Raw genomic sequence first — 72,089 nt, forward strand, 5'->3', positions numbered from 1 at the left:
GCTCGGCCAATAGACTCCCATCATCATATAAACTGAGTCGAGCGAACATCGCTCTCAAGTCGGTCATAGCCCTACGGCTTAACGCATCAGCCACCACATTGGCCTTACCAGGATGATACTCGATACAGCAGCCATAATCCTTAAGCAGTTCAACCCATCAATGCTGTCTAAGGTTTAACTCCTTCTGAGTGAGGAGATACTTGAGGCTCTTATGGTCCGTGTAGATGGTACACTTCTCACCGTACAGATAGTGCCTCCAGATCTTAAGGGTAAAGACTACTGCCGCCAACTCCAAATCATGCATCAGATAATTAACCTCGTGAGTCTTGAGCTACCGAGATGCATAAGCAACAACTTTACCGTCTTGCATCAGAACACAACCCAAACCCACATGTGACGCATCACTGAAAACCATGAAATCCTTACCAAATTCAGGTTGAATCAGAACAGGAGTCTGAGTTAACACTGTCTTGAGCTTATCAATGCTCTCCTGCTGTGCATCAGTCCAAATGAAAGGAACTCCCTTACGCAAAAGCTTAGTCAATGGAGCTGCGATCAAAGAGAACCCCTCTACGAACCGTCTATAATATACTGCCAGCCCCAGAAAACTGCGAACCTTAGACACATTCTTTGACTGTTTCCAATCCAACACAACCTCAACCTTACGAGGGTCCACTCTAATCCCCTCTGCAGAAACTACATGTCCCAGAAATGTCACTTTTCGAAGCCAGAATTCATACTTACTGAACTTCACATACAGCTGCTTCTCACGAAGAATCTATAGTACCACTCGCAGATGCATATCATGCTCATCCTCGATCTTAGAATATATCAAGATGTCGTCGATGAACACTACCACAAACTGATCTAAGTAGGGCTGGAACACTCGATTCATCAAGTCCATGAATGTCGCTGGTGCATTAGTCAACCCAAAGGGTATAACTAGGAACTCGTAATGTCCATACCGAGTCCTAAATGCTGTCTTAAGCACATCGGCTTCCTTTACCCTCACATGATGGTAACCTGACCGCAGATCAATCTTAGAGAACATTGAAGCCCCTCTGAACTGATCGAATAATTCGTCTATCCTCAAAAGTGGATACTTATTCTTGATCGTTACTTTATTCAATTGGCGGTAATTTATACACATCCTCATTGTACCGTCTTTTTTCTTTACGAACAGAACAGGTGCTCCCCACGGAGATACACTGGGTCGAATAAATCCACGATCCAACAACTCCTATATTTGAGCCTTTGATACGTGATATTCGCAACAGGTTTTAGAAATTTATAATTAATCATTCTTGAAACTAACTATTATTACGATGAAGGCAAGTGTACCTATCAAGCAGTAATATAGCTTTAGCAAGACCGGATTGTCGAACCCAAAGGAACCAAGAGTACTAGTAATTGCTTTCTTTTTATTATCTAGCCTAAAAATTAAAGGATTTGTTTATCTAAACTAATTAACTAAACTAAGGGTGCACAGAGAGAAAATTGGGGAAAAGCTTTTGGGAAAACTCGATTGATTAAGAAAATACCCAAGGAAAAATCCACCTAAACTTCACTTGTTATTTGACTCTGAATCAGACGATTTATTCATTTGACTTGATCCGTAGAAATCCCTAAGTTATATTATTATCTCTCTCGAGACTAATAATGTCTAACCTTAGGTTGATTAATTGAAATCTCTTTCTAATTAACACCCTAGTGTTGTATTAACTCGATCTATGGATCCCTTATTAGGTTTCACCCTAATCCGGTAAAATCTTGTCACCTTATCTCTAGGCGTGCAATCAACTCCGCTTAATTATGACAAATTTACTCTTAGACAGGGACTTTTGCTCCTCTGAATAAGCACATTAACTTGAATCAATATCCTAGAATATTAAAACAAGAATTAAAAACACATAATTAAGAACAAGTCAAATATTTATCATACAATTCAGATAATATTAACAAGATTCGTCTTAAGTTTCATTCCCCTTAGGTATTTAGGGGTTTTAGTTCATAATTATGAAAGAAAACATCTCAAAAGAATAATGATAACAAAACCTAAAGAAAACCCAAAACTCTTGAAGGAAATTGAAGGGAGATCTTCAGTCTTGACGATGAATCCGGTTTCTGAGATGGATCAATAGGCTTTCTTTGAGTAATTCCTTGCCTCCTACTCCGTGTGTCTCCTCCTAAGTGCCTCCTCAGGTGTTTTGTGACAGCCCTAATTTGACCCCAGTTGGAAAGTGGTTTCGAGACCACAAAACCGAGTCATAAAAATAATTAGATGTTATATTCGATGCTTATTATATGTGAAAGTTTATGTATGAAAATTTCATGCTTTGATCTTGTCAATTATATGTGAAACTATTAAATAGGACTTATGTGAAAATTTTTGAAAATGCTATAGGCTAATATGTAGTGGCCAAATAACTTATAGTATGAAATAAGTGGATTTGCATGTCAAATATCCCACTTTAGTTATAGTGGCCGGCCATGATAATAATGGTAAGTAAAATATGTGTTGTTTAATAATATTATATGGTAATGGTTTAATTTATGAAATAAAAAAAATTAAGTAAAATAAGAAAGGATAATAGAAAAACAAAAGAAAAACAAAATGTTGGTTTCATCTTCTTCCTTAGTACCCGAACTTTAAAGAAGAAAAGGGGATATAGCATTCGGCCATCTTAAGCTTAAAACAAGGTTAGTTATTCATGTTAGATTTTGAAATTTTAGCTTATTTTAAGTTAGTTACTAAGTTCCTTACTTAGCCCATGTTAAAATTTTGGATTTGGGTGGTGAATGGAACATTCGGCCGTGGTTGTTAATGAAGAGATTTGATTATTTTCTTTATGTTTTGATGAATAAATGTTGATGAGAGAAGTTTGATCTAGTTAAAAATTTAATTTGATAGTATTTATATGTGTAATAGCCGAACTTGGACTTGCTTAGTTACTTGAATAAGTGTTTTGTATTTAAATGCTAGAATGTGAGTATTGCCGTTTAGATGATTTGAAAAGAATAGGGTAGATGTTTGAATGTCTAAAGGTTCAGTATTGTAGATGAATTCTAATGGTATGATTTTGTAAATGCCGAATGAGCTATAGGAGGTGTGGATGACTTTTATGCATGTGAGTGTGTGTATGCCATTTAGTTGGTGACATTCGGCATTTCTTAATTAACATTAGAGATGAGTGCATGAAATCGACATTTGTATTTGTGAAAATGCCGAATGCAAACTTGGATAATATTGAGTAATGTATGTGCTTTAAAATGATGGAATGGAGTGGATGCTTTAAATGTGTTATGAACAATTATAAGTTAAATTAAGGTTTGCTAAATTACCATTGTTATTGCCGAATATGTGCTTAATTAAAGAAGAATTTGTTGTTGAATATTTTAAATGATTTAGATAGTTATAAATTAAGTTGAAGCTTGGTAAAATTGAATAATTGTGGCTTAATTGTTTAATGGCAATTGGCTATTGTGGTGAAATGCAATGTTAATATTTAGTTGCTAGTGTTTATATGTGTGTTAGCCGAATTTGAACTTGAATAATGATTTGAGCATGATGTGTTGTATTGAGATTATGCTTAAGTGAAATTATAGATATATGTGATGAAATTGATTGGTGATATACATGTTTAAATAATATGAATGCAAAGAGTTGTGAAAGAGTAAATTGTAGTAAATCTGCTTGGGACAGCAGCTGTAATGTGAATTTGGAAAAATCACCATAAATTGTGGGAGTGGAGTTAGAAGCTGAATAAATTATGAAATTAAAGCTTAATGAGTCTAGTTTCAAATGAAATCAACAAGAACGTATTTTGACTTCTGTACAATTAGAAATTTGATTCGTAGTAAAGGGTGGTCAGATTAGTCAAACAGTAAAACAGGGGAAAACTTTAAGAAAAATCTGGTATTGTTTGGCCAAACTAAAAATTCTGAAAATTTTATGGATAAAATATATATGAGTCTATTTTCAGGGAAATTTTACGACAATTGATTTGGAGTTTCGTAGCTCCAATTATAAATAATGTAGTGACTGTTGCTCAGGAAGACAGCTTATTGTGAATTTGTGATTATATGATAAACATTGATAAAAAATTGTTAATGAGTTATTTAATGTTTTCTTATAAACTTACTATGATCTATATGTGTGAAAGTCGAGTATATATATATTATATTTTTAAAGTAATTCTTGAATAGTCGAATAATGACTAGTTTAAAATTGTTGAATTTAAGCTCAAGAGCAAAGATGGTCGAAGTTGGATAGGGGAAAGGAGAAAGTAATTGAGTAGTCTTTCCGCAACTGTTCAAGTATATCCGAGGTAAGTTTTGAATAGTCACATTTAGTATGTAATTGATAATGTCTTGATATGTGAATGATAACTGTACTACAATCTATTGATTCTACTTGAATATAGTTGAGTGACAAATAATTTATATTTAAGGCTTAAAGCCGAATAGACATTAGAAGTTAAGCTTGGAAAGTAAAATGGACATATATTCTTATGTATGTTATTGAGCCAAAAGTTATATGAATGGTGCCCATGTTATGCTATTATTCGAATGAAATAAATGAACTATGATTGTGAGATGTTATGTGGATTGAATTTTCTTGCGAATAAGTATGCATGACATTCAGTGATGTATATCCGGACTTAAGGTCCGCAGGCTATGTGCTAGAATTATATCCGGACTTAAGGTCCACAGGCTATGTGCTGGAATTATAACCGGACTTAAGGTCAGCAGGCCACGTGCTGGAAATATGTCCGGGCTAAAGTCCCACAGGCTTCGAGCTGGTATTATACCGAGTTTAAATTCCTGCAGGCTTGTGCTAGTAATCGGTTTAAAGTTCTAAGACCTGACAGGCTTAATGCCAGTAAATTAAGTAAGATTACGATATTGAATGTTCGCAGTAAACCATTGTTGAGTAAGTACTATACATTTAAGATGTTCAGGTACGTATTACTTACACATCGGTATTTCGAAGTGAATCATTAGCATCAAAGAAGAATATATATATAAATGTGATTGATGGTTATATTTGCGAATATGAGAATGATTTAATCAGTCATGGTATATTTGTATATGAATTATATGTTAAAATTACTTTATGTACTCATGTACATTCAGTCAATGATTTTGGGAATTATTAGTATTAAAGAATGATACTTAAATGTGAATGATTGTTATATCTACGAGTAAAACAATGACCTATTCGGTCAAATGTTGTTACTATATGAGATTATTTGATTTAAATGCATCGTATGAACTTTAAGTAAAAGAAAAATATGTGCTGAGAATCTATGTTTATGTTTATGTGTATTTGGCCATGAAGCAATTTGAATTGAGAATAAGTCTGTTTAAATGAATGTTTCAATTTTCGATAAGTCTTAATTTTTTGTGATGCTTCAAACTTACTAAGCTTTGAAAGGTTACTCTATTCTTTATTTCTCTGTTTTATAGATTGTTGATTTTGGCCACCGACTCGGGGATCGTCAGCAGTTCATCACACTATCGATCTTTTTGGTACAGTTATATTTTGGACTCGATATGGCATGTATAGGTTAGGCTGATGATAACGATGTTTGGAAATTGTAAATATTTTAGCCATATGAAAATGGCGTATAACTTAAATATCAGTATGTATTTCAGCTCGATCTCTGTTTATGTTTATTGACAATGTGAATGAGATAATTAAATGTTTAGTTTGGTAATACCTGTTAGCCTTAATCCGGCGATCAGATTCGGGTTAGGTGTGTTACATGTTTAAATAGGCTTTAGAATGCCTAAGAGCCCTCAAAAGTGGCCTTTTCCAAAAAGGACTATACTTGGGCTCGACAGGGACACGCCCGTGTGCTATTGCTTCAGACCGTGGTCAAGGCTACTAAATAGGCACGGGCGTGTAGTCTACCCGTGTAAGTCATGCTTCGATCCTGCCAAATTGACACGGCCGTGTGGCTTACCTGTGTGAGGAAGTCTAGGCCGTGTTGATTTCCCATGTGGGTCCATTTTCTCCGTTTTCGACCCGTTTTTCGCTCTTTTTACTCTCCTATGCTCGCCTAAGTATAAAACATGAAATTAAAGGATTAGGAGCATTGAATTCACCAAATCTAAGGAGAAATCATCCATAAATGTGCTAAGCATGGGATAAAAATATGTATAGATTATGGTTTATCAAATACCCCCACACTTAAGCATTTGCTTGTCCTCAAGCAAAATCCTCAACTCACAATCAAAATAAATTCTTCTCAATCTATAATCTCTATCAATAATATCTCAAAATAAATCATAAGTAATCATACATTGATAATTCAACTAGAAGAACATCAAAGTTTCAAACATTCCAAGTTGAGCATTTTATCACGAAAACATAGGTGTTTCCTCTCATCTAAATGATTACCTTTGATTCAAAATAAAACAAAGTTTTATCATCCTCACTAAAGATTCACTCAAATCACTCGAGGTGTTTAAGGACAATAAATGAAGCACTCATTAGTCAATATGAAAAGTTATTACCATAGGCTTGCATGAAAATCAAATCTCCACCACTATAAATTGAGATGATACATCAATCAAAAGGTCTTTAGAAGGTTGTAATGTGGCTTTGGTTAGGGGTTGTAGTCACAAGCTGGAAGAAAAGGTTAGAATTGAGATTGAATTGAAAAATTACCTAAATAGAAAAATAACTAGTCATTACTTGAATACATGTGAACTTCTCCTTAAAATATAGAATTGAACACTTACGCTTGAAAACAATGAATTACTACTAAAATATGTATGTATTGTAATTTATTATTATTATTTTTAAGAACAAGTCAAATAATATAGGCTATCTATAAAAAAAACATAGCTAAGCAATTTATTCAAATCAAATCTCGACAAAAATAGGGATCAAATTAATTAAGGGGATTTCAACAATAATGGATTAAAGGTTAATGTTGAGGGTAAATCAATAAATGGGTTATTGGGCTCAATAGGGTTCACTAAGGGTTAATTGTGAAGGTAGACTTTTATGGAGTGAGTGGGTTAAACCTAAGTGCCTTTATCATCTTGACATATCAACTCAAGGGTGTGGTCTTGACATGCATAATCAAGCAAGCTCTAGAATAACAAATCAATATTGACACACTCATTATCAATAATAACAGTGAGCATGAAAGAAACAATAGATGCTCTAAAGGCTCAAGATCTCACAAAATTTATGGCTTTTTTATGTTAACCATGTGAATTTTAACTCGAGATAATACCTAAACTTGAGGAAACAACCTAAAAATTTTTAATTCTCAAAAATCAACTTATCCTGCTTGATTCTCTAATTCCTTAAAGTTTAAACAATCAATGCATGAATGCCTATATTTTAATTCAAGACATATCAATAACAATCATAAATTAATCAAAATTCATTCTAATAATGATATGAGAAGATTATTTGAGAACAAGAAAAAATTTAGGGATTTTTTTGATAATGATATAAAAGACTCCCACATATTTAAGATGTACATTGCCTTCAATGTACAAAGATAGATATACTAAAAAATATAGATATATAATCATAAGATAGGGAGAGAAGTGAAACTTCCTGAATGATGAATGAACTCCTTGAATTGGAGTTATGGAGAATAATCGATCAAGGCAATGATGAGAGTGGAGGAGGATACTCCGGTGGTGGTAGAGGTTCATTAGTCCATAAGTCTTGCGCCAAAAGAATATTATATTTGGTAGTAGCTATGGTCATGGTCGAGCAGGACATGGCAGTCGTAGAGAACCTTTTTCAGTGGAGTTTTTAGTTCCTAAGTGATGATGAGCTTTGGAGCTCTTTATGACTGTGATAAAATCAATAACTCTTTAGGAAATATAAGGAAGTATAATAACTCGTAATGAAATAGCGGAAACTATAAATTATTCAATAAATTTATAAAACCTAAAATTGAAATAATATTAAAGGAAAATAAAATTAAAAGTACTTAAAGAAGATAAATAAAGATAAAAGTGGAAATAAAAATAAAAAATAAAAAGTCTTTAAACATCGTCATCAACGGATGATTCGTGAGGTGGTCGACAAATTTGATAAAGAGTAGCATCAATGTGATCAAAGCGCTGAAAACACTGCTGCTCAAATCGATTAAGGCACTCAGAGATGTCAGAGTATGAAGCCGTCGCATGAACTAGACGATGGATGGGTGGTGACTGAGACGGTGGGTCCTCATGACGTGGAAGGACATCATTAGTAATGTCCTCTGGGTCCTCCTCCTCAGTGGACTGGACGAGGCGGTACTGAGGAGGGTAGGTTCCACGTTGTTTCTCGATCATCCTCATATGTAGCATGCTCGAGATGCCTTATGGGGACATTTGACCAATGAGAGTGAGGGAGGATGATTGTGCTGTTGTGTGGAGGAGCCCGAAGTGCCGTGCCAGTCGAGTCACATAGGGGCCAATGGAGATGACTCCTCTCCTATGCTGCTTCGTCTGATGGCGGATGGCAAGGGCAATGAAATAAGCAAGGTCGAAGACGTGCCCGTTTGCCATGCTCCATAAAAAGTAGGCGTCATGAGTGTTGATGACGCATGTAGGTATCGCAGGGATGGGGCGAGCACTGATGCCTTAGAGTGGCTAGGATCATAGGTGGCTGAGGTAGGGACGAGGTCCTTCCAGCATTTGGATGGTGAATAGTAGATGTGACGATGAAGGGTGTCGAGTTCATTGTTGTCCACGAACTCTTCCGTATATAGCCGTAGTGCAATCCCAAACTCAAGTACGCTTTGCTGGCAAGCGAAACCACCGAGACAGAACTGAACCGTTCTGGGATCATCGAACTCTACCATAACAACTTGGAGGTGAAAGGTCTAACAGAGTTTGAGTGTGAGCTCGAGGTATGTCAGCTCGACTATCTTGAAAAAGAGCCTCCATGGATCAGTTGACCAAAGGGCTCTGACCGCGTCATCCAGATGGATTTGTTCAAGTGTGGCCTAGTCAATGCAGTGGCCCGTACCTAGTGGTCGGGCCTGAAATATCTGAAAGAGTTCTTCCTCGGGTCCTAAGGGAAACTGAATAAAAAGGTGTCTAATCTCCGCAGTAGGACCCGAAGATGACGTTGCTCCTTTCCTCTTCTTCGAAGCGGGGATGACCGTCTTTTTGCCACGTGAGGTTGACATGGTATACGCAAGAGGGAAGAGCTTGGGTCATCGAGGGTGGTGCTGTGGTCGACGTAGGGGCATGGAAGGGAGGGTGTGTGTTAAAGTTGCAGCGGCTAGGGTTAGGGATTTTGGGGAAGGGGATGATGAATAGTGAGGGGTTTATATAGATTTTGGGGCACATGGCCGTGGGGCAGGCCCGTGTACCCTTATTTTAGCCGTGTTTATCGTGATTTTCAAATTTAGGCGTGTCTGAAATTCATCCCACGCCTGTGTCCTTTGGGCGTGTTGGTACACACGGCTGTGTCGCATGGTCGTGTCCTACTTCGTTCGCTTCTCCCACGCCCGTGTGTATAGTTGCACGCCCGTGTTGTTTTATCAATCTTGAGCATGGTTTATAGGCACGGGCATGTCGTATCTGGTGCTAAATTCTCAGTTTCAACCACGATTTCTAGACACGGGTGTGTCGTACACCCGTGTTGTTTTGACAGGCTCGACCACAGCCACGTCGCATGGCCGTGGCAACTTATCGCATCCTATGTTGGAGAAAAATTTTGCCTTGTTTACACATGGCCGTATCGCACAGCCATGTCTCTGCCCTTGGTGTGAGAATGGCTTAAGGCACGCCCGTGTGCCTGGCCGTGTGGATTAGAACACCTGTGTTTCAACGACTCATTCAGTGATTAGATGTTAAACTAAAATTTTAAAGAAATCAATACTGTTAGTGCTCGGGTTGCCTCCCGAGAAGCGCTTATTTAGAGTCTAAGCAATCAACTCTGTTTAATTATGAATAATTTACTCTTAGACAAGGACTTTTTCTCCTCTGAATAAGCGCATTAACTTGAATCAATATCCTAGAATATTAAAACAATAATTAAGAACACAAAATTAAGAACAAGCCAAATATTTATCATACAATTCAGATAATAATAACAAGATCTGTCTTAGGTTTCATTCCCCTTAGGTATTTAGGGGTTTTAGTTCGTAATTATGAAAAGAGAACATCTAAAAAGAATAACGATAACAAAACATAAAGAAAACCTAAAACTCCTGAAGGAAATTGAAGGGAGATCTTCAGTCTTGACGATGAATCTAGTTTCTGAGATGGATCAATCGACTTTCTTTGAGTAATTCCTTGCCTCTTACTCCGTGTGTCTCCTCCTAAGTGCCTCCTCAGGTGTTTAAATAGGATTTAGACTGCCTAAGAGCCCTCAAAAGTGGCCTTTTCCGAATAGGACTATACTTGGGCTCGACAGGGACACGCCCGTGTGTGATTGCTTCAAACCGTGGCCAAGGCTGCTAAATAGGTACAAGCGTGTAGTCTACCCGTGTAAGTCGTGCTTCGATCCTGCCAAATGGACACGGTCATGTGGCTTACCTGTGTAAGGAAGTTCAGGCCGTGTTGATTTCCCATGTGGGTCCATTTTCTTCGTTTTCGGCCCGTTTCTAGCTCTTTTTACTCTCCTATGCTCACCTAAGTATAAAACATGAAATTAAAGGATTAAGAGCATCGAATTCAGCAAATATAAGGAGAAATCATCCTTAAATGTGCTAAGCATAAGATAAATGTATGTATAAATTACGATTTATCAGCCTTAAGTTCAGTCAGCTTTTTCGGTGCCATACCATAAGGGGCAATAGACACTGGAGCTGTACCAGGAATCAACTCGATACCAAATTCTACCTCCCGGCTCGGAGGCAATCCCAGTAGTTCCTCTGGAAATACATTTGGAAAGTCTCTTATAGTTCTGATATCCTTAACTGAAGAGTCTACAAAATCAGAAACACTGATGTAGGCCAAATATGCCTTACATCCTTTCCTCACTAACTTTTCTGCTGCCAACGTAGAAATCGCATTAGTTAGATAATCTCATCATTCTCCAATTACAACTACTTCATTATCCTCCTCGATCCTCAGAACCACCTTTTTTGTCGCACAGTCTAGACTCACTCGGTGTTTAACTAACCAGTCCATTCCCAGAATTATGTCAAACTCTCCTAACAGAAGCTCTATCAGATCAACCAGAAATACCGTCCCTTGGACTCCCAATAGAACATCCTTAAACAATTTACTAACTCCAATAGACTGCCCCAACGGACTCACCACAGTTTATCTCATTTGAAGTGCTCTCAGACGGTAACCCTAAGGTCTCAAACACGGTACTAGCTACATAAGAGTGTGTAGAACCTATGTCTATCAATGCAAAGTAAGGTACATTAAAAATAAAAAATGTACCCGTGATGATGTTCGGAGCATCTCCATCCTCAAGACGATGAGTAGGATAAACCAAAGTAGGCTGTCTTGCCTCAGTCGACCCAGCACCTCTGCCCGATGCTTTTGCTCTTGGCCCATGCCATTACCACCCCTGGCCAGTCCTTGGCCCATAGGTGGCTGCTGAACCACTCTCGGTAGGTGTGTAGTCTTATTAACCGTAGCTTGCATCTCATTAGCTCTCAACGGACAGTCCTTAACTCGATGCTCAATAGACCCACATCTAAGACAAGCCCCAGTAGTCCTCCAACACTCACTCAGATGGCGCCTATTACAGAGCTGGCAGATCTCTACCCTCATCGGTGTAACAGTAGGCCCAACTCTTACAGGCCCATCAGACCTGACCTTTTTCCTAGGCCTCATCCTAGTATTCGAAGGCTCAGCATCTCTATTAGCCTTACCTCTATCTCAGTTTTGGTGCTCAGCGCGCTTAACCTCCTTAGTAATCTTAGTTTTCTCCACCAGTACAGAGAAATCCCGCTCCCTCTGAGGAGCTATCAGAACCTGAATACTGTATCGAAGACCATTCTCAAACCGGACACAACGCTCATACTCAGATGCCACCATGCCTCGTGCATAGCAGCTCAACCTCAGAAAATCAGCCTCATACTCAGCCACTGAACGATCTCCCTGAGTGAGATTCAGGAACTCACGTCGTCTCGCATTAGTATAACTGGTTCCCACATACTTACTCTGGAAAGCCGTCTTAAACAGATCCCATGTTAGTCTATCAAGCTGAGTGCCGTCCTTAATTGTCAACCACCACTGATACGCTTCATCGTGAAGCAGAGATACAGCCCCCTTAAGATTTTGCTCGGCAGTGAAATCCAAATCATCCATAATAAGTTTCGTGGCCTCCATCCAGTACTCGGCCACGTTAAGAGAAACTCCAGCGTTGCCCCTAAATACCTCAGCCCCATTGAATCAAAATCATTCTGTAACCGACCTACGACCCCAGAACTAGTGTTGGGCCCAGCGACCCTCTCCAAAATTTGTAACATGGCTTGGGACAGTGCGTCGTCCCCAGCCGCATGATCATGAGACCCAGTCCCAGACCTGGTCTTAGTAACAAGAGATACCGATGTCACGCTAGTATCCAGATTCAGAATCATATCAGATGCAAAAGACTCAACTTGAGCCCCTCTACGGCCCCTACCACGACCTCTAGTACCCCGTCCACGAGTACCACGTGTGCTCATCATATTTTCAAATTAATCTATATTAACAATTTTATGCAAATCAATTTATAGTTTTGATAATTATTAACAAATTTTTTATGTAGTAAAGTTATCAGAGTATTAATGGTTTGTTGTCGCAAACTCGCGGTTTGCTGCAGTTTTCAGTTTACACTACTTAGAGTGCTTCAATAAGGTTTACTACATATAGTAGTTTCATAGCATGTTAATAGTAATTTTAGACAGATCCAAACAAAATTTCAGTATATTCTAAGCATGCTTTCATATAATTCTAAATAGAGTTTCAAAAACTTACAGGATCGGCGCTGGAGACTCAATGTACCACTTATTTATCAAAAACATTTCAAAACAGTTTACAAATCATTTTTTTCAAACATCATTCTTTCTACCGCCCAAATCCATAGCCGAGTTTCTGCAAACCTGGCTCTGATATCATTAAATGTAACACCCCAAACCCGGCCTAGACGTTATGGCCAAATCTGGCGATGTCATATAAGAGTGTTTTTGGAAAACCCTTTTCGCTACGTGAAAACCTTTCCAGTTATTATCTTTAATTTAGTCTAGAGTCATATTTCAACTCGTGGAAGCTTTCAAAACCAATTTAATTTACAAAAAAACCTTAGTTATTTCAAGAAACCATTCTCTAATGTTGCAGTTCTAAAATCTGAATTAACAGTTCAAATCCCAAATCAAAACCGAAAGTCCAAGTCAAAGACTGCATCCAAAATTCCCAAAATAATTAAGAATGAATGAAATAAAATGTTTAAACTATAAAACCCATAAGTGGGAAGCTGGGGTCATCATCGAGTCCTTCGCTGCACCAATCCAACTATTGTTAGGGATTACCTGGACAAATAAAATAGAAAAGGGTGAGTTTCACAACTCAGTGTGTACATCCCCACAGTTCAACATGTATACAGACAGATATCATAAAATAATCATACTTCGGGCCTGAGCCTTTTACAGAATCGGTGTGAGCTTTAGCCCACTCAAAAACAGAATCAGATGCATATATAAAGTTGGGCCTTAGCCTACGAAGTTAGATATAGCATGTAACAAATTAGATATACAGAAAAATACGCCCATCAACATTGCACACCAACTCCATCCAACCCAACACGACATGTGGGGATAAAATCGACCCACCCATTCATGCACACCAAATATGGGGATAATATCAACCCATCCAACCCTACACACCATAAGGTATCACAATGCAGCACACGTCATAAATATGCAGCTTAGCTGCCAAACAACAGGCTTATGAAGCCTTTTAGATAATTCTTTCACTTCATCAAACCCACCCCAGTGCAATGCAGCATACAAACATGGATTGCTAATAAACAGATTAACAGACATATACCCATATATAGAACAAAACAGATATACATGCTAACTAGCACATGCATTAATCATACATCACATAATCAGATCAAATCTATAGACATTAGAGGTCTAAGTAATGCTTATTGACCCTATAACCGGTCACAGTCAACTTGGGAAACCCGTGTAACCTTACAGAACATTTCAGAAAAATGGGCTCACACGCCCATGTGACATGCCCCTGTGGGCCCACACGGCAATGTGGCCCACACGGCCCAATTCAGCCTTGTCCGAGTGGATCACACGACCTGGCACAAATTTTTACACGCCTGTGTGGTTCACCCGTATGGGCCCACACACCCGTGTGGCCCACATGACCCAATTACCACACGCCTGTGTCTCACACACGGCCTCGCCGGTCATCACACGGTCGTGTCGTGCGCCCGTGTCACATGCATATGGCTGATTTGTCAACCACACGGCTGTGTATCGCCACACGGCCTACCACACGGGCAGTCCACACGCCCATGTGGCGTCGACAGTTTGCTTTTCAGCTTTCACTAAATCTCATTTTCTGTGTAATCGGAGTACACACCTGGTATCGATTCGAAGCTAACGAAACCACTAACACTCCAAAGCCTAATATCAACAAGACGTCCCTTAATTAGTCATTTAAACAAAGTTTCTAAGAACTGGCAAATCCCGAAAGTTAACGATGTCCATACCTCTAACGATAAATGGTAGTTCCTTGCTGTCTAAAGTGCCATTTTAGCAATCTGATCATGTTGTGAATCGTGATAAGTTTTATAATTTATGAATGTCCATTCTTGGAAACTAACTATTATCACGACGAAGGCAAGCGCACCTTATTGAACAGTAGTATAGCTTATGGCAAGATTGGGATGTCGAACCTAAAGGAACTAAAAGTACTAGTATGAACTTTTTTATTATTATCTAGCCTAAAAATAAAGGGGTTTGTTTTATCTGAACTAATTACTAAACTAAGAATGCACAAAAAGTAAATTGGGGAAATAAATTTTGGAAAAACTGAATGATTTGGACAATACCTAAGGGAAAATTCTACTTAGACTTTACTTGTTATTGACTCTGAACCAGACGATTTATTCTCTTGACTTGATCCGTAGAAATCCCTAAGTTATATTATTATCTCTCTCAAGACTAACAACATCTAACCCTAGGTTGATTAGTTGAAATCTCTTTCTAATTAACTCCCTAGTGTTCCATTAACTCGATCTATAGATTCCCTTATTAGGTTCACCCTAATCCGATAAAATCTTGTCACCCTATCTCTAAGCGTGCAATCAACTCCGCTCAAGTATGCTAGATCTACTCTTAGAAAGGGACTTTTGCTCCTCTGAATAAGCACATCAATACTTGAATCAATATCCAGGAATATTAAAGCAAGAATTAAGAACTCATAATTAAGGACAAGTCAAATATTTATCATATAATTCAGATAATAATAACAAGATCCGTCTTAGGTTTCATTCCCCTTAGGTAATTAGGGGGTTTAGTTCATATTTATGAAAGAAAACATCTCAAAAGAATAATGATAACAAAACATAAAGAAAACCCAAGAACTTTTGAAGGGAATTGAAGGGAGATCTTCAGTCTTGAAGGTGAATTTTGCTTCTGAGATGGATCAATCGCCTTTCCTCGAGTAATTCCTTGCCTCCTACTCCGTGTGTCTCTTTTTTAGTACCTCTTGGGGTGTTTATAGAGGCTTTAGAATGCTTCTAAACCTTCAAAAGTGGCCTTTTTCGAATAGGACTAGTCTTGGGCTCGACAGGGACATGACCGTGTGTGATTGCTTAAAACCATCTTCGAGTCTGTTGAATGGACACGGGCGTGTGAACTACCCATGCGAGGAAGTTCAGGCTTTGTTGATTTCCCATGTTGACCCATTTTCTCTATTTTTGGCCCGTTTCTCGCTCTTTTTACTCTCCTATGCTCTCCTAAGTATAAAACATGAAATTAAAGGATTAGGAGGATCGAATTCACCAAATCTAAAGATAATTCATCCAAAAATATGCTAAGCATGGGATAAAAATATGTATAAATTACGATTTATCAAATAACCCCACACTTAAACGTTTGCTTGTCCTCAAGCAAAATCCTCAACTCACAATCAAAATAAATTCTTCTCAATTTATAATTCTCATCAATAGTATCTCAAAATAATCTATAAGTACTCATACATTGAAAGTTCAACTCGAAGAACATCTAAGTTTCAAACATTCCAAGTTGAGCATTTTATCACGAAAACATAGGTGTCTCCCCTTATCTAAGTAATCACTTTTGATTCAGAACATCACAGAGTTTCACATCTTCACTAAAGATTCACTCAAATCACTCGAGGTGTTTAAGGACAGGAAATTCAGCACTCAACAGTCAATATGAAAAGTTATTACCATAGGCTTGCGTGAAAATCAAATCTCCACCACTATATATTGAGATGATACATCAATCAAAAGGTCTTTAGAGGGTTGTAACGTGGCTTTGGTTAGGGGGTGCAGTTACAAGCTGAAAAATAAGGTTAGAATCGAGATTGAACTGAAAAATTACCTAACTAGAAAAATACTACAACTTAATAAATTACATTTCTAAATAGAAAATCCTGGAGTTGAACTTTTCTTTATGGGATAAGGAATTTAAATACTTAAGATCAAAAACAAAGAATTACTACTAATATGTATGTATGTATTTTTTTTCAAGAACAAGTCAAATAACATAGAACTTTGCTAATTATTACAACGAAAAATAAAACAAAGCTAAGCAATTAATTTAAATCAAATCTCAACAAAAATAGGGATCAAATTAGGGGATTTCAACAATAATGGGTTATGGGTTAATATTGAGGGTAAACCAATGAATGGCTTGTTAGGCTCAAAGAGGTTCACTAAGGGTTAATTATGAGGGTAGGCTTTTATGGAGTAAGTGGGTTAAACCTAAGTGCCTTTATTATCTCGACATATCAAATCAATGGTGTGGTCTTGACATGCATAATCAAGCAAGTTCTAGAATAACAAATCAATATTGACACACTTATTATCAATAATAACAGTGAGCATGAAAGAAACAATAGATGCTCTAAAGGCTCAAGATCTCACAAAAATTACGGCTTTTTGATGTTAACCCTGTGAATCTTAACTCGAGATAATACCTAAACTTGGGGAAACAACCTAAAATTTTTTAATTCTCAAAAATCAACTTATCCTGCTTGATTCTCTAATTCCTTAAAGTTTAAACAATCAATGCATGAATGCCTATGTTTTAATTCAAGATATATCAATAACAATCATAAATTAATCAAGATTCATTCTAATAGTGATATGAGTGATTCACGTGAGAATAAGACAAAATTCAGGGATTTTTCTGATAATGATATAAATAACCCCCCACACTTAAGATGTACATTGTCCTCAATGTACAAAGATAGTATTACTGAACAATATAAATATAAAAGAGGGAGAGAAGTGAAACTTCCTGAATTTGTGGATGAATTCCTTGAATTGGAGTTATTGAGAATAATCGGCCAAATCAATGATAAGAGTGGAGGAGGATACTCCGATGGTGGTAGAGGTTCATTAGTCCATAAGTCCTGTGCCAAAAGAATATTATATCTGGTAGTAACTATGGTCGTGGTCGAGCAGGACATGGCAGTTGTGGAGAACTTTTTCCAGTGGAGTTGCAATTTCCTAAGTAATAGTGAGCTTTGGAGCTTTTTATAACTGTGATAAAATCACTAACTCTTTAGGAAATATAAAGAAGCATAATAACTCGTAAAGAAATAGTTGAAAACATAAATTATCTAATATTAATTTAGGACCTAAAAATGGAATAGTATTAGATGGAAGTAAAATAAAAAAGTACTTTAAGAAGATAAATAAAGATAAAAGTGAAAATAAAAATAATAAATAAAAAGTCTTTAAACATCGTCATCGCCGGATGGTTCGCGAAGTGGTGATGGCAATGAGATGTGAAGGTGCTGAAAAATCTGATGTAGAGTAGCATTAATTTGATCAAAGCGTTGAAAACACTACTGCTCAAATCGAGTAAGGTGCTTAGAGATGTCAAAGTGTAAAGCCGCCACATGAATTGGACGATGGATGGGTAGTGGCTGAGGTGGTGGGTCCTCATGACTTGGAGGGACATCATTTGTAATGTCCTCTGGGTCCTCCTTCTCAATGGACTGGACCAGGTGGTACTAGGGAGGGTCAACTCCACATCGACGCTCGATCATCCTCGTATGTATCATACTCGAAATGCTCTGTGGGGACATCTGACCAATGAGGGTGAAGGAAGATGCTTGCGCCACCGTGTTGAGGAGGCCAAAATACCGTTCCAGGCAATTCACATAAGGGCCGATGGATATGACTCCCTTCCTATGCCGTTCTGTCTGATGGCGAATGGTGAGGGCAATGAAATAGGCAAGGTTGAAGACGTGCCCGTTCACCATACTCTATAAAAAGTAGGCGTCATGAGTGTTGACGAAGCCGGTGCTCTCTCACCGCCTTGTCAGAGTGTCGGTTAAGATGACGTGTACGTACCTCAGGGATAGGGCGAGGGCTGATGCCTTAGAGCGGCTGGGGTCATAGGTGGCTGAAGCAGGAACGAGGGCCCTCCAGCAGTTGGAGAGAGACAAGTGGATGTTGCGATGAAGGGTGTCAAAATCATCGTCGTCCATGAACTCTTCCGTATAGAGCCCCAAAGCGACACAGAACTCAGGTACACTCAACTGGCGAACTAAACCATCGAGACGGAACTAGACCATTCTAGGATCATCAAACTCTATCTTAACTACTTGAAGATGGAAGGTCGAGCAGAGTTCAAGTGTGAGATCGAGGTACGTCGGCCCGATGATCTCAAAAACAAGCCCCCATGGGTCAGTTATCAAAAAGGCTCAGACCGCATCAGCCGGTTGGATTTGTTCAAATGCGGCCCAGTCCATGCAGCGGCCCATACCTTGGGGTCGAGCCCGTAGTATTTGAAATAGTTCCTCCTGTAGTCCCTGTGGGAATTGGAGGAACGAGTGTCTGATATCGGCAGTGGGACCCGAGGATGACGTCGTTCCTTTCCTCTTCTTCGAGGCGGGGATGGCGGTTTTCTTGCCACGTCGATTTGACATGGTATCTGTAATGGCAAGACAAAGTTATAGGAGTACCCCCCAGGAATAGTGTAGAAAGGTATGCAGGTATGTTAAAATTAAAGACGAATACTTCATGAGCATCATAGGCAAAAGGAAAGATGTACCAAAAAGTAACTAAATCCTAATGGAAAGATATATCAAGTCATTATTAACAATATGAACATGAGAATAGTGCTAAATGGAGTACCTAGTGAATGAATGCTGGAATATGGACTATGGTATGAAATCTATGGAAACACAAGAAAGAATGAATGTATCACAATGCATTGACTAAAGTGGCAAAGAATAACAAGCATAAGCATGACTATAGTGAGAACTATGAATATTAATAAAAAATCAGCCAAATAAATAAAGAAATAGCATAAAATTAGTGAAAGAAATGAAGGTAATAGGGAGGAAAGTGTAACACCCTTAACCACGTCCCGTACCGGAACAGGATTACAGAATATTACCAGTCATTACAATACATTTGCACAAAAACAAGTATAAATGCAATATATCCATCTAAATATAATTTTAATGGGTCCACAGTACTTTACAAGTGTCATTAAAACAAACCGAGATTCGATCCTAAAGCTTAGTAAATTTTTCATGAAATTTTAAATTTTCTTCTTTTGAACAGTACCACACGCCCGTGTGGCTAATTTAACATGCCCGTGCGGCATGGGACACGCCTGTGTCCTCAACCCGTGTGCAACACTGACTTTTAAACACGATCATGACACACATCCGTGTGGCCTGCCCATGTACTAAACTGACTTTAAGACACAGTCGTGGCAACCAAGGCACACGCCCGTGTGACAAACTATGTGAACTCAAAATGAACCTTGTATTTTCCCGATTTAAGCCCAAATCTTGATTTCCTTTATCTATAATATCACATTTAGCCTACTAATTAGTCACACTATTCATATGGGTCTAAAAATCATATTTTTACAAATTTTCATTTTAACCCTAAGTTTTTGCATATTTGCACTTTTGCCCCAAGGTTCAAAAATTAAAATTCTTCCTATTTTCTTATGTGTTATGACATGCTGATCATTTTTCCCTTCTATGGAAACATCAAATTCTCACTTTAACATATACTTATGAACATTAGGTATTTTTATCGGTTATGTTGTTTTACTCGTTTTCACGTAAAATCGCTTACCAAAAGTTGTTTAACACAATTTCAAGCTTCATATTCTACCATTAAACATCAAAATACATGCAAATCATTCATGGTTAGATTTTTAAACATAAATCCTAGCTCAAAATAATGGTAGAAATGAGCATATCATGTTACCGGGATTTCATAAATACATAGAACATTAAAACCGGAGCTCGAAATCACTTACTATTAAGTTTGGGAGCTTGGCCAAACCCTAACCATGGCTACTCTTGGTACATTCTGCTGTAGCAAGAAGAAAGGGACACATTTGGGTTTAAAATTTGTCTTTTAATTCATTTTACCCCTAAATGACCAAAATGCCCTTTTTACTATTCTTTCAAATTTTACCCAACCAAGGCCATTTTTGTCCAACAAGTTATACAATGGTTTAATTATCATTTAAGGACCTCCCATTTAAAATTTCATGACAATTAGACACCTCTAACATGTAAAACTCAACTTTTGCACTTTTTACAATTTAGTCATTTTTACTAAATTGAGTGCCCAAACGTCCAAATTTACGAACGAAATTTTCACGAAATCATTCCATGAAATCGTAAACCATAAAAATATTATAAAAATGAAATTTTCCTCATCGTATTTGTGGTCTCGAAACCACTGTTTCGACTAAGCCCAAAATCAGGATGTTACAAGAAGAATAGACAAACGCAATAGTTCTTGGTGGAGGGAGGATTTACTCATCCGAGGAGAACTGTCGGTTGGCCACGAGCGTGGGAGTGAGGGTGTGTGAAGAGGTTGTGGCAGCTAGGGTAGGGTTTTTGGGGAAAGGGATGATGAATAGTGAGGGGTTTATAACACGGCCGTGTGCCCTAATTTTAGCCCGTGTGTATTGTGATTTTCAAATTTGGGTACGTCTGAAATTTAGCCCACGCCCATGTTCTTTGGGCTGTTGATGCACATGGCCATGTCGCACGGTCGTGTTCTGCTTCTTCCGCTTCTCCCAAGCCCGTGTATGTATGTCCATGCCCGTGTTGTTTTGTCAGTCTTGACCACGAGTAGCGAGCACAGGCGTGTCACACGCCCGTGTTGTTTTCTCAGTTTCAACCATGGCCTTTAAAAATGGGCGTGTCGTACACCCGTGTTATTTTGACAGATTTACCTGCAACCATGTCGCACGGCCGTGGCAACTTATCGACTCCCATTTTGGGGAAATATTTTTCCCTATTTTTACACTATCGTATCGCACGGCCGTGTTACCTTCCGTGGTATGGGCATGGCCTAAGGCACGCCCGTGTGCCTGGCCATGTGGTTCTGGAAAGCCTGTGTTCAGTGTCTTAGTTAGTGAATTAAATGTTAAAAACTAAAATTTAAAGAAGTTAACACCGTTAGTGCTTGAGTTGCCTCCCAAGAAGCGCTTATTTATAGTTTAAGCTCAACTTACCTCTCAGTTGCATGGTCATGGTGGTGCAAGGAGTTTACACTCCTCATCCTTCCTATCAATTTTATTAAAATAAGGTTTTAGACGAGTACTATTTACCTTGAACATATCTAATTTGGGATGAATTATCTCGACTGTGCTGTATGGGGAAATGCTAAGTACTGTAAGAGGGATTTCTTGATTAGGTTCAGAGGTTGCAATCCGAGGGTCTGCTGCATCTAATAGTACTTTGTCTCCAACCTTAAGTTGATTTGGTGAAATATTGAGCTCGTCATGGCGTGGTTTTGGTCTATCGTGTGCTCTCGATTTTTTTGTGTTCGCCATTCATCTAGTTCCTCGACCTATAGCCTTCGTTCTTCATAGATGGGTCCTTTTTTGTTACTCGAACATGGCTCAGGTGTGCTCTTTGAACGTGTTTCCTGCAAAGAAGATTTCACCACGTGATCAGTATTAGTAGTACGATTTATACAATCACCCTCGATATTTGATGTGTTACTTGAATTACAAGCTTGAAAAGTGATTGTTTCCTCACCCACACGAAGTGTGAGTTCACCTGTACCAACATCAATTATAGTTCTAGCAGTTGCTAAAAAGGGCCTTCCTAAAATTAAAGGCATGTCACTATCCTTTTCTATGTCTAGAACAACAAAATCAACTGGGAATATGAATTTGTCAATTTTAACGAGTACATCTTCAATAATACCCCTAGGAAATCTGATTACTTTGTCTGCTAATTGAATGCTCATCCTAGTTTGTTTGGGTTTCCCAAGACCTAGTTGTTTAAACATTTTATAAGGCATGACATTGATAATAGCCTCTAAATCAACCAAAGCATTATTAAAATTTAAGCTACCAATTAAACAAGGAATCGTAAAACTCCCTGGATCTTTTAATTTGTTGGCCAGCTTATTCTGTAGTATGGCTGAGCAAACTGCATTTAACTCCACATGCGACGCCTCATCCAACTTTTGCTTATTTGTTAAAAGCTCTTTTAAGAATTTGGCTACGTTTGGCATCTGCGAAAGAGCTTCAATAAACGGTAAGTTAATATGTAATTTTTTTAATAATTTAAGGAATTTACCAAATTGTTCGTCTGTGCGTCTTTCCTTGTCACATTGGGGTATGGCACATGAGGTTTGTACTCTTTAATTACCGGTGTTTGTTCACTGTGGGCTACCTCACTTTTGCTTTTACTTGCCACAATTCCTTACCTTGGTTCTGGTTCAGGTTCGACTAACCCTTCTTCATCTTGAATGGTAATTGCATTGAGCTGTTCCCTTGGGTTAGATTCAGTGTTAGTTGGCAGGCTACCTTGTGGTCGTTCGAAAATTAATTTAGTGAGCTGTCCTATCTGAGTTTTGAGCCCTTGGATCGACGCTTGTTGATTCGTAAGTGTTGTTTTTGTATTCTGAAAGCGAATTTCTGACACTGAGATAAACTTTGTTAGCATCTCCTTAAGGTTCGACTTCTTTTCCTGTTGGTAAGACGGTTGTTGAAAACCTGAAGGATGTTGTGGCCTTTGATTTCCTTGACCACCCCACGAGAAATTAGGATGGTTCCTCCAACCTGCATTATAAGTATTACTATATGGGTTATTTTGAGGTCTAGAATTATTGTTACCAATATATTGGACTTGTTCCTCTTCGATCTAGGGTTGAAGAGCTGAAATTCTGTGTATGTTCCTCCTCCATTTGAAGCACACCTCATCACTGGTTGAACCTAAGTAGAACCACACAAATCGTCAATCTTTTTATTTAAGAGTTCTACCTAGTTAGATAGCATAGTAACCGCATCGAGGCTGAAAACACTGGTTGCTTTCGTCAGCTTTGTTTCTCATGACTTGCTACTGCTAGTTATTCAGTGACATCTCTTCAATAAATTCGTAAGCCACTTCAGCTATTTTGTTATTGATAGTCCCACCAGCAGCTGTGTCGATAAGTTGCCTTGTTGAGGGGTTCACGCCATTGTAAAATGTTTGAACCTGCAACCATAAAGGTAACCCATGGTGAGGGCACATTCTCAATAGGTCCTTGTATCTCTCCCATGCATCATAGAGTGTCTCTATATCCATCTGCACAAAAGAAGAGATATTATTCCTCAACTTAGCCGTTTTAGCTGGCGGAAAATATTTAAGTAAAAAATTTTTAGTCATTTGTTCCTAAGTAGTGATTGACCCTCGTGGTAACGAGTTCAACCACTGTTTAGCTTTGTTCCTCAATGAAAAGGGAAACAACCGAAGGTGAATGGTATCAACAGAAACGCCATTGATTTTAAAAGTATCGCAAAACTCTAAGAAATTCACCAAATGAGCGTTTGGGCCTTCGTCCTGCAAACCATCAAACTGAACAAACTGTTGGATCATTTGAATTGTGTTAGGTTTCAGTTCAAAATTATTTGCAGCAACAGCAAGCCTAACTATACTTGACTCAGCTCCTGTTAAAGTGGGTTTAGAATAATCATACATAGTGCGTGGAGCAGGATTCTGATTTATTGGATCAGCAGCTATCACAGGAGGTAGTGGGTTTTCCTGGTTTTTAGCCATCTCCTCGGTTGTGGTGGTAATATCGTCCTCTTGTTCTTCCTCTGTGTATCTTAGGCTTCGCTTTTTTTCTCTTTGGTTTTTGCGAGCTATGCGATCAATCTCACTGTCAAAAAGTAATGATCCTGACGGGTTTCTTCTAGTCATGCACTATAAAAACCTGCTAGAAGCGAATAAACAAAAAATTAGAAAAGAAAATAAAAATTTTAATTGCAATAAAAGTAAAATGGCTAAAGTAATAAAAATCGAGTGTTCCTAATATCTTAGATCCCAAGCAACAGTGCCACAAACTTGATCGTGTTGTGAATCGTGATAAGTTTTATAATTTATGAATGTCCATTCTTGGAAACTAACTATTATAACGATGAAGGCAAGCGCACCTTATCAAACAATAGTATAGCTTATGGCAAGACCGGGATGTCGAACCCAAAGGAACTAAAAGTACTACTAGTAACTGTCTTTTTATTATCTAGCCTAAAAATAAAGGGGTTTGTTTTATCTAAACTAATTACTAAACTAAGAATGCACAGAAAGTAAATCGGGGAAATAACTTTTGGGAAAACTGAATGATTTGGACAATACCTAAGGGAAAAATCCACCTAGACTTCACTTGTTATTGACTCTGAACCAGACGATTTATTCACTTGACTTGATCCGTAGAAATTCCTAAGTTATATTATTATCTCTCTCGAGACTAACAACATCTAACCCTAGGTTGATTAATTGAAATCTCTTTCTAATTAACTCCCTAGTGTTGCATTAACTCGATCTATAGATTCCCTTATTAGGTTTCACCCTAATCCGGCAAAATCTTGTCACCCTATCTCTAGGCATGCAATCAACTCTGCTCAATTATGCTAGATCTACTCTTAGACAGGGACTTTTGCTCCTCTGAATAAGCACATCAATACTTGAATCAATATCCTGGAATATTAAAGCAAGAATTAAGAACTCATAATTAAGAACAAGTCAAATATTTATCATATAATTCAAATAATAATAACAAGATCCGTCTTAGGTTTCATTCCCCTTAGGTATTTAGGGGTTTAGTTCATATATATGAAAGAAAACATCTCAAAAGAATAATGATAACAAAACATAAAGAACTCTTGAAGGGAATTAAAGGGAGATCTTCAGTCTTGAAGGTGAATTCGGCTTCTGAAATGGATCAATTGGCTTTCCTCGAGTAATTTCTTGCCTCCTACTTCATGTGTCTCTTTTTGGTACCTCCTGAGGTGTTAATATAGGCTTTAGAATGCTTCTAAACCCTTAAGAGGGGCCATTTCTGAATAGGATTAGACTTGGGCTCGACAGGGACACGCCCGTGTGCGATTGCTTCAAACCGTGTTCGAGTCTGTTGAACGGACACGGGCGTGTGAACTACCCGTGTGAGGAAGTTCAAGCCGTGTTGATTTCCCATGTTGACCCATTTTCTCTGTTTTTGGCCCGTTTCTCTTTCTTTTTACTCTCCTATGCTCTCTTAAATATAAAACATGAAATTAAAGGATTAGGAGCATCGAATTCACCAAATCTAACGATAATTCATCCAAAAATATTCTAAGCATGGGATAAAATTATGTATAAATTATGATTTATCACAATCCATAGCGCCTAGATTGTCTCCTAAATAGAAAAGAGCCTCTTAACCACTCAACAAACATAAAAACGAGACAAAAAACACCTCACACTTACCGAATTTGCACCAAACGCAGAGAAAAGTAACAACAACAAAAAAGGACCAAAAACTAATATGAAAATAAAGCCAAAAATCGGCAGCAACAGTGGATTTTCAGCTGGAAAGAAAAAGAAAATAGAGAAAATATAGATAGGGGAAATTTGCAGGGAAAATTCAGCAGGGTGAGAGAGTTGAATGATTTGGGTTACTCCCAAATCCCTTGTTTTGCTCCCACTAAACCCTAGCTGTTGCAAACGCTTAATATCCCAAGCCAACTCAAACACTCCCACGACATTAGTAGCAAAAATAATGCCTTCATTCAGACTCGAACCCAATACCTCTCTCACATGCACACTCCCCTTATCCACCAGACCAGCAGGCCCATTCTTGTAAGCTTTTCCAACCAATTACTTTTTAGCCCTATAACCCAAGACAAGGCTTCATACATATAAAAACCAAATTTTTTCCCAAGCTAAGGTTTGAACTTAGGACCTCTCACACACACCTAGAAAACTTAACCACTGAAGCAGATACACAATTGTGTCAATTAATCACAAAAGCCGAAACATAAAATTCGGGGCATTACAAAATCCATCATTAGTCTATCCCATTTCCATTTTGGAATCATAATCGGTTGTAACAAACCATATGACACCTGATGTTCAGCTTTAACTTGCTGACAGATCAAACATTTCGAAATAAAGTCAGAGATATCTCTTTTCATTCCAGACCACCAGTAATGATGTTTCAGATCATTATACATTTCTGTACTACCTGGATATACAGATAAACAACTATTGTGAGCATTGTTCAAAATCATATGAATTACTTTTGAATTTTAAGGAACACAAATCCGACCTCAAAATCTCAAGCAATCGTCATTATCAATTTGATATTCAGAATTAGAATCCAAATCACACTGAGCTCGTTTTGCTATTATTTCATTATCAACTTTTTGAGCATCAATAATCTACTATAAAAATAACGGTCTTGCTTTCAATTCAGCTAAAGTTGAACCATCATTGGACAGAACTAAATGAGTATTCATCGCATGCAATGCAAACAATGATTTCTGACTCAATGCATCAGCAATAACATTTGCTTTTCCCGGATGATAATCAATAACAAGCTTGTAATTTTTTAGCAGTTCTAGCCATCTTCTCTATCTCAAGTTCAAATCTTTCTGAGTCATCAGATATTTCAAACTTTTATGATCAGAATAAATATGACATTTTTAACCAAATAGATAGTGACGCCAAATCTTCAAAGCGAACACAATTGTGGCTAACTCAAGGTCGTGCGTCAGATAATTATTTTTATGTGGCTTTAACTATCTCGAAGCATAGGCAATAACTTTGCCTTCTTGCATCAGAACACAACCTAAACTGTTCATCGAAGTATCACTATAAATGACAAATTCTTTAGTCGACTCTAATTGAACTGGTACCGGAGCTCCGGTTAATAGAACTTTCAACTGATCAAAGCTTTTCTGACACTTTTCGGGCCATTCAACATTCACATCTTTCTGAAGCAATGATAAACCGTAATTCATACATATTTCTATCCCATGCTTAGCACATTTTATGGATTATTTATCCTTAAATTTGGTGAATTCAATGCTCCTAATGCCTTAATTTCATGTTTTATACTTAAGTGAGCATAGGAGAGTGAAAGGAACGAGAAACGGGCCAAAAACAAAGAAAATGGGCCAACGTACGAAATCAACATGGCCTAGACTTCCTTACACGTGCAGACCACACGACCCTGTCAATTTGGCAAAATCGAAGCACGACTCACACGGGTAGACCACACGCCCGTGCCTATTTAACAGGCGTCGAGCCCAAGCAGAGTCCTATTCAAGAAAGGCCACTTTTGAGGGCTCTTAGGCATTCCAAAGCCTATAAATACACCTTAGAAGAGGAGAGAAGGGGGGACGCAGAGTAGGAAGCAAGGAATTACTCAAGGGAAGCCGATTGATCCATCTCAAGAGTCAGATTCATCATCAAGAACGGAGATCTCCCTTCAAGTTCCTTCAAGAGTTTTGGGTTTTCTTAAGTTTTGTTATTTTTATACTTTTGAGATGTGATCTTTCATTAGTATGAACTAAAACCCCTAAATATCGAAGAGGAATGAAACCTAAGATGGATCTTGTTATTATTATCTGAATTGTATGATAAATATTTGACTTGTTCTTAATTATGTGTTCTTAATTCTTGTTTTGTTATTCCAGGATATTGATTCAAGTTAAGCTTTTATTTAGAGGAGGAATAGACCCTGTTTAAGAGTAAATTTGTCATAATTAAGCGGAGTTGGTTGCACGCCTAGAGATAGGGTGACAAGATTTTGTCGAATTAGGGTGAAACCTAATAAGGGGATCCATAGATCGAGTTAATGCAACCCTAGGGCGTTAATTAGAAAGAGATTTCAATTATTCAATCTAAGGTTAGACGTTTTTAGTCTCGAGAGAGATAATAATATAACTTAGGGATCTCTATGGAACAAGTTGAATGAATAAATCGTCCGATTCAGAGTCAAATAACAAGTGAAGTCTAGGTGGATTTTTCCTTAGGTATAATCTCAATCAATCGAGTTTTCCAAAAAGTATTTTCCCCAAATTTCTTCTCTCTGATTTCTTAGTTTAATTAATTAGTTAGATAAACAAAACCCTTTTATTTTTTTAGGCTAGATAATAAAAAGAAAGTTGATACTAGTACTTTTAGTTCCTTTGGGTTCGATAATCCCGTCTTGCTAAAGCTATACTACTGTTTGATAGGTACACTTGCCTTCATCGTGATAATAGTTAGTTTTAAGAACGATTCATTATAAATATTTAAAACCTGTCACGAATATCACGCATCAAGTTTTTGATGCCGTTGCCGGGGAACTAAGATATTAGGAACACTCAATTTTTATTACTTTAGCCATTTTACTTTTATTGCAATTAAAATTTTTCTTTTCTAATTCTTAATTTATTTTCTTTTGACAGGTTTTTCTAGTTTATGACCAGGAGAAACCCATCAAGACCATTACTTTTTGATAGTGAGATCGATTGCACAGTTCGTAGAAACCAAATAGAAATAAGGCGAAGCTTACGTTACACAGAAGAGCAAGAGGAAGATACTTCAACCACCACCGAGGAGATGACTGAAAATCAAGAAAATTCGCTACCTCCTGCGATTGCTGTTAATCAAAATCCTACTCCGCGCACTATGTATGATTATGCTAAACCTTATTTAACAGGAACTGAATCGAGCATGGTTAGACCTTCTGTAGCTGTAAATACTTTGGAACTGAAACCTAACACAATTCAAAGGATACAACAATTTGTTTAGTTTGATGGTTTACAGGACGAAGATCCCAATGCTCACTTAGTAAACTTTTTAGAACTATGTGATATATTTAAAATTAATGGCGTTTCTGATGACGTCATTTGCCTTTGGTTATTCCCTTTTTCATTGAGAAACAAAGCTAAACAGTGGTTGAATTCGTTACCGCGAGGGTCAATCACTACTTGGGAACAAATGACCGAAAAGTTCTTATTAAAATATTTTCCGCCGGCTAAAATGGCTAAATTAAGTAATGATATCTCCTCTTTTGTGCAGATGGATTTAGAATCACTCTACGATGCATGAGAGAGATATAAGGACCTTTTTCGAAGATGCCCTTACCATGGGTTACCACTCTGGCTACAGGTTCAAACTTTTCATAATGGCTTGAATCCTTCGACTCGACAAATGGTTGATGCAGCTGCTGGCAGAACCATCAATAATAGATGTCACTAAATAACTATCAATGGCAAGTCATGAGTGCAAAGACAACGAAAACAGCCGGTGTTTACAATGTCGAGTCGGTCACCATGCTTTCTAATCAGGTAGAACTCTTGAATAAGAAAATTGATGGTTTTCTTAGTTCTTCACAGGTTCACCCAGTAATGTTGTCACAGCCCAAAATTGACCCTAGTCGAGAAGTGGTTTCGGGACTGCTAAACCGAGTCACCGAAATGTTTGAATGTGATATTTATTGTCTAGAATATGTAATTATGAATGTGTGAAAATTTCAAGCTTCGATTTAGTCGATTGCATGTGAATTTAGTCAATAGGACTTATGTGAGAAAATTTTAAAATGTGATAGGTCAATGCGTAAGGACCTATTAGTGTATGTGGAAAAAGGGGGGACTTGCATGTCAAATTCCCCTAATGAGTAGTGGCCGGCCATGACAAGCATGGTAGACCAAGGGTGATGGGCAAGACATGTCATAGACATGTTGTGTTGGTGCATCATGGGTGGAAAAAATAAAATAATGAGCATGGAAATTAAATAATGAAAGGGAATATGATGGGAACAAAAAAAAAGGTGTGTGGTTGTCCCCCCCATTGCCGTGAGTTAAAGAAAGAAAGGAGAAAATTTTGTTCATCCTTTTCATCTTCATTTGGCCGAAAATTCTAAGGAAGGAGGAAGGAGTTCTTGCTTCATGTTTGATTTGGAAGAGGATTAGTAGGAGGTTTGGCCATACTTATATCTAGATTAAGGTATGTTTGAGGTTGTGCCATGAGATTCATGCATGTTTTTAGTTGCTAGCTTGAGTTCTAATTAGCCCATGGTTCAAATCCTTGCTATGTCATGGGGATGATATTCGGCCTAGGTGGATTTTGTGTTAATGCCATTGCATGCTAAATATGAAGCTTGTTAATGATGCATGTGATGGTGGATTGATGATTCTTGAATCTCCTTTTTAGCATTTTTGAGTGAGCACATATGTGCATTGGTTGCTAGATGGGGAAGAATCGGCTAGCAAGTTGTGTGCTAAGGCCGGATATAACTTTTGTATGTTAATGAGCAATGCATGTGTTAAATTGATGGAAAGGGAGAGGATGCTTTACTAGTGTATATATGTGTGTATTAGCCAAGTTTTGAACTTGAAACAAGATGATATTTATAATCAATACAAGTAACCATACTTGTAGGAAGTATTAAGCATATAATCGGCCCCAACATAGACATGCATATTCGGCCATAGGAAGAAGATTTGGTGTTGCATGTATTCGGTTGGAGGCAAGCATATTGATGCTTTTGTCTTGGCTTAGAAAATTCGGCCAAGGGGGAAAATTAGCTAAAATGTTGAGTTTGATTCATGATTCCGTACATATGTGACTTTAATGTCTAATGTATAAATATGGGCTAAGTGCCTTGTGTTCCTCTTTTCGATGCTCAAATGATTAAATCAATTTATTTGTTTAATTAAGCTCAAGAGCAAAGGGGAACTAAATCCGATAAAGGGAAGGAAAAAGTGGTCGAATAGCCATCGGAATCGTTCGACAACATCCGAGGTAAGTTCTTGAGTAAGAGATCTTAAATTAAGATTTGATTAGATCATGTTTTAAGCAAATCAAAATCATGCTCTTTGTGTGTGGCTATTGAGCCGAAATTACAAGAATGATAAGTGTCTTGTGTTTGAGTTTTGCTAACGAAAATGAAATACGAATGTGCCATGATTTATTGTTAAATGTGCATGGGTATTTGAATGATGTCCGGGCTAAGTCCCAAAGGCTTTGTGCTAAGTGACCATATCCGGACTAAGATCCGAAGGCATTTGTGCGAGATACTAATTCCGGGCTAAGCCCGAAGGCATTGGTGCGAGTTACTAAATCCGGGTTAATTCCCGAAGGCATTTGTGCGAGTTACTAAATCTGGGTTAAGTCCCGAAGGCATTTGTACGAGTTACTATAACCGGGCTATGTCCCGAAGGCATTTGAACGAGGAGCTATATCCGGTTAAATTCCGAAGGTACGTGATTTGGGAATGAATGATCTTGCTGTAAAAATTTCAGTTAATACTCTAGAAACATCCCAACATTGAGGTATGTTTCGTATGTGCTTGAATTTAGTTGAGCCCTTACAAATAAGTATTCGCTCAGTTGATAAACGAGCTACCGGCCTTTGGCTAAGTTGATCTTTTGTGTATGTACATAAGGGTTGGTAATGTGAAGCAAGTATGATATCAAAATTTGTGCATATGAAATTATCTGTTTAGCTATATGAATGCTATACTTTTGTTGTGCTGGAATTCCTTGCTCAAAACTTACTAAACATAATTGCTTACTCCGTTTCATTGCTCCTCTGTTTTATAGATTTTGGTTCTCCAGCTATCGGACTCGGGATCTAGAAGTCAAAGTCGCCCACACTATCAAAGCCCCTTTTTGGTACAATTTTGGTTGAACTTCGAAATGGCATGTATAGGACTACCGTTTGTTGTGGGTCATGGACCCTTTGGACTTGTATAAATTTTGGATAGCCATGCGAAAATGGCTTATATATGTTTGAGTATAATGTTATAATTATTTGGTATGGATATGGTTATTGAGAGGTGTGGATATGCTTAACAAGGATGGCCATGGAAACTATGAAATAGGTAAAGTCTACCTTAAAGGCAGATGCTGACAGCAGCAGTGATGTAGATTTGAAAAATCACTAAAAATAGTAGGAAGAGAATTAAATAGTGAATAAATTATGTAAACAAACCTTGATGAATCTATTTTCATAGGAAAGTAACGAAACGATCATATGGACAGTATGTTAAGAGATATTCAGGTTCTCGTGAGACAGGACCAGAACGGTTTCTGGATTCCCTGTTCCGACTTTGGAAATTCATTATAAATTAACCAGAGATAATTAGGAGTCATACCATATATTTATAGATTCCTCTATTAGTCTAGTTTCTATAGAAACAAACGGCATCAGTATTGAAGCTCTGTACAGGGAGATATCCAGGTCGTAATGCACAAAGGTCAGTGTAGTCAATCCCTGTAACATGGGAGACTTTGACTAATAAAATGTACTAATTGGCCCAACCAAAAATTCTAGAAAAAAATATGTAGATGGGCATATGAGTCTAGTTTCATGGAAAATCACGAAACTGATTTTCGAGTTGTGAAACTCAAGATATGATTTTTAAAGCGACTAGTACGCAGATTGGCAGTGTCTGGGAAATTTTTTAAGGGGTTTAAAGTCTGTTAACACCTCGTGTTCGACTCCGGTGTCGGTCTCGGGTTCGGGGTGTTACAAATGTAGAGCGAAGCAAATGGAGGTGGATCGAGCAATTCAGAATACCCACCTTATGGCCACAACACTGAGAACGAGCAGTTAAATTACATGGGTAATAATCCTCGATCTCAAAACAGTCCTTATAGTAATACTTACAATGCAGGTTGGAGGAATCACCCAAATTTTTCATGGGGAGGCCAAGGAAATCAGAAACCACCATCCCCTGCAAGCTTTCAGCAACCACCATACCAGTAGGAGAAAAAGCCAAACCTTGAGGAGATGCTAACCAAATTCATCTCGGTGTCAGAGACTCATTTTTAGAATACCGAGACGGCACTCAAAAATCAACAAGCATCAATCCAGGGTGTAACACCCCTTACCCGTATCCAAGGTCGGAACAGAGTACGAGGCATTACCAGACTTAACAATACACATAGACGAAAACCAGGCCATAAAATTTCATTTAATTCAAAACTTTTCGAACACATGCATAACAAACAAAGCTAACTATATCATCACATCAAAACATAGGACATGGCACGATTAGTTAAACTTATAAACCATAATAGATAAGGACTACATCTCATGATCATATACGATAACTCAATTCAGACTAATACGTATGGTCAAAATCATAATGAAAATTACATATCACAAACCAAGTTCCTATACATGCCACTCACTTGATATTTCTAATATTTAAATTAATTCTCCCAAAAATGATAGTTTGATAGTGTGATTTTGCCTCCGACGATCTCCAACCCGGAGCCGACCTGCCAATACTAAAGAAATGGAGAGGATGGGTAAGCTTTACGCTTAGTATGTTCATATGAAAATAATAAGCAATTACTACCATGCTTTTCGAGATAAAACACTATAATTGTACAATTACACATGTTCAGGACAGGCTGTTTTCTGGAGTCCCAGTGTAAAAAAAAATCATATCTCTAGGTACAAAACTCAAAATCCAATTCTGTAAATTTTTTCTGAAACTAGACCCATATTTCTACTTAATAATTGTTTTCTAGAATTATTGGTTGGGCCATTTAGTACAGTTTATTAGTTAAAGTCTCCCCTGTTTCAGGGTATGACTAATCTGACGCTTGTGCACTACGAACCAAATTTATCCCTGTACAGAATTCCAACGACCATGATGTTTCTTTTCCTTAAAAATAGACTCAATAAGGAATCCATGAATGTAAGGTATGACTCTTAATAATTTTTGTAAAATTTATGGTGAATTTATAAAGTCAGAACAGGGGATCTTGAATTCATCCAGACTCTATTTCACAAGAATTCAAATATCACACAATATAGAATTATTTTGCTTCCCCTGTTTCTTTTATGTGAAAATAAACTCATTGAGATTTACTTTCATATATCATTCGCATTTTTATTCAACTTCCACGATTTTTGGTAAATTTTTAAAATCACACAACTGCTACTGTCCAACACTGCTTTACTACTAAAGTTCACTTTTACACAATTCACTTAATCCATTCCATTTTACCGAGGTTCGCTCAAATATCGAGCATATTGCTCATAAATTCAAATAAACATATACTTGCACTTGTTCATCACATAATCACTTTCACATGTATTTTCATTTAATCGATTTCCCGTTGAACTCATCGGAATAATAACATATACACAATTGCCTGCACATTTTCTCATTTCCACACTTGTAGCCGAAGCTATCTGGTATGCACAGTAGCCTGCACTTAGTACTACACATGTGACCAATTATCTGGTACACGTCGTAGCCTGCACTTAGTACTACACACGTGACCTAACCATCTGATACACGTAGTAGCCTGCACTTAGTACTACAAACGTGATCGAAGTTATCAGGTACGCATAGTAGCCTGCACTCAGTACTACACATGCGACCAACAATCTGGTACACGTAGTAGCCTGCACTTAGTACTACACACGTGATCATAGTTTTCGGGTACGCATAGTAGCCTGCACTTAGTACTACACATGCGACCAATTATCCGGTACACGTAGTAGCCTGCACTTAGTACTACACACGTGACCTCACAATAGTTCATTTGTATCGTTTCTATTTCGAAGGTTCAACTGGGAAATTCCTCACTTTTCAACATTTTACTAAATTGTCCGTAATCAATTTAAATTCATAATTTACATCAAATAACCATTTGATAGGCTGCCACATTTCGTATGATATCAAAATATATTAACATAAAAAGAATCGATAGATTATTTATATACAAATTTACTCGAAGTGTCGATCTCACTATCCATAGTACCAATTGTCCATTCATAGTATAATAAGACACAACTCAAATAGCAAATCAGCTTTTAAGAATTACATAACATAAATCACATATTTCATATATTACTTGACATGTATCATCATTTTCTTGCATTTCATGTCATATTTCCACATCATAAACACCATTCCATCAAGTTTTCCAATATATTAAATCATACAATATATGCAATAATAGTAAGAAATATAATTCAAACATAACATTGCATTATTATTATCATACGAACTTACCTCGATACAAAATATTACCTTGTAAACTTTGTTTTTCCCTCGATCACGACTTGAATATCGTTTCTCTTGATCTATAATACCAAATTAATTTATTTAATACATACATTCATCAAAACAGCCTTTAATACAAAAATTACCATTTTGCCCCTAAACTTTTGCATAATTACACTTTTGCCCCTAGGCTCGGGAATTAAACTTCATCCCTTATTCTTATGTTTTATGACATGCTGATCATTTTTCCCTTCTATGACAACATCAAATTCTCACTCTAACATGCATTTATGACTATTAGGTATTTTTACCGATTAAGCCCTTTTACTCGTTTTCACTTAAAACCGAGTAGCACAAGTTTTCTAACATAATTTAAAACCTTATATTTTATCATAAAACACAAAAATACACAAATTTCACCTATGGGTATTTTTCCAAATACGAACCCTAGGTTGAATTATTGCTAGCATAAGCTTAATCAAGTTATCGGGATTCCAAAAACGTAAAGAACTTGAAAAACGGGGCTAGAACGGACTTACTATTGAGCTTGGAAAGCTTGAAAACCCTATCCATGGAGTCTCCCTTGGTATACACATCCATGGTGAAGAAGATGAGCAAAATTGGATTTTAATTTTGTATTTTAATTCATTTTACCCCTAAATGACCAAAATGCCCTTTTTACTAAACTTTCCAAAAATTCCATCCATGTCCAATTTTTGTCCATAAACTTAGAAATTGGTCAAATTTCTATTTAAGAGCTCCTAATTAATATTTCAAAGAAATTTCATACTAGAAACTTCTAGAATGCAAGTTTTGCAGCTTATTCAATTTAGTCCCTAACTTCAAATTAAGCACTTTATGCATAGAATTTCTTCACGAAATTTTCACACAATCATGCAATCATATCATAGACCTCAAAATAATCATAAAATAATTATTTATATCTCATATTTTTGGTCATGAAACTACTATTCCGATTAGGCCCAAATTTGGGGGCTCAAAACTTAGATTGGATAGCTCGCCAAGTTGATTTCTGAATGACCACAAGGTAGCTTGCCAAGAAACACTGAATCTAACCCAAGGGAGCAACTCAACGCAATTGTCATTCAAGATGAGGAAGGGCTAGTGGCAAAACCAAGGCCAGAACTGGTGGTAAGAGAAGGTAAGAATGAGGTAGGCCAAAACGAACAAAAATCGGTAAGTCCAGAATATAAACCTCGAGTGCTATAATCCAATGCGACAAGGAAAAACCACTCAGATGAAAAATTTGGTAAATTCCTTAAACTTTTAAAGAAACTACATATTAACTTACCGTTTATTGAAGCATTTTCGCAGATGCCAAACGCAGTCAAATTTTTAAAGGAACTTCTAGCAAATAAACGAAAGTTAGATGAAAGGTCGCATGTGGAGCTAAACGCGATTTGCTCAGCCATTCTTCAGAATAAGCTACCCAACAAACTAAAAGATCCAGGGAGTTTTACGATTCCTTGTTTAATTGGTAGTTTAAATGTTAATAATACATTGGCTGATCTAGGGGCTAGTATCAATGTTATGCCTTACAAATTGTTTAAACAACTAGGTCTAGGGAAACCCAAACAAACTAGGATGAGCATTCAATTAGCAGATAAAACTGTCAGATTTCCTAGGGGTATTATTGAAGACATAGTCGTTAAAATTGACAAATTTATATTCCCAATTGATTTTGTTGTTTTAGATATAGAAGAGGATAGTAACGTTCCTTTAATTTTGGGAAGGCCCTTTTTAGCAACTGCTAGAACAATTATTAACTTTGGCACAGGTGAACTCACACTTCGTGTAGGAGACGAAACAATCACCCTTCAAGCTCGTAACCTGAACAACACATTGAAAATTGAAGGTGATTGTACAAATTGTTCTACTAAGACTGATCATATAGTGTAACCTATTTTGTAAGAAATAAGTTTGAAGGACACACATGAGCCATGTTCAATCCACAACAAAGAATCTACCCATGAAGAACAAAGGTTACGAATTGATGGGTTAGATGAATGGCTGACATTTAAACCGAGAAAACACGATAAACCAAAACTACGCCAGAACAACCTCAATGCCTCACCAAATCAACTTAAGGTTGGAGATAAAGTTTCATTTGATGCCGCAGATCCTCACATTGACACTGCCAAATCGAATGAAGAAATTCCTCTTACAGTACTTAGCATTTTCCCATTTGGTACAGTCAAGGTAAGTCATCCCAAATTCGGCACCTTTAAGGTAAACAATACCTTCCTAAAACCTTATTTTGATGGGATTCATAGCAGGAATGAGGAGTATAAACTCCTCGAACCACCATGACCATTCGCCAAAAGGTAAGTCAAGCTTAGACTATAAATAAGCGCTTCTCGAGAGGCAATCCGAGCACTAACAATATTAATTTCTTTAAATTTTAGTTTTAACATCTAACATACTAACCGACTCATAGAACGCAGGCTTTCTAAAGCACACACGCCAGGCACACGGGCGTGCCTTAGGCCGTGTGAAAATAGGGAAAAATTTTCCCCAACACGGGATGCGATAAGTCGCCACGGCTGTGCGTTAGGACCATGGGCAAATCTGCCAAAACAACCGTGGTTGACCTGAGAAAATAGCACGGGCATTCGCCACGCCCGTGTCTAGAACCTGTGGTCGAACCTGTCAGATTAACACAGGCGTGGGCCTACATACACGGGCGTGGGAGAAGCTAACGAAGATTGACACAGTCGTACAACATGACCAAGAGCATCGATACACCCAATTTCGAAAACCACAAAACACACGAGCTGAAACGAAGGCACACGGGCGTGCCCCACGGCCGTGTGCCCCAATTTCCCTATAAACACCTATTATCTATCTTAGCTTTATCTTTATATTTTGAAATTAATTTTTATTTCCTGATTATACTATTTTATCTTGAGTTTTGACAATTTTCAATTTCAGCTATTTCATTGTGAGTAATTATGCTTCCTTATAGTCCTGATTCTGTTGCAGTTATAAAGAGCTCCAAAGCTCATCGTCGCATAGGAACTAAAAACTCCACCGGGAAAGGACTTATGGACTAATGAACCTCTACCACCACCGGAGTATCTTCCTCCACTCTCACACTGATTATTCTCCAAAACTCCAGTTCAAGGAAATTCAGGAAGTTTCACTTCTTTCCCTATCTTATGATTATAAATCTATCTTTTTCAATATATCTACCTTTGTACATTGAGGTCAATGTACATCTTAAGTGTGGAGGGTCTTTCATATCAGAAAAATCCCTGAATTTTGTTTTATTCTCATGCGATCTTCTCATATCATTATTAGAATGAATTTCAATTAGTCTATAATGTTTATTGATATATCTTGAATTAAAACATATGCATTTATGCATTGATTGTTTAAACTTTAAGACATTTGGGAATCAAACATGATAAGTTGATTTTTGAAGAATTAAAAACTTTTAGGTTGTTTCCCCAAGTTTAGGTATTATTTTGAGTTGGAATTCACAAGTTTAAACATCAAAAAGCCATAATTTTTTATGAGATCTTGAGCCTTTAGAGCATCTATTATTTCTTTCATGCTCATTTCATTATGAGTGCATCAGTATTGAATTGTTATTCTAGAACTTGCTTGATTATCCATGTCAAGACCACACCATTTGATTTGATATGTCAAAATGATAAAGGCACTTAGGTCTAACCCACTCACTCCATAAAAGCCTACCTTCACAATTAACCCTTAGTGAACCCCCTTGAGCTAACAACCTATTCATTGATTTACCCTCAATATTAACCCATAACTCATTATTGTTGAAATCCCCTAAATTAATTTGATATTTTTTGTCGAGATTTGAGTTGGAATAGTTGCTTAGCTATGTTTATTCTATTTTGTAATTTGACTTGTTCTTAAAATATATATATAATACATGTATACATATTAGTAGTAGTGATCTTCTGAGCTAAAAAAGTAGAATTCCATATTTTGAGAAAAAGCTCTGTTGTACGCAATTGATGACTAGTCATTTTTCTAGTTAGGAAATTTTTCAATTCAATCTCGATTCTAACCCTTTCTTTCAGTTTGTGACCACACCCTCTAACCAAAGCCACGTTACAACCCTCTAAAGACGTTTTGATTGATGTTTCATCTCAATTTATAGTGGTGGAGATTTGATTTTCATACAGGCCTATGGTAATGACTTTTCATTATTGACTATTGAGTGCTTCATTTATTGTCCTTAAACACCTCGAGTGATTTGAGTGAATCTTTAGTGAGGATGTGAAACTCTGTGATATTTTGAATCAAAGGTAATTACTTAGATGAGGGGAGACACCTATGTTTTCATGATAAAATGCTCAATTTGGAATGTTTGAAACTTTGATGTTCTTTCAGTTGAATTTTCAATGTATGAGTACCTATGGATTAGTTTGAGATATTATTGATAAGAATTATAAGTTGAGAAGAATTTATTTTGATTATGAGTTGAGGATTTTGCTTGAGGACAAGCAAATGCTTAAGTGTGGGGGTATTTGATAAACCGTAATTCATACATATTTCTATCCCATGCTTAGCACATTTTATGGATGATTTATCCTTAAATTTGGTGAATTCGATGCTCCTAATGCCTTAATTTCATGTTTTATACTTAAGTGAGCATAGGAGAGTGAAAGGAACGAGAAATGGGCCAAAAACGGAGAAAATAGGCCAACGTACGAAATCAACACGGCCTGGACTTCCTCACACAGGCAGACCACATGGCCGTGTCAATTTGGCAGAATCGAAGCACAACTCACACGGGTAGACTACACGCCCGTGCCTATGCAACAGGCTTGACCACGGCCTGAAGTAATTGCACATGGGCGTGTCACACGAGCGTGTCCCTGTCAAGCCCAAGCAGAGTCCTATTCGAAAAAGTCCACTTTTGAGGGCTCTTAGGCATTCCAAAGCCTATAAATACACCCTAGAAGAGGAAAAGAGTGGGGACACAGAGTAGGAAGTAAGGAATTACTCAAGGGAAGTCGATTGATCCATCTCAAGAGCCAGATTCATCATCAAGACTAGAGATCTCCCTTCAAGTTCCTTCAGGAGTTTTGGGTTTTCTTATGTTTTGTTATCTTTATACTTTTTAGATGTGTTCTTTCATTAGTATGAACTAAAACCCCTAAATACCAAAGGGGAATGAAACCTAAGACAGATCTTTTTAGTATTATCTGAATTGTATGATAAGTATTTGACTTGTTCGTAATTATGTGTTCTTAATTCTTGTTTTGATATTCGAGGATATTGATTCAAGTTAAGCTCTTATTCAGAGGAGGAATAGACCCTGTCTAAGAGTAAATTTGTCATAATTAAGCGGAGTTGGTTGCGCGCCTAGAGATAGGGTGACAAGATTTTGCTAGATTAGGTTAAAACCTAATAAGGGGATCCATAGATCGAGTTAATGCAACCCTAGGGCATTAATTAGAAAGATATTTCAATTATTCAATCTAGGGTTAGACGTTGTTAGTCTCGAGAGAGATAATAGTATAACTTAGGGATCTCTACGAAACAAGTTGAATGAATAAATCATCTGATTCAGAGTCAAATAACAAGTGAAATCTAGGTGGATTTTTCCTTAGGTATTATCTCAATCAATTGAGCTTTCCAAAAAGTATTTTCCCCAAATTTCTTTTCTGTGACTTCTTAGTTTAATTAATTAGTTAGATAAACAAAACCCTTTTATTCTTTTAGGCTAGATAATAAAAAGAAAGTTGATACTAGTACTTTTAGTTCCTTTGGGTTCGATAATCTGGTCTTGCTAAAGCTATACTACTGTTCGATAGGTACACTTCCCTTCATCGTGATAATAGTTAGTTTCAAGAACGATTTATTATAAATGTTTAAAACCTGTCAAGAATATCACGTATCAAGCAACTTTGTCAACGGAGTAGCAATCATAAAAAGGCCTTTCACAAATCGTTTATAATAACCGGCAAGTCCCAGAAAACTACAGACTTCAGAAACATTTCTCGAAGGCTTCCAATCTAAAATAGCTAAAATTTTGCTCAAATCAACTCGGATACCTGATGCTGACACAGTATGTCCCAGAAAATCAACTTCGCGTAACCAGAATTCACATTTACTGAACATCGCAAATAACTGCTTATTACACAAAGTCTGTAACACTATTCTCAAATGCTCAGTATGTTCAGTTTCATCACGTGAATATATCAATATGTCATCAATGAATACGTAAACAAATCAATCTAAATACGGTCTGAAAATTATGTTCATCAAATTCATAAAAATAGTAGGTGCATTCATTAATCTGAAAGGCATAACTAAAAACTCATAGTGTCTGTACCTCGTTCTGAATGTAGTTTTTGAAATGTCTGGATCTTTTACTCTCAACTGATAATAACCCGATCTGATATTTATCTTTGAAAACACGGTATCTCCTTTCACTTGATCAAACAAATCGTCAATTCTGGGCAGAGGATATTTATTATTGATAGTCACTTTGTTCAACTGACGATAATCAATGCACATTTTCATCGTACCATCTTTCTTTTTCACAAACAGAACAGGAGCACCCCAAGGTGAGAAACTCGGTCTTGCGAATGCTCTATCAGTCAACTCTTGCAACTAAGACTTTAATTCTTTCAGCTCGATCGGAGCCATTCTATATGGAGCTACCGAAATCAGAGTAGTCCCCGGTACTAATTCAATGCCAAACTCAACTTCTCGAATCAGAGGTAATCCCAGAAGTTCTTCAGGAAACACATCAGGGAATTCACAGACAACAAGCACTGATTCAATTTTCCTTTCTGTCACTTTCAGATCAATCACGTAAGAAAAGTAGGCTTTACAACCCTTTCTCACATGTTTCTGAGCTAACATCGAAGAAATCACTGCTGGTAAACCATTCAGATCATTAGAATCAATCCTAATAGTCTCATCATTTTGACATCGTAAATCAATAGTCTTTCGTTTGTAGTTTACAATAGCATCATGCAAAGTTAACCAATCCATACCCAGAATTATATCAAATTCGTCAAATGGTAATAACATCAAATCAGCCGAAAAATATGAATATCGAATCATCAACAGATAATTCTTACACACTTTGTCAACCAAAACACACCGGCCTAAAGGGTTCGATACTCTAATTACAAATTCAATAGACTCTACAGACAAAGTCTTATTGCTCACTAAGTTCATGCAAATATAAGAATGCATTGATCCCGGATCTATTAATGCAATCACAGAAGTATCATAAAGAGTGAAAGTACCAGTAATAACATCTGGAGACGAAGCTTCTTCGCATGCACAAATAGAATAAGCTCTGGCAGGTGTGCAAGCCTCAGATCTAACATTCGTATCTTTAATTCCCCTCTAGCTTCCATTTACATTACCCCTATTTCTAGGCGGTCTACCTCGAGCTGTATTTCCACTCGGCTCAGATTTTGCACAATCTCTTGCTATACAGACTCAGGACATTCACAGATAAAGTGATCTAAGGATCCACATCTAAAGCAAGCTCGGTCATTCAATCTACAGCTTCCCAGATGTCTTTTACCATAATATCTACACTTAGGTTGATCGGATCGGACATTTCCAACACTTGTAACAAAAATAACTGGAGCTATGAAACTTGAATGTGATCTAGTACGATCTCTACTTGAATGTCTCACATTAACCTTTGAACGGCTAAAATCATCTCGGAATTTCTTAGATGCTGAATGAAATAACTTGCTCAATGATCTTTTTCACACCTTCCTAGCTTCTGAGTCGGCTTTTCTTTTCTCTTTCTCGAGTTATTCATATTTACATTCTCGTTCAACAAGCACAACAAACCCTTTTATCTCCAAAATTCTGACTAACAAGCGGATATCTTCATTTAAGCCATCTTCAAATCTCTTACACATTATTGCTTCGATCAAGACACATTCTCATACATACTGGCTCAATCTCACAAATTCTCGCTCGTATTCTGTAACAGACATACGACCCTATTTTAACTTAAGAAACTCTTTGCGTTTCTAATTGATGAATCTCTGACTGATATATTTCTTTCAGAATTTAGCTTGGAAGAAATCTCAGGTAACTCATTCTCTCGGAACCACAGATATCAACGTCTTCCACCAATGATACGCTATATCTCTCAAAAGTGAAACGGCACATTTAAGACATTCATCAGGAGTACATGACAATTCATCGAACACTCGTATTGTATTCTCGAGCTAAAATTCCACTCTCTCGACATCATCATTAGTAGTAGCATGAAACTCTTCGGCCCTATTTTTTCTAATTTTATCAACTAGAGTCTTATTCAGCTGAATCGGAATAACTAGTGGCATGAAAGGAACTTGTGGAGGATTTAGTGGGGGCAAAGGTTGTGGAACAGCCAGATTAATTCTCATATACTGAGTGAACCAATCATTGATCATTTGGTAAAAGGCTTGCTTAGCCTCTCCCTCGTGGCTACCACTAGCAGGACTAGAATCAGATGGCGCTGTCCCTTGAGCAAGAGCAGGTGCATTACTTTCAACATCATCAACTACGGCTCGTTTGGATCCATTTACTATATAAAAACACATTTTAATTGTCAGGAATCATCACACTATCGCAATTCATATATATGGCCTGTATAGCTAGACTCACATACTCTACATTAGTCTTAGAATTGACTAAATTGTAGCTCTGATACCAACCAAATGTAACACCCCTAACCCATATCCGTCACTGGACTAGGGTTATGAGGCATTACCGGACATATCGGAACATTTCGTAATCATTTCACAATCAAAAGTCATACATCGTCATGTCATAGTCAAATATCAATATAAAATCCCTTTCTTAGGTCAACGAGACCATAAACATGCATTAGGAAGAGTTCGGGACTAAACTGAACACATAAAAAAATTTTAAAGCTAAACAATTTTTTTAAGTTACGAATGTCACACGCCCATGTGAACAAGCCGTGTGCCTCACACGGCATTAGACACGTCCGTGTGTCTAGGTTGTGGTGAAACAGGCATACATACTGACTTATCCATACAACCACAAGACACGCCCATATGCCAGGCCGTGTGAAAATTACGAAGGCTACTGACTTGGATTACAAGGCCAGTCACATGCCTGTATGTCTAGCCCGTGCTCGAAACTGACTTAGCACGGCTTGACACACGCCCGTGTGTGCGACCGTGTGGTCTACCCAAGCTCATTTCAAAATGATCTCGAGCAACATGGCAGAGACACACGCCTATGTCCCTGCCCGTGTGAGCAAAAATAGACCATTTACAAGGCCAATATGCCACCCATTTTGGGTCCTCCCTATAAGCATCAAATAAGCATCAATTGCACCATAATTTCAACCAATTTCAATCACAAAACATTCATTATTCATGTCATATAATCACCAACCAATTTCACCATTATTATCCAAAACAAAACCTACCAAAATTATATACCAAACTCATATCAATATCATACCATTTCCATAACTAATTCACATAACTAACTTACCAAATTGACCATCTTTCACTAGGCCATTTATGCACATCAACACATACCATTTCTTAACATAACTTATATACCAAAAATCAAAACAAATAACAACTTTAATCTAGCCATATCATATGGCATGATATACACTTCACAAATCATATTCAAATACTTCTAGCCTATACATGCCATACTTCAATATTCACATTTTCAAAAGGTACCAAAATAAAGTTTGATAGTGTGGTGATGATCCTCGATGATCCCCGAGCTTCTGGTAGCTTCGATAACTATAACACAATGCAAACACATACGAAGTAAGCTTTCAAAAGCTTAGTAAGCCATACAAAAATAAATTTATCATTTTAAGCATATAAACATTACAAAATACATATACATCATTGACAAATACTATCACAAACCACATAATTCATATACATTTCACATATTCCCAATTCATTTGCACATATAGCATATTTTTTCATACTTATATCACATATCATCATTTACACATATAATTACTTCTCATTAACAAATGTTGAACCCATCTCAACATACCTGAATCGGTTATTCATCCATTCAATCACGTATTTCTCAGAATGCCCGTTGAACTGTACGAAATTAAATAGGATACGCGGATAGCTCAGAAAGCTCGTAAATGCCAACGTCCCAAACGTGGTCTTACATGTAATCAAATATCGATGTCACTATCCCAGACAGGGTTTTACACGAAATCAAATTCGATACCGATGTCCCAGACATGGACTTACACATAAACGTCAAATCGATGCCAACGTCCTAGACGTGCTCTTACACGAAATCACATATCAGAATCCTATGTCATGACATATGTATCGAAACTTCCTCAATATCACATATTCAGCTTCTATAACCATTCATTACAATTCGATATCATATAAACATGAATAAATCAACTCAAACCATTTATTTGTATATGGACTTACCTCGTACGGAAATGAACGGAAACAACCGGCTATTCAACGACTTTCGACTTTCCCCAATCTAATTCTATTTTCTTTGGTTCTTGATCTATATAAATTCAAATTTGACTTATTCAATCTCACATTCATTCAAATCAATCCATATACACATATTTAGGGAATTTTACAAATTAGCCCTCACATTTTAACATTTTAACACTTTAGTCCTTAATTCATAAAATCACAAAATACACATAATTTATTTTCACATATGCCTAACAGAATTTTCCTTTAGCTCATATAAGCCCACATATTTCATTTATTTCACATTTTAGCCCCTCAATTTCTCATTTTCACAATTTAGTCTAAAATAATCAAATTCATCAAAAATCTCAATACAAAACATAGTAATCTAACACATATCTTTCACTTTCTATCATCACACTTCATAAAACTCACATTATCAACAATGGCACATCTTAAAATCATAATCAAATTCAGAAATTGAGGCATGAGCTTGAAAGATTACTAAGCAACGATCACAAAAACATAGAAATTATCAAAAACTAAGTCAAAATCGTACCTTAATCAAGTAATCAAAGTGCCAAACCCTAGCAAGCTTATTTTCTTTTCTTTTTCTTTGTATTTTTGCAAAGATGAGTGAATATAAAGTTCGAATTTGATTATGTTTTATTATAAACATTATAATAGCAATTTTACCAATTTAGCCTTAATATAATAAACATTTAAACTTATAATGGATGTCCAACAATGTCCATTTAATATATCAATGGTCTAATAACATAATAAGGATGTCACATTTAATAAACCAAAGTAATTTGGCACTTTAGCAAATTGAACACATCTTTTGCATTTTCTGCGATTAGATCCTTTTATCAAATTAAACACACAATCGATAAAATTTCCACACCAAACTTTCACACATATCAAATATCATACTTTAAACATGGAAATATTAAAAATATTTTTTAACTCGTATTTGTGGTCTCAAAATCACTATTTTGACTAGGGTCTAAACCAGGATGTTACAAAATCCATCGTAACACGCTCTTATTTCCACTCTGGAATCATCATTGACTGTAAAAAACCAGAAGGTACCTGATGTTCAGCTTTAACTAAACATCTTGATAAGAACTCTGAGATCTCTTCTAACAGCCCATTTTTAAGTTAAATCTAAACAGTGGTTTCAGGACCACAAATCCAAAGTCAAAATACTTATTTAATTATTTTATTAAATTTTACAGCATGATAGAATTATCGTGTGAAAGTTCCTTAAAGAAATTTTACTGTTTAAATGCTTAATTTGGTAAAAAGGACTAAATCGCATAACGCGTAAAAGTGTAGTACTATTGTTTAAAGGTATTAAATAGCTATGGTTTATTAATATGAAAGTCCTTATTATGTAATTATTCCATTTATAATGTAAATGGACATTCATGGACATTGTTTTAATGATGTTTAAATTACATTAACAAGGTTATATTGGTAATTTAGTTAATTAAGTTATTAATAATAAAATAAAATAAAAAATCTTGTTAAATTATTCATCATCTTACCGAATTGGAGAAACAAAATAAGGGTTTTTAAGCTTCCATGGTTTTGGCAACTTCAATCTTTGATTAAGGTACGGTTTTTTATTCGTTTTTAATGATTTCTACGTTTTTGAGCTCGTTGCAGCTTAATCTAGCTAGCCCATACCTTCTTTTTTGAAACTGTTATAGATTTTAAGTTATTCCATTTGTTGAATACTTGGGTATTTTCATGTTTCTTATTAGATTATTGATTGTTGTTAATAGATATACAAGTTTTATAAAGTGATTTTTTACAAAAATGAGAATTAGGGATTCAATTGTGAATGATAGAAATGTTATGGTTAAAAATGTGAATAAAATGAAAATATGGGCTGCTATGAGATTATGTGAAATTCAGATATACATGGGTTAAGGGCAAATTGCATAAATTTGTCATTTTATGTAAAAAGGTCTAAATTGCAAAGTAGTCAAAAGTATAGGGAAAATGTGTAATTTGCCAAATTTATGTGAATTGTATTAAATGGTTACTGAAAATATTGAATTTTATAATATATAGATCAAGATAAACAATTATCGGAATTAGATCAGGGGAAACAAAAGGTAGACGAGTAGATGACGGTTATTCGAGCAAATACGAGGTAAGTTTGTATAATTAGAATTGAACTTTTCTATACTTGAATCTGCTAAAATGAATGTATATAATTGAAATACTTGAAATATGAATGCTTTAATGATATATTGTATTCGTTACCGAGCTCCGTTTGAACTATATAAATTCATTGGATACGAGTGACATGTTACTAGGATTACCGTATTGGTCGAGCTCCTGCATTTGTTGCAGACTCACCATAGCTCATTGGAGCTTACCAATTCAGCTCATAAGACCTTACTATTTTAGCTCATTGGAGGTAACCGATTCAGCTCGATAGAGCTTACTATTCAGCTCATTGGAGCTTACCATTTTAGCTAGTTAGAGCTTACTGTCCATCAACTTAGGAGGAGCTTACCGATCATGGCTCGAATGAGCATATATGATAACGAATTGACGAATTATTGACATTGTCCAGTCAAGTATCCTTTAGAGCTCTAATAGGTTCAACGGGCCTAAATACTAATTATACAGATAAGTTACGGGGTATAAGTGTTATTAATGTTATATGTATGACATATGAATTTAGAATGATACAAAGTATTGTATTATATATGGATTTATGTATTTGTTAGATGACTAACATGTAATGACTATGTATGAATAGGTGATGGTTAAATTGAATTCTTGGCATTTCTATTATTGCTTGATTTTGTATTAATGGTAAGTTTAATTCTGAATTATACGGGCTTACTAAGCTATAAACTTACTATGTTGCTCGCTCTTTTCGGACAAGTCGGAGTTGCTCATCACAGTATCCAAATTTTGATTGGTATTTTGAACTTGTGAATATATGTAAATATGGCATGTATACGCTAGTTTAAATGATGTTAGTTATGCTATTTGATAATAGGATTTTGGCATACTTTTGTGTATAAGTGAAGCCATGTGATTTGGCTTATTTTGATGTTATGTTTTGGTTGAATTGAAGTGTTCAAATATGGTAGGTTTTAGTAAGTAATGATGAAATGAAATGATGCAAGTGAAGTCTTAATATATAGTTGATAAATGAATGGATTATGCATGATAATGGATAGGTATTTGGGTATGAATTTTTTATGTTTTGATATGGAAAATTGATAAACCATAATATATACATACTTTTATCCCATGCTTGGTATATTTTTGGATGATTTATCATAAGATTTAGTGAATTTGATGCTCCTAATCCTTTAAATTCATGTTTTATACTTAGGTGAGTATAGGAAGTTGAAAAGAGCAAGAAATGGGCCAAAAATGGACAAAATGGGCTTATCTCAGTATTCCACACGGCCTAGGAACTTCTACACGGGTAGTCCACATGCCCGTGTGTAACACACGGGTAGGCCACACGCCCATGTGGCATGGTCGTGTCGACATTAAACCAAGTCAGAATTGCACACGGCCTGAGGACCTTCACACGGGCGTGGTACACGGCCGTGTCCCTATCGAGCCAAAGTCTAATTCTATTTGGAAAAGGCTACTTTTGGGCTATTTTAGGCATTCCAGATTCTATATAAACATCCTAGAAGAGGATCAAGGGGGACACACAAAGTAGAAAGGAGAAAATACTCAAGGACAACCATCAGGATCAGCTCGGAAGTAAGATCTACTTCAAGACTGAAGATCTCCATTTAATTTCCTTAGAAGTTCTTTGGGTTTCTTTATGTTTTGTTATTTTCCCAATTTTGAGATGTTTTCCATTATTATGAACTAAACTCCCTAAATACCTAAGGGAGATGAAACCTAAGATAGATCCTATTACTATTTGAATTATAAGATATTTCCGGTCTCACCATAACTATACCACTGTTCGATAGGTGCGCTTGCCTTAAGTTGAATTTGTAATTAGTTTAGTGACCATTAAGTTTTTGGCGCTGTTGCCGGGGACTAAGATATTAGGAACGCTTCATTTTTTTTACTTTAGCCATTTTTAATTTTATTGAAATTTTCTTTTTGTTTTTAAGTTTAATTTTTCTTTTCTAAAATTTTCTTTTTAATTGCTTCTAGCAGGTGTCTCTAGTTTATGACTAGGAGAAACCCGTCACGACCTTTGCTTTTTGACAGTGAGATCAAGAGCACAGCTTGCAGAAACCGAAGAGAAATAAGGCAAAGTCTACAATACATTGAGGAAGAGCAAGAGGATGATATCCATATTACAACCGATGAGATGGCTGAAAATCAAAATAACCCACTGCCTCATGTGGTTGCTGTAAATCCAGTGAATTAGAATCCTGTTCCTCGTACTATGTATGACTATGCTAAGCCTAATTTAACGGGAGCTGAATCGAGTATTGTTAGACCTACAATTACTGCAAATAATTTTGAACTGAAACCTAACACTATACAAATGATTCAACAATTTGTTCAGTTTGATGGTTTGGAGGATGAAGACCTAAATACTCATTTGGCCAACTTCTTAGAGTTCTGTGATACTTTCAAAATAAATGGCATTTCTGATGATTCCATTCACCTTCGGTTATTTCCCTTTTCATTAAGGAATAAGGCTAAACAGTGGTTGAATTCGTTACCATAGGGATCAATCACTACTTGGGAGCAAATGGCCGAAAATTTTTTACTTAAATATTTTTCACCAGTTAAAATGGCTAAATTAAGGAATGATATCTCTTCTTTTGTGCAGATGGATCTAAAAACTCTTTATCGTGCATGGGAGAGATACAAGGACTTATTGAGAAGGTGCCCTCACCATTGGTTACCTCTATGGCTGCAGGTTCGGACTTTTTACAACGGTGTGAACCCCTCAACAAGGCAACTGATCGATGCAGCTGCCAGTGGAACTTTAAACAATAAAACACCTGAAGAGGCATACGAATTTATTGAAGAGATGTCGCTGAATAACAATCACTGGCAAGTTATGAGAACGAAGCCAACAAAAGCAGTTGTTGTTTTCAACCTCGACGTGATCACTATGCTATCTAACCAGTTAGAACTTTTAAATAAAAAGATTAATGGTTTGTATGGTTCTACTCAGATACATCCAGTGATGAGGTGTGATTCAAATGGAGGAGGAGTGCACAACACAGACTATCCATCCTTCAACCCTAGCACCGAGGAGGAACAAGTCCACTATATGGGTAATAATTCTAGACCTCAAAATAATCCGTATAGTAACACTTATAATGCAGGTTGAAAGAACCATCCCAATTTCTCATGGGGTGGTCAAGGAAATCAAAGACCACAACATCCTCCAGGGTTTCAACAACCACCTTACCAACAAGAGAAGAAACTGAACCTTGAATAGATGCTCACAAAATTCATCTCGGTGTCAAAAACTCATTTTTAGAATACCGAAACAGCACTTAAGAATCAGCAAGCATCAATTCAAGGGTTCATAACTCAAATAGGACAACTTGCTAAGTTGATTTCTGAACGACCACAAGGTAACTTGCCAAGTAACACCGAAACTAACCCAAGAGAATAGCTTCATGCGATTACTGTTCGATATGAATAAGGGTTAGTTGAACCAGAACCAGAACTGAGGCAAGGACTTGTGGTAAGTAAAGGTAAGGATGAGGTGAACCACAGTACTGATCGCAGTGATTCGTAACAAGTAATAAATATTTATAATAAAGATAAAACCAAGACTAACTATTATCACGATGAAAAGGCAAGCACACCTATCGAACAATAGTATAGCAACGGCAAGACCGGGATATCGTACCCAAGGGAACCAAAAGTACTAGTAATAACTATCTTTTTATTATTTAGCCTGAGAATAGAAGGGGTTCATTTTAATTAACTAATTATTTAAACTAATAACGCACAGAGAAAAGAATTGGGGAATTGCTTTTGGGAAAATCGATTGACTTGAGACAATACCTAAGGAAAAATCCACCCAGACTTTACTTGTTATTCTGGCTCCGAATCGAACGATTTATTCATTCAACCTGTTTCGTAGAGATCCCTAAGTTATGTTATTATCCCTATTCAAGACTAATAACGTCTAATTCCTAGATTGAATAACTGAGACTTTTCTCTAATTAGCACTCTAGGGTTGCATTAACTCAATCTATGGATCCCCTTATTAGGTTTCACCCTAATTCGGCAAAATCTTGTCACCCTATTTCTAGGCGCGCAATCAACTCCGCTTAATTATGGCAAATATACTCTTAGACAGGGTCTATTCCTCCTCTGAATAAGAGTGTGTCTTGAATTAGTATACTGGGATATCAAATCAAGAATTAAGAACACATAATTAAGAACAAGTTAAATATTTATCATAAGATTCAGAAAATAATAACAAGATTCGTCTTAGGTTTCATTCCCCTTAGGTATTTAGGGGATTTAGTTCATAACTAAATAAGAAAACATCTCAGAAGAATAAAGAATACAAAACATAAAGAAAACCCAAAACTCCTGAAGGGAAATTCAGGAGAGATCTTCAGTCTTGATGATGAATCCGGCTTCTGAGATGGATCAATCGGCTTCATTAGGGTAATTCCTTACCCCTTTTCTCCGTCTCCCTTTTCCTCCTCCTCTAGTGTGTATTTATAGGCTTTGAAATGCCTAGAAACCCTCAAAATGGCCTTTTTCGAATTGGACTTAACTTGGGCTCGGCAGAGACAAGCTCGTACGACACGCCCGTGCTCGATTACTTCAGGCCGTGTTCGAGTCTTCCAAACTGACACGATCGTGTGGTCTACCCGTGTGAAGAGGTCCAGGCCGTGTTGATTTCGTACTTTGGCCTATTTTCTCTGTTTTTGGCCCGTTTCTCGTTCCTTTTGCTCTCCTATGCTCTCCTAAATATAAAATATGAAAGTAAAGCATTAGAAGCATCGAATTTACTAATTCTAATGAGAAATCATCCATAAAAATGCATTAAACATGGGGTAAAAATATGTATAATTTACAGCTTATCAAATACCCTCACACTTAAGCATTTGCTTGTCCTAAAGCAAAATCCTCAACTCATAATCCAAATAAATTCTTTTCAACTTATAATTCTTATCAATAATATCGCAAAGTAATCCATAGGTAATCATACATTGAAAATTCGACTAAAAGAACATAAAAGTTTCAAACATTCCAAGTTGAGTATTTAATCATGCAAACATAGGTGTCTCTTCACGTCTAAGTAATTACCTTTGATTCAGAATATCACAAAGTTTCACATCCTCACTAAAGATTCACTCAAATCACTCGAGGTGTTTAAGGACAATAAATGAAGCACTCAATAGTCAATAATGAAAAGTCATTACCATAGGCTTGCATAAAAATCAAATCTCCACCACTGTAATTTAAGATGATACATCAATCAAAATGTCTTTAGAGGGTTGTACTGCGGCTTGGTTAGGGGGTGTGGTCACAAGCTGAAAGAAAGGGTTAGAATCGAGATTGAATTGAAAAATTGCCTAACTAGAAAAGGAGTTAACCTTCACTTTCGTACAATAGAGCTTCTTCTCATGATATGGAATTACTAATATGTATACATAGTTTTTTTTTAAGAACAAGTTAGATAAAGAAGAAAAACATAGCTAAGCAGCTTTTCCAATTCAGATCTCGACAAAAATAGGGATCAAATTAATTTGGGGGATTTCAACAATAATGGGTTAATGGTTAATATTAAGGGTAATACAAGGAATGGCTTGTTAGGCTCAAAGGGGTTTACTAGGGATTAATCGTGGAGGTAGGCTTTTCATGGCATGAGTGGGTTAATCCTAAGTGCCTTTATCATTTTGACATATCAAATCAAACGGTGTGGTCTCGACATGCATAATCAAGCAAGTTCTAGAATAACAATTCAATACTGACGCACTCAAAGCAATAATAAAAGTGAGCATGAAAGGATGAATAGATGCTCAAAAGGCTCAAAAATCTCACAAAAATTATGGCTTTTTGATGTTTAGACTTGTGAATTCTAATTCAAAGTAATACCTAGACTTGGGGAAACAACCTATAATTTAATTTCTTAAAAATCAACTTATCATGCTTGATTCTCTAATGACTAAAGTTTGAACAATCAATGCATAAATCCCTATATTTTAGTTCAAGATATATCAATTAAAATCATAAACCAATCAAAATTTATCCTAAATATGATATGAGAGCTTTTTCAAGAGAACAAGGCAATTATTAATAAATACCCCCCACACTTAAGATGTACATTGCCCTCAATGCACAAAGATATATTTTAGAGAATAAAAATAAGATAGGGAGAGAAGTGATACTTCCTGTATGATAAATTCCTCGAACTAGAGTTTTGGAGAGTGATCGGTTCAAGAATGGAGGAGGATACTCCAGCGGTCGTAGAGGTTCATTAGTCCATAAATCCTGCGCCACAAGAATATTATATCTAGTGGTGGCTATGGTCATGGTCGAGCAAGACATGGTAGTTGTGGGGAACCTTTTCCGGTGGTAGTTTTAGTTCCTATGTGATGATGAGCTTAAAAGTTCTATATAACTGTGATAAAACCAGGAACTTTTTAGAGGATATTAGGAAGAATAATTACTCAAAAGGAAATAACCGAAATTAAAAATAAAAATAAAAATAAACTTTCTAAAATCTAATAAAGATAAAAAGTAGTTTCAATAAAAATTTAAAATAGAAAATAATAAATAAGTATTTTTAAACATCTTCATCGCTAGATGGTTCGCGAGGTGGGGCTGGCGATGAGATGTGGAGGTGCTGACAAATCTGGTGTAGAGTACAATCAATGTTGTCAAATCATTGAAAACACTGCTGCTCGAATTGGGTGAGGCACTTAGAAATGTCAGCATATGAAGCCGCCGTATGAACTGGACGAGAGGGTGGTGGTGACTGAGTCGGTGGGTCCTCGTGCTATGGGGGGACATCATCTGGAATGTCCTCGCAGGCCTCCTCCTCGGTAGATTGGGTGAGACGATACTGGGGAGGGTAGGTTCCCCGGCGCCTCTCTATCATCCTCATGCTAAGCATGCTCGAGATGCCTTGTGGAGACATCTGGCCGATAAGGGTGATGGATGATTCTTAGCGGTGTTGAGAAGCCCGAAGTGTCGCTCCAGTCGAGTCACGTAGGGGACAATGGAGATGACCCCCTTCCGATGCCGCTGCATCTGATGCTGAATTGCGAGGGCTATGAAATAGGCAAGGTCAACGACATGCCCTTACGACATGTACTGTAAGAAGTAGACGTCATGGGTGTTGACGACACCAGTGCTCTCTCGCCTCCCTGTAATCGTGTGAGCTAAAATAACGTATAAGTACCTCAGGGATGGTGGGAGAACTGATGCCTTGGAGCAGCTAGGATTGTACGAGGCCGTGCTAGGGGCCAAAGTGTGCCAACACTTTGAGGGAGAGAAATGTATGTGGCGACTGAGAGCATGTAGTTCATTCTCCTCCCCAAACTCCTCCGTATATAGGCCTAGTGCAGCACCAAACTCTGGGACGCTTAGCTGGCAAATTAATCGGCCTAGGCGAAACTAGACCGTGCCGAGATCATCGTACCTTGTCATTACGATATGGAGATAGAACGTTGAGCAGAGTTCCATCGTGAGTTCGAGGTATGTCGACTCGATAATCTCAAAGAACAGCTCCCATGGGTCGATGGTTAAGAGAGCCCGAATCGCATCAGCCATCTGGACTTGATCTATGGCAGCCCAGTCTATACAGTGGCCTGCTGCTAAAGGTCAGACCCGAAGTATTTGGAAGAGCTCTTCTTGGGGCCCTCGTGGAAACTGTAGGAAAGAGTGTCAAATTTTCGTGGTTGGACCCACGGAGTATGACGCTCCCTTTCTCTTCTTCGAGGCTGGTACGATGGTTTTCCTTCCTCTTGACGATGACATTGAAGGCCTGTGATATAAAGGATAATAATAAATAAACATATTCCAAGGGGAAGTAAACTATTTCAGCCAAAACTACTAATATGAAGCAAACTCAACCACAATAGTCGTAAGAATGATAATAGAAATATAATGGGTATAAGGCTTTCCTTGTCTCAATTTAACATAAACTGTACGGTAACTAACCTAGGAATGCAATTTAAATGATAGACATTAGCATGATAATGGCATGAAAATAAGCATAGTAATGTCATGGATATGAGGTGTGTCAAACAACTAGATTTAATTTGAAATGTATAATAAAGAACCTATAAATGCAAACTAAAAAAGAAATAAGGAACAAAAATGAAAACTAGTTCAAAATTAATGGAGATTATTGTAATAATAAGGATTAATAATGAGTAAAATAGAAGTGGAAGGAGTAATCAAATGTTAAGGGAGAGGGATTGAGCTTTAAAAACGAAATTGACGGTGGCACACAAGCGTGGCAGGGGGCCGTGTGGAGTTGTAGCGGCTAGGGTTAGGGTTTTTGATTGGAGAAGACAATGAATAGTGCAGCCTATTTATAGATCTTGGGACACACGGCCATGGGACACGCCCGTGTGCCCCAATTTTAGCCCGTGTGTTTCACGTTTTTCCTATTTTGGTGCGTCTGGAATTTGACACACACTCGTTTGCATCGGGCGTGTTGGTTCCCACGGCTGTGTCGTATGACCGTGTCTAGCTTCGTTCGCTTCTCCCACGCCCATGTGTTTTACCCCACTCCTGTGGACATTTGACAAGTTCGACCATGGGTGTTCGACACGGGCGTGTCGCACGCCCGTGCTTTTTTAATAGGTTCGACCATGGTTCCTCCACACGGGCGTGTTACTTGCCCGTGTTGTTTTGGCAGGCTCGACCACGGCCATGTCGCATGGCCGTGGCATTTTATCGTAGCCCGTGTTGGGGAAATCTTTTTCCCTATTTCACACGGCCTTGAGAACGCTCGTGTTATTGGTCGTGTCTCTGTGGAAACACCTGTATTCAAAATTTCTATTAGTAGGTTAGGAGTTAAATATCAGAATTTAAAGAAATTAATAATGTTAGTGCTTGGGTTGCCTCCCGAGAAGCACTTTTTATAGTCTAAGCTTGACTTACCTCTCCGTTGAATGATCATGGTGGTTCGAGGAGTTCATACTCCTCATTCCTGTTGTCAATCTTAAAATAAGGTTTTAAACGAATGTTGTTTACCTTAAAAGTACCGAACTTTGAATGACTCACCTCCACCATACCGAATTGAAAAATACTGAGTACCGTAAGAGGGATTTCCTCATCCGGTGTGGTAGTGACAATATGAGGATCAACGGCATCTAGTAAGACTTTATCGCCTACCTTAAGTTGATTAAGAGAGGTATCGGGCTTGTTTTGGCGTAGTTTCGGTTTATCATATGTTCTCGGTTTGTGTTTTCGCCATTCGTCCAGCTCCTCTATCTGTAGCCTTCGTTCTTCATGGACGTCTTTGTTCTTTTCATGATAGTAGCACATTGTCTCTGTTGTCTTGGCTTGAAAAGGTTCCTACAAGGATGATTGAATATTAGTTTTATTATCAATAGTTTTTATAGCACTATCCTGAGTCTTAGGGGTTTTGACTAAATCTCGTGCTTGGAGTGTTACTGCGTCGTCACCTGCACGAAGCGTTAGCTCTCCTGTGCCTACATTAATAATGGTTCTGGCAGTTGCTAAAAAAGGTCATCTTAAAATTAAAGGTACCTCGTTATCCTCATCCATGTCTAAGACGACAAAGTCTACTGGGTAAATAATTTTATCTATCTTAACGAGAATGTCTTCAATAATACCCTTAGGAAATCTAATTGTTTTGTCAGCCAATTGTATGCTTATCCTAGTCTGTTTGGGTTTACCGAGACCTAGTCATTTAAATATCTTATATGGCATAACATTTATACTTGCCTCTAGATCAACTAAAGCATTATCCACAGATAAACTACCAATTAAGCAAGGAATTGTAAAACTCCCTGGATCTTTCAATTTGTTAGGTATTTCATTCTTTAGAATAGCTGAGCAAACTGCATTGAGCTCCACATGCGATGTAGCGTCTAATTTCCTTTTTTTGCTCAGAAGTTCCCTTAAGAATTTTGCTGAGTTGAGCATCTGCGAAAGAACTTGAATAAAGGGTAAGTTAATATGTAATTTCTTTAAGAGTTTGACAAGCTTACCGAATTGTTCTTCTGTTCTATCTTTCATCATCGCTTTAGGATATGGCACGCGAGGTTCATGATTCATACTTACCTGTTTGGGATCATCATTGTTTACCTCTTCTCGACCTTTGTTCATCGCGTTGTCTTGCTGTAATTCTGGCTCAGGTGCAACGAATCCTTCCTTATTTTGAGTCCTAATTGCATTGAGGTGTTCCCTCGGATTAGGTTCAGTATTACTTGGTAGGCTACCTTGTGGTCGTTCGGAGATTAATTTGGACAGCTGGCCTATCTGAGTTTTGAGTCTTTGGATCGATGCTTGTTGATTCTTAAGTGTTGTCTCAATATTTTGGAAACAAGTTTCTGACACCGATATGAATTTAGAGAACATCTCTTCAAGGTTTGGCTTCTTTTCTTGTTGATAAGGCGGTTGTTGAAAGCCCTGAGGATTTTGTGGCTTTTGATTCCCTTGACCACCTCAGGAGAAATTTGGGTGGTTCCTCCAACCTGCATTATAAGTATTAATGTATGGGTTATTTTGAGATATAAAGTTATTGTTACCCATATAGTTGACTTGTTCCTCTTCGATTGTGGGATTGAAGGATTGGTATTCTGTATACAAACCTCCTCCGCTTGAATCACACCTCATTACTGGATGTACCTGCGTAGAACCAAGAAAACTATCAATCTTTTTCTTGAGAAGTTCTACCTGATTTGACAGCATAGTAACTGAGTCGATGTTATAAATGTCAGCTTTTTCGTTGGCTTTATCCTCATAACTTGCCACTGATAGTTATTCAGTGACATCTCCTCTATAAATTCATAGGCATCTTCTGGTGTTTTATTGTTGATGGTTCCGCCAGCAGCTGCGTCAATCATTTGTCTTGTCGAGGGATTCACACCATTGTAGAATGTTTGAACTTGTAGCCAAAGCGGTAACCCATGGTGAGGGCACCTTCTCAGTAAGTCCTTGTATCTCTCCCATGCATCGTAAAGTGTTTCTAAATCCATCTGCACAAAAGAAGAGATATCATTACGCAATTTAGCCGTTTTAGCTGGCGAAAAATATTTTAGTAAAAATTTCTCGGTCATTTGTTCCCAAGTAGTGATAGACCCTTGTGGTAATGAGTTCAACCACTATTTAGCTTTATTTCTCAGTGAAAAGGGAAATAACCGAAGACGAATGGCATCATCAGAAACGCCATTGATTTTGAATGTATTGCAAAATTCCAGGAAATTTGCTAAGTGAGTATTGGGATCTTCATCCTGCAAGACATCAAACTAAACAAACTGTTGTATCATCTGAATAGTGTTAGGTTTTAGTTCGAAATTATTCGCAACAATAACAGGTCTAACTATATTAGATTCAGTTCCTATTAAAGAGGGTTTAGCATAGTCATACATAGTACGTGGAGCAGGATTTTGATTAGCTGCAATTGCAGGAGGCAGCTGATTGTCTTGGTTTTTAGCCATCTCTTCAGTTGGGGGTTGAGTTTCGTCTTCTTGCTCGTTCTCTGTGTATCGTAAATTGCGCCTTATCTCTCTTTGATTTCTGCGAACTGTGCGGTCGATTTCTTTGTCAAAAAGTAATGGTCCCGATGGGTTTCTTCTAGTCATAAACTATAAAAAAACTTGCCAAGAGAAAGAATAAGTAAATTAATAAGAAAATAAAATAAAATTGCAAGAAAAATAAATGGCTAAAGTAATAAAAATTTAGTGTTCCTAATATTTCAGTTCCCTGGCAACGGCGCCAAAAACTTGATCGTAGTGATTCGTAACAAGTAATAAATATTTATAATGAAGATCAAACCTAGACTAACTATTATCACGACGAAAAGGCAAGCACACCTATTGAACAATAGTATAGTAACGGCAAGACCGGGATATCATACCCAAGGGAACCAAAAGTACTAGTAATAACTATCTTTTTATTATCTAGCCTAAGAATAAAAAGGGTTCGTTTTAATTAACTAATTATTTAAACTAAGAACGCACAAAGAAAAGAATTGGGGAATTGCTTTTGGGAAAATCGATTGACTTGAGACAATACCTAAGGAAAAATCCACCTAGACTTTACTTGTTATTCTGGCTCCGAATTGGACGGTTTATTCATTCAACCTATTCCGTAGAGATCCCTAAGTTTTGTTATTATCCCTATTCAAGACTAATAACGTCTAATCCCTAGATTGAATAACCGAGACTTTTCTCTAATTAACACTCTAGGGTTGCATTAACCCGATCTATGGATCCCCTTATTAGGTTTCATCCTAACCCGGCAAAATCTTGTCACCCTACTTCTAGGCGCGCAGTCAACTCTGCTTAATTATGGAAAATGTACTCTTAGACAGGGTCTATGCCTCCTCTGAATAAGAGCGTGTCTTGAATTAGTATCCTGGGATATCAAAACAAGAATTAAGAACATATAATTAAGAACAAGTTAAATATTTATCATAAGATTCAGAAAATAATAACAAGATTCGTCTTAGGTTTCATTCCCCTTAGGTATTTAGGGGATTTAGTTCATAACTAAATAAGAAAACATCTCAGAAGAATAAAGAATACAAAACATAAAGAAAACCCAAAACTCTTGAAGGAAAATTCAGGAGAGATCTTCAGTCTTGATGATGAATCCATCTTTTGAGATGGATCAATCAGCTTCCTTAGGGTAATTCCTTACCCCTGTTCTCTGTCTCCCTTTTCCTCCTCCTCTAGTGTGTATTTATAGGCTTTGGAATGCCTAGAAATCCTCAAAAGTGGCCTTTTTCGAATTGGACTTAACTTGGGCTCGGCAGAGACACGCCTGTGCGACACGCCCGTGCTAGATTTGCAACACCCGTTACCCGTATCCAAGGCCGGAACAGAGTACGAGGCATTACCAGACTTAACAATACACATAGACGAAAATGGGGCCATAAAATTTCATTTAATTCAAAACTTTTCAAACACATGCATAACAAACAAAGCTAACTATATCATCACATCAAAACATAGGACATAGCACGATTAATTAAACTTATAAGCCGTAATGGATAAGGACTACATCTCATGATCATATACGATAACTCAATGCAGACTGATACGTATGGTCAAAATCATAATAAAAATACATATCACAAACCAACTTCCTATACATGCCACTCACTTGATATTTCTAATATTTGAATTAATTTTCCCAAAAATGATAGTTTGATAGTGTGATTTTGCCTCCGACAATCTCCAACCCCGAGCCAACTTGCCAATACTAAAGAAATGGATAGGATGGGTAAGCTTTACGCTTAGTAAGTTCATATGAAATAATAAGCAATTACTACCATGCTTTTCAAGATAAAACACTATAATTGTACAATTACACATATTCAGGTTAAGATGTGTTATCGAGTTACAGTTACTAAATCATTCGTATCTAGAGCTACAAAACTCAAAATTTAGTTTTGTTAATTTTCCGTGAAACTAGATTCATATATATTTCTCCCATAAAATTTCCAGAATTTTTAGTTTAGCCAATTAGTACAGTTTATTAGTTAAATTCTCCCCTGTTTCAGAGTATGACTACTCTGACCTCTGTGCACTACGAACCAAATTTCTCCTTGTACAGAATTCCAACGACCATGCAGTTTGTTTCCTTAAAAATAGACTCAATAAGGAATCCATCCATGTAAGGTATGACTCTTAGTAATTGTTTTACAATTTATGGTGAATTTATAAAGTCAGAACAAGGAATCTCGAATTCATTCAGACCCTGTTTCACAAGAATTCAAATATCACACAGTATAGAATTCTTTTGCTTCCCCTGTTTCTTTCATGTGAAAATAGTCTCATTAAGCTTTATTTTCATATATCATTTGCATTTTTATTCAACTTACACATTTTTTAGTGAATTTTCAAAGTCATGCAACTGCTACTGTCCAACACTGTTTTACCACTAAAATTCATTCTTACATAATTCCACTTAATCCATTTTGTCTTATCGAAATTCACCCAATTATCGAGCACATTGCTCATAATTTTTCATAAAAATATACCTACACTTATTCATCATATAATCATGTTCAATTGTATTTTTACTTAATCGATTTTCCCGTTAAACTCTTCGGAATAATAACTGATACTCAATTTCCTGCACATATTTTCACACTTGTAGCCAAAGCTATCTGGTATGCATAGTAGCCTGCACATAGTACTACACATGCGACCAATTATCCGGTACACGTAGTAGCCTGCACTTAGTACTACACACGTGACCTAACCATCTGATACACGTAGTAGCCTGCACTTAGTACTACACACGTGATCACATTTTTCGGGTACGCATAGTAGCCTGCACTTAGTACTACACATGCAACCTCACAATAGATCATTCATATCATTTTTATTCCGAAGGTTCAATCGGGAAATTCCTCACTTTTCAACATTTTACTAAATTGTCCGTAATCAATTTAAATTCATAATTTACATCAAATAACCATTTGATAGGCAGCCACATTTCATATGATATCAAAATATAATAACATAAAAAAAATCGATAGATTATTTATGTACGAATTTACTCGAAGTGTCGATCTCACTATCCATAGTACCAATTGTCCATTCATAGTATAATAAGACACAACTCAAATATCAAATCAGCTTTTAAGAATTTACATAACATATATCACATATTTCATATATCACTTGTCATGTATCTTCATTTTCTTGCATTTCATGTAACATTCTTCCATGTCATATTTTCACATCATAAACACCATTCCATCAACTTTTCCAATATACTAAATCATAAAATATATGCTATAATAGTAAGAAATATAATTCAAACATAACATTGCATTATTATTATCATACGAACTTACCTCGATCCAGAAACAGCAATTTACCATTTTAGTCCATAACCTTGTGTCTTCCCGATTTAAGCCCAAATCTCAATTTCCTTCATCTATAATATCACATTTAGCCTAATAATTAGTCACACTATTCATACGGGTCCAAAAATCATATTTTTAAAAATTTTTATTTTGACCCCTAAACTTTTGCATATTTGCACTTTTGCCCCAAGGTTCGGAAATTAAAATTCATCCTATTTTCTTATGTTTTATGACATGCTGATCATTTTTCCCTTCTATGGAAACATCAAATTCTCACTCTAACATGTACTTATGACTATTAGGTATTTTTATCGATTAAACCCTTTTGCTCGTTTTCACTTAAAACCGAGTAGCACAAGTTGTCTAACATAATTTAAAACCTCATATTCTATCATAAAACACCAAAATACACAAATTTCACCTATGGGTATTTTTCCAAATATGAACCCTAGGTTGAATTATTGCTAGCATAAGCTAAATCAAGTTACTAGGACTCCAAAAACGTAAAAATCATTAAAAACGAGGCTAGAACGGACTTACAATCAAGCTTGGAAGCTTGCAAACCCTAGACATGGAGTCTCCCTTGGTATACACGTCCATGGTGAAGAAAATGAGCAAAATTGGCTTTTAATTTTGTGTTTTAATTCATTTTACCCCTAAATGACCAAAATGCCCTTACTACTAAACTTTCCAAAAATTCCATTCATGTCCAATTTTTGTCCATAAACTTAGAAATTGGTCAAATTTCTATTTAAGACCTCCTAATTAATATTTCAAAGCAATTTCATACTAGAAACTTCTAGAATGCAAGTTTTGCAACTTATTCAATTTAGTCCCTAACTTCAAATTAAGCACTTTATGCATAGAATTTCTTCACGAAATTTTCACACAATCATGCAATCATATCATAGACCTCAAACATAAAATAATTATTTCTATCTCAGATTTGTGGTCACGGAACCACTATTTCGATTAGGCCCTAATTCGGGATATTACACGATTACTTCAGACCCTGTTCGAGTCTGCCAAATTGACACGACCGTATGGTCTGCCCATGTGAAGAGGTCCAGGCCGTGTTGATTTCATACTTTGGCTCATTTTCTCCATTTTTGGCACGTTTCTCATTCCTTTCGCTCTCCTATGCTCTCCTATGCTCTCCTAAATATAAAATATGAAAGTAAAGCATTAGGAGCATCGAATTCACTAATTCTAATGAGAAATCATCCATAAAATGCATTAAACATGGGGTAAAAATATGTATAATTTACAGTTTATCAAGTACGCAGAAATTGATACGTAGAAAGTATACACCTCATATGCCATATCCCAACGCAACTAAGAAAGACCACACCAACAAATAATTTGGTAAATTTCTTGAATTCTTAAAAAAGTTGCATATTAACTTACCGTTTATTAAAGCTCTTTCGGAGATGCCCAACTTAGTGAAATTTTTATAGGAGCTCTTGGCTAATAAATGAAGGTTAGATGATGCATCGTATGTGGAATTAAACGTAGTTTGCTCAGCCATTCTACAGAATAAGCTACCCAACAAGTTGAAAGATCCAGGGAGTTTTATGATTCCTTGCTTAATTGGGAGTTTAAATATTAACAATGCTCTGGCTGATTTAGGGGCAAGTATTAATGTCATGCCCTACAAGATGTTTAAGCAGCTAGGACTAGGGAAACCCAAACAAACTAGGATGAGCATTTAATTAGCTGATAAAACCATTAGATTTCCTAGGGGTATAATTGAAGATGTGCTTGTTAAAATTGACAAATTTATATTTCCGGTCGATTTTGTTGTCTTAGACATGGATGAGGATAGTGACGTACCTTTAATTCTGGGTAAACCCTTTTTAGAAATTGCTAAAACTATTATTGATGTTGGTACAGGAGAACTAACGCTTCGTGTAGGTGATGACACGATTAAACTTCAATCTCGTGATTCTGTCAGACTATCCAGTGATCGAGATGATATTACGAGTTCTTTCCATGAGAACAACATTTTGGCTCAGACTTTTGTGCAGGAAATCCCTAGGGATAAAGTGATGGAGCCATGAACAACTCTTGAGGGATGAAGATTACAAATCGAGGAACTAGATGAATGCCAAACAACAGTTAAGGAGAAACCGAGGATACCCAATAAACCGAGGTAGTGCCATGACAAACCTAAAGATGAATCGAATCAACTTAAGGCTGGAGACAAAGTACTGTTAGATAAAATAGACCCTCTTGTTGCCACTTCTGAACCTAAAGGAGCAATCCCTTTTACGGTACTCAACGTTTTCCCATATGGTATAGTCAAGGTAACTCATTCCAAAGTTGGCACTTTTAAGGTAAATAGTACTCGTCTAAAACCTTATTTTGATAAGATTGATAGCAGGGATGAAGAGTTTCAACTCCTTGAACCACCAAAACCATGCAAATATGAGGTGAGTCGACCTTAGACTATAAATAAGCGCTTCTCGGGAGGCAACCCGAGCACTAACACCACTAACCCATTTATTCTATCTATTTTTCATGTTTTTATAGAGGTACAATGACCCACACGGCCTGGACATACGGGCGTGTCCTTGGCCGTGTGGAAACAGGTCTAAAAATCCCCAAGTATCGAGCCACACAACCGTGCGACACAGCCGTGTGTACCACACGGTCTGGACACACGGGCGTGTCTTAGGCCATGTGACACCTGGAACTGAAATTTCAAATTTTAAATAAGCAATGGAGCTACATGGGTAAGGCACACGGCCGTGTGTTCATACATACGGGCGTGGGAGAAGCGAACAACATAGCACACAGCCGTGTGATATAGCCGTGTGATGAAGGGGCATTCAATGTTCGCGATTAACATGGGCTAAACTCGAGCCACATGGGCGTGTCACATGGCCGTGTGGCCCAACACGGGGCCTTAACACAACTGTGCCCCTATTTTAAACCCCCCAACCCTAAAATCTTCTTCTTTTTCCTAACCCCCAAAATCCCACCCTTAGCCACCGACTGTCACCAGCCCTCACACCAACTAGCCACCACTGCTCGCCCCACAAACCGACTCCTCTCTCCTTCAACCCCTCTCTCAAATCTTTTTCCCCAAACCCTCACCCCTCAGTCCCATCCGACCCCTTCCCACGACTCCACCCGCGCACCCCATCTCCTACTACCGGCCTCTCCCCATTGTTCTTTCGAACTCACAATATCCATCGTCCCCACTTTCAACCCCTCACCCGAGCCAACACCCTTACAAACCCAACGAGTCAACCCCGCACTCCCACCTCCGTCGCAACCCCCTAACCGTCGGCCAACTACCATCGTCCCCTCCACCAAAACAGTCGGTTATTGCATTTTCTTTATTTATTATTATTTATTTATTTATTTTATTTCAGATTAATTTTAATTCTGTTAATTCTTAATAGTTATAATATTAGTTTCGAACAGTTGGGATTTGGGATTGCATTATACTTCTTGATTTTCATTCACCCACTGTTTTACGCATGGGTCCTTTGATATTTGGGTGGAGTTAGTGTGTCATTATTAATGTTAGGGTCTTTAACACTTATTTGTTTTCATTGTATTGGTTTTTATTTTTATAATTATTATTGCTAATTAGTTTAATACACTATTCGATTTATATTCTGTTAGTTTTTACATGTTCATCTATTAGTGCATATAGGACTAGATTATACATTTCCACCATTTTTATTTTATCACACTAGAGTCCTTCAAGTTACACTTTTGTCTTATTCACATGTCTCCTCCTAAGTTTCTCGATATGTTTGATTGGTGATATTTATTCCTATTTTACTAATATTGAACTGTTCTACTTTCAGGAATACCATGACAAACACACGAGGCAAGAAAACTGTCGTTCCCGCTTCGAAAAAGGGGAAGGGTCCTGCGCAACCTCCTCGACAACCACGACCGAAGCTCGTTATCCTCTACTTCGATTTTTGTCAGGCCCACAAGACGACTTGTTTCATGTTCTTCGAGTACGACCGCTAGGTTTGGGCCGAGGTATTGACTGGGCTGCATTGGAGCAGGTCAGACTAGCTGATGAGCTCTGTGCTTTCATTACCATTGCCCCGTGGGATCGGTTCTTTGCGATTATTGAGCCCACTTACTTAGAGCTTACCTTGGAGTTTTGTACTACTTTCCATCTCCAGCATGTGATGAATACCCATGACGAGGCTGGTACTATCACTTTTAGACTTGGTGGCTTAGTGCGACTTATGAGCGTCCCTCAGTTTGGCACAGCTTTGGGCATCTACACCGATGAGTTTATAGGTGATGATAATTTTCTTCACCTCCACCGTCACATCCATCACTCACCTTCGTGCTGTTGGACCGATCTCACAGCTAGTCAGATCTGTTAGGATGCGAGTTGCTCAAAGGCGACATCTCTTTCTCCGACTCTACGATACATCCACGCCTTATTAGCTCACACGTTGACTGGAAGGAGAGAGAGCACAGGAGTGGTAAGTACTACTAATGCATACTATCTTTGGAGCATGGCGACTGGTCACGTCTTTGATTTGGCATACTTCATAGAGCTCGCTTTTCGCCACCAGATAGACCGCCATAGGAGGGATCCCATTTTCTTTAACCCCTACATGACTCACCTCACTCGACACTTCGGCTTTTTCGACACTCTAGAGATGTCATCGACACTCATACTAGTAGGCCAGATGGCTCCTCAGGGAATTTCTAGTATGATCCATATGAGGATGATAGAGCGACATCGTGGATTCAACCCACCTCAGTACAAACTCGTTCACTCTAATGACTAGGTTGAGCCAGAGGACATTACTGATGATGTTCCCCCCTCACGAGGACCGACACCCACCTCTACCACCATCACAGAGTCACCAGCCCACTGCTACCACTTTGATAGATATATCCGAGCGACTCACTCACTTTGAGTAGCAGTGTTTTGAGTGATTCGACAGCATCGATGCCACTCTTCGACAGATTTTCCACCACCTCTATATCTCTCCTTCGGCACCGTCGACCCACGCGGCATCCGATGATGGGAACCTTTCAGTCCTTTTATTTTATTATCATTATTATTTTTTTTTATTTTTTTTATTTTTTTTATTTTTATTTTATTTATTTTTGAAGACTTATGTTTTATATTTTGAACTGTATTTATCTTTATGGTTATTATCGAGTGATCCCTTAATTCTCTTCCACAAGTTGTGTTTATTTTCTTATTAGTAACTCAAAATCATGCCTTTCATTAGCTTTATCTACAACTCTAGCTTTCACTATTCCAAGAATTTCATCCAAAATACAGGGCAGTTTCGCTTCTCTCCCTCTCTTCTGATATTTTGCTTATATTATTATTATCTATCTTTGTACATTGAGGACAATGTACATCTTAAGTGTGGGGAGGTTATTTATATGTTTATTATAAAATCCCTGAATTTTTATCTTGATCTCAAATAATTTCCTCATACTATTATTAAAGTGAATTCTAATTGATTTATAATTTTTATTAATATGTTTATAATTTAATCATAGGGAATTGTGCATTAATTGTTCAAACTTTAAAGGCATTAGAGAATCAAGCATGATAAGTTGACTTTTGAGAATTAAAATTGATAGGTTGTTTCCTTGAACTGAGGTATCATCTTGAAATTTTGAATTTACAGGATTGACATCAAATACCCATAATTTTCGTGAGACTTTGAGCCTTTTAGAGCATATATCTATTTGCTCACTGATTTTTTTTATGAGTGTGTCAACATCGATTTGCTTTTCTAGAACTTGCATCGATTATGCATGTCAAGACCACACCTTTTGATTTGATAAACTGAGATGGTAAAGGCACTTAAGTTTTAACCCACTTACCCTATGAAAAGCAGACCCATATAATTGACCCTTAGTGAACCCCTTTGAGCCTTAACCATTGTTTCTTGATTTCTCCCTTAATGCTAAACCACAACTTAACCCTTTTTGATTCATTGAGAATTTTTCCATTTTTATTGACTCTCTTTTTATCAAGACTTGACTTGATTAGTTACCTAACTATTTTCATTCATTTCAATTGTTGAATTATTCCTTAATATGTACTTTCCATACTTGTTCTTATTCTTAAAAAAAAGTATATTTATATTATAAAGATCTTGGATAAGTTAAAGTTATTATAGTGAGAAAAAGCTCACTCCCTTAGCCGCGAATGGTTTTCGCACTTGTTTGTAATTCAGTAATTAGCTTTATTTTTCTAAGTTGGTAATTTATTAAATTAATATTGATTCTAACCCTCTTTTTCAGCCTTCATCCACACCTTTAACCCAAGCCCTATTACAACCTTGTTAAAGACCTTTTGATTCGTATATCATCTCATTTATAGTGGTGGAGATTTGATTTTCATGCAAGCCTATGGTAATAACTTTTCATGTTTGACTATTGAGTGCTTAATTATTGAACCTTAAAACACTTCAAGTGATTTGAGTGAATCTTTAGTGAGGATGCCAACTCTTGTCAATTTGGAATTAAAGGTGATAGATAAAGGGAAATACCTATGATTTTATGATTAAAATGCTCAACTTGGATTGTTTGAAACTCTGATTTTCTTTTAGTTGAATTCTTAATATATGATTACTTGTGGTTTACTTCGATACAGTATTGATGAGAATTATAAGTTGAAAAGAATTTATTTTAATTGAGAGTTGAGGATTTTGCTTGAGGACAAGCAAATGCTTAAGTGTGGGGATATTTGATAAACCATAATATATACATATTTTAATCCCATGCTTGGCATATTTTTGGATGATTTATCATAAGATTTAGTGAATTTGATGCTCCTAATCCTTTAAATTCATATTTTATACTTAGGTGAGCATAGGAAGGTGAAAAGAGCAAGAAATGTGCTAAAAACGGACAAAATGGGTTATCTCAGTATTCCACACGGCCTAGGCACTTACACATGGGTAGTCCACACACTTGTGTATAACACACGGGTAGGCCACACGCCCGTGTGGCATGGCCGTGTCGACATTAAACCAAGTCAGAATTGCACACGGTCTGAGGACCTTCACACGGGCGTGGCACACGGCCGTGTCCTTGTCGAGCCAAAGTCTAATTCTATTTGGAAAAGGCTATTTGGGCATTCCAAATTCTATATAAACACCCTAAAAGAGGGTCAAAGGGGACACACAGGGTAGAAAGGAGAAAAATACTCAATGACAGCCATCGAAATCAGCTCGGAAGCAGGATCTACTTCAAGACTGAAGAGCTCTATTCAATTTCCTTAGAATTGGGTTTCTTTATGTTTTGTTGTTTTCCAAATTTTGAGGTGTTTTCCATTATTATGAACTAAACTCCCTAAATACCTAAAGGAGATGAAATCTAAGACAGATCTTATTACTATTTGAATTATATGATAAATACTTATTCTTATTCTTAATTGTGAGTTTTAATCCTTGTTTTAATATTTCAGGATATTAATTCAGGTTTTGATGTGCTTATTCAGTGGAGCAAAAGTCCCTGTTTAAAAGTAGATCGTTCATAATTAAGCGGAATTGCATGCAATCCTAGAGATAGGACGACATAAATCTGCCAAATTAGAGTCAAATCTAATAAGGGAATCCATAGACCGAGTTAATGCGACAATAGAGGTTTTAATTAGGAAGAGATTTTGATTAATCAACCTAGAGTCAGTTGTTTTTAATCTCGAGAGAGATAATAACATAAACTAGGGATTTCTACGGATCAAGTGAATAAATCGTCTAATTCAGAAGTAAAAAGGAAAGCCTAGGTGGATTCTTCCTTGGGTATTGTCTTCTCCATCGGTTTTCCAAAAAAGTATTTTCCAACTTTTACTTCTGTCGTGCTCTTAGTTAATTACATAATTAGTTTTAGTTAAAAACATTCCTTTAATCTTTAGGCTAGATAATAAAAAGATAGTAATTACTAGTACTTTTAGTCCTTGTGGATACAATATTTCTAGTCTCACCATAACTATACTACTGTTCAATAAGTGCGCTTGCCTTAATTCGAATTTTTAGTTAGTTTAGCAACCATCACTAATATTATGTATTGAAATGGTTATTTTGGTTGCCAATTGGGTTGCATAAATGTGGTCAATTATGCTTGTAAATGCTTGTGGTTTTAGGGTGGCAAAATGGCTTTGCAAATGGCCTATTTTTTTCCACACGGGCAGAGAAATGGGCGTGTGGTCAGCTGTGTGGCCAAGTCAGTAACTTCCCTAATTTTCACACAGCTTGGCACACGGACGTGTCTTATGGCCGTGTGGCAAAGTCAGTATGTATGCTTTGTTTTGCCATGGCCTAGACACACGGGCATGTCTAATGCCGTGTGAGGTACACGGCCTATTCACACAGGCGTGTGACACTTAAAATATTAAAATTTTTCTAAGTTTCTAAAATTTTTATTATGTTATGATTTAGTCCCGAAATCATAATTAAAGCTTTGTATGCTTAGTTTAAGTATATATATATTGAATGTGAATGATTGATAACTACTGAAATGAGTTATTATTTGATAAATGATTGTTCTGAACTGAGTTTCAAGTTCGGTAATGCCTCTTAACCTATTCTGGCAACGGTTACGGGTTAGGGGTGTTACATTTATTGGTATCAAAGCTACGATTTAGTCAATTCTAGGACTAATGTAGCGTAGGTGAGTCTAGCTATACATGCCATATATAAAATTGTGATAGTGTGATGACTCCTGACATTTTCAAATGTGTTTTTATATATAATGGATCCCAAACAAGCTATAATAGATGATGTAGAAAGTAACGCGTCAGCTCCCGCTCAAGGGACAGTGCCTACTGAATCTAGACCTGTGACGAGTAGTCACGGTGGTGAGGCTAAAGAAGCCTTCTTTCAAATATTGCACGAGTGGTTCACAGAGTACATTCGTATGAACCCAGCTGTTCAGCAACCTACACCCCCACATGTTCCCCAACCAATCCCTGTAGTTCCTCAAGTTATTGATCCTTTGTGATTAAATAAACCACCTGTTGATAAGATATGGAAACATGCAGCTGAGGAATTCTGAGCTACTGTTAATGATGATCCTGAGAGAGTTGAGTTTTGGCTTGAGAACACGATTTGGGTATTCGACAAATTATCCTGCACACCTGAAGAATGTTTAAAGTGTGTTGTACCGTTGTTAAGAGACATCACGTATCAGTGGTGGAATACCTTGATATCTGTAGTTCCGCAAGAAAGAGTCACTTGGGATTTCTTTCAAGTTAAAATTAGGAAGAAATACATTA

General features: G+C 37.1%; 1 protein-coding gene and 4 non-coding genes across 5 annotated transcripts; 2 read left to right on the top strand and 3 right to left on the bottom strand.

Annotated features, from left to right (window-relative positions):
* Nucleotides 1–10,716: 10,716 nt before the first annotated feature.
* Nucleotides 10,717–11,772, bottom strand: LOC107933991 (uncharacterized). Its single transcript, XM_016866313.2, has 3 exons — nucleotides 11,461–11,772; nucleotides 11,076–11,223; nucleotides 10,717–10,973 (listed from the first exon to the last, which is right to left on the bottom strand). The coding sequence occupies exons 1-3, from the start codon at nucleotides 11,770–11,772 to the stop codon at nucleotides 10,717–10,719; spliced, it is 717 nt and encodes a 238-aa protein (XP_016721802.2).
* An 11,872-nt stretch (nucleotides 11,773–23,644) lies between these two features.
* On the top strand, nucleotides 23,645–23,751 carry LOC121204035 (small nucleolar RNA R71). The gene has a single exon (XR_005898962.1). It is a non-coding gene; the product is annotated as a small nucleolar RNA R71 (small nucleolar RNA).
* A 5,679-nt stretch (nucleotides 23,752–29,430) lies between these two features.
* LOC121204409 (small nucleolar RNA R71) lies at nucleotides 29,431–29,537 on the bottom strand. The gene has a single exon (XR_005899334.1). It is a non-coding gene; the product is annotated as a small nucleolar RNA R71 (small nucleolar RNA).
* Nucleotides 29,538–50,626: 21,089 nt separating this feature from the next.
* LOC121204087 (small nucleolar RNA R71) lies at nucleotides 50,627–50,733 on the bottom strand. The gene has a single exon (XR_005899015.1). It is a non-coding gene; the product is annotated as a small nucleolar RNA R71 (small nucleolar RNA).
* An 8,193-nt stretch (nucleotides 50,734–58,926) lies between these two features.
* Nucleotides 58,927–59,033, top strand: LOC121204161 (small nucleolar RNA R71). Its single transcript, XR_005899089.1, has one exon. It is a non-coding gene; the product is annotated as a small nucleolar RNA R71 (small nucleolar RNA).
* The last annotated feature ends 13,056 nt before the right edge of the window (nucleotides 59,034–72,089 follow it).

Source organism: Gossypium hirsutum, chromosome A07, assembly GCF_007990345.1.
Source record: "Gossypium hirsutum isolate 1008001.06 chromosome A07, Gossypium_hirsutum_v2.1, whole genome shotgun sequence".
Lineage (NCBI taxonomy): Eukaryota > Viridiplantae > Streptophyta > Magnoliopsida > Malvales > Malvaceae > Gossypium > Gossypium hirsutum.

Excerpts from the sequence above, each read along its gene's own strand:
- LOC107933991 (XM_016866313.2), bottom strand. The coding sequence starts at position 11,772 with ATGAGGCCTAGGAAAAAGGTCAGGTCTGATGGGCCTGTAAGAGTTGGG. Across the intron at positions 11,224-11,460 it reads AGCAAAAGCATCGGGCAGAG|TCTATTGGAGTTAGTAAATT; the intron begins GTGCTGGGTCGA and ends CCGTTGGGGCAG. Across the intron at positions 10,974-11,075 it reads ACACCGAGTGAGTCTAGACT|CAGAAAAGTTAGTGAGGAAA; the intron begins GTGCGACAAAAA and ends CTACGTTGGCAG.